The following is a 58,225-nucleotide window of genomic DNA, read 5'->3' on the forward strand; positions in this document are numbered from 1 at the left end:
CATCTGAAATGCTTCCCCCTCCCTTGCGTTTAACAACCCACAAGCTTTTGCTGTGGTTTCCCCTCCCCTCCAGTGATACAACATATGTTCTGGATCCGTGTCTCCTTGCTGTGCCTGACTTCTTTCAGATGTGCGTCACTGTGCTACTATTTATTGGGAGAGTTGGTTAATATAACAGAGTTTTGCCCAGTCAAGGAAGTGTGGTACCGAACGCAGTAAATAACTCTCCCGAGATGTATATTGCAGAAAAGATAAAATTATATTTATTCAAGTCAATTCAGTTCGCATTTAGGCTGCAGTCAAACAAAGAGAGACAAGCCGAATGAGAAGAATATGTTTTCTTGTCACAAATGGCCAAGTTGTCTCTACAGGGGCCATGTGCCTCCATGGAAGGCCATGTAGAGGGTGAGAGAAGACAAAGGGAGAGAGAAGGGGGTCAAAGGACAGCTTATTCAAGAAGGTAACACACATACATCCTTAGACTGATGTAGTTTCCCAATGTCCAGGCAAGTTGAGTTGCTCACTCCATGTGGTGTGGTGGTTAAGAGCAGTGGCTTCTAATCTGGCAAGCTGGGTTTGATTCCCCACTCCTCCACATGCAGCCAGCTGGGTGATTTTGGCCTCGTCACAGACCTGATAGTGCTGTTCTCACAGAGCAGTAATGTTAGGGCTCTCTCAGCCTCCCCTCCCTCACAGGGTGAGGAAAGGGAAGGCGAATGTAAGCCGCTTTCAGACTCCTTCGGGTAGAGAAAAGAAGGGTATAAAAACCAAATCTTCTCCTCTTCTATTGTCGATGTGACTCTTTTAAAAAGTTTTTAGAAGAGAATCCACTGCTAGCTTAACAGATCTGTGGAATCCGGGCCAGAGAACTAAAAGAAGCAAGACTACAGAATCAACAGGATATAAAAAAGAATGGAGGAATTCAGCACAATCTCATCCCCATTCGCCCAGAACAAAGACTGACCGAAGTCAAAACAAAACACATACAAACCCAAAGAGGAAACTTTCAGAGGGGTGATGTGTTGATCTGCAGTTTGAATCCAAAACAGAAATTTTTTTTTTAACCTGACTTTGGAAGTTAAAACAAATAAATAAGGAAGAATTTGAGGGGTCCAAGGTGGGACTGCAGAGGATCCAGGAAGCACAAGGGAGCAATACTCCAAGGGAGAAATTACTTTTGCTGAGAACTTGGCGAATTTTGTGGTGTTTGAAAAAGAACTGCCATGACGGAACACACAGGCTGGCATAATTAGTTGTAGTAGTGCAGAGGTAGTCAACCTGTGGTCCTCCAGATGTTCATGGACTACAATTCCCATGAGCCCCTGCCAGCACTGGCAGGGGCTCATGGGAATTGTAGTCCATGAACATCTGGAGGACCACAGGTTGACTACCCCTGTAGTAGTGGACTCTCAACTGTAAGACTACCTTTGATTTGTAAGACTACCTTTGATTTGTAAGACTACCGCATGAAGCCTGCTGGGTGACCTTGAGCTAGTCACAGTTCTCTCTGAACTCGCTCAGTCCACCTACCTCAGAAAAGTCCCATGATGGAGAGAGGAAGGGAAAGGCAATTTTACGCCCCTTGGAGACTCCCTAGAAAAGCGAGTTTTTAAAAAATGACTCTTCTCCTCTTCTCCAGACCGTGTCTGACTCCAGGGGCTTTGTTTTCTTAGGGATTTTAGTTCGAAGAGGATTTAGTTTTAGTACTCTTCTGGGGGGTGGGGAACAGGAAGGCCTGATCGCACCTCGAAACTAAGACCAGCCCCCCAAAGCAGAAGAGTCACATTAATAAAAGGCTGAGGCCTCCTCACTTCCTTTTGATTTTATTAATTTAACACCGTTCCGTACCCCGCGAATTAATCATAGGCTGCTACGTGAGATTTATAGATCATCGTAGAAAGGGGTAATCTACGCAAAAAGCCTCGTAAAAACTTAACAGCAGAGCCGGAATCATCTGTGGGCTCACCAAGGCCCTGTCAGGGCTAATTGAAATGTTTAAGAGCAACCCAGCCCGGTTTTCTGACTCCCTGGAATACATACTAAAAACACATCTCAAGACCATCCTTTTGTCTCGGCCGGACATATATTATCACTCTATATCATAGCTCTGCCACCGCAGACTTCTAATTGCAAGAACCTTTCGACACAGGGCAAGTAATAATTGCAACGCCATGGCCCGGCTAATAATAAAGATAATTTACGGTTCAAAAGTGAGGGGTCATTTGTAACCCGAATGGCTGGGATGTGTGCGTGTTTAAATCCCTGTGCGCAATTCAGACCCAAGAATTCATGCAACATGGTCTATATGCTGCCTTTTCTCCCTCCCCCCTCCCGGATCAAACACCGGTGTTGAAGTGTAGAGTTGCCAAATTCCTGGAGATTTGGAGGTAGTGTTTGGGGAGGGTGGGATTTCAAGATGTAAATTAATTAAGATGTAAAGGTTTTCAAGATGGACAAAACACACACAACGCATTGTGAGAACAGCCCTATCAGGTCTGTGGTGAGCCCAAAATCACTCAGGCTGGAGAATCAAACATGGAGAAGATTGTCCTCTCATTGGGGGGACCCTTCACCAAGCCGCTAACCTCCCTTGGAGATTGGATCACACCTGTGGTTTCCTCCCTTAGAGGTTTACCATTGCCTGCTTCTGCATAGAAACCCTGGTCTTCCTTGGAGGCCTTCCATCTAAGTGAGGTCTCCCACCCAGGTACTAACCAGGGTTGATTCTGCTTAGCTTTCGAGATGTGGTGAGATCCCCCTAGAAGAAAAAAAAAGGAATCACAAGGCAAGATAATGTAATAGTCCTCTCTGTATTATTAGTAAAAGTCCAACGAATGAAAAAGAGTCAACCCTAGCCTGGGCCATCCATAGCTAGAATTATGTTCTGCTCAAGATGGTTCTCCTAAAGCAGACTTTCTCAACCAGGGTTTCATGAAACCCTGGGTTTTTCATGACGGCTCTGAAAGGGCTTTGTCGATTGGGTAGGAGTTAATTAATTTTTAATCTGTATTTTAAATTTTATAAAAAATATTGGGTGATAAGTTCAGAATTTCCCAAACTGGAATCTCAACCCTATTTGCATCCCGAAAGCAGGGTCCAGCCTTCCAGGCAATGTCTGGAATAACACCATGTTGCTTGTGTTACCCCGTTGACCCCTCACATCATTTGTTGACCGGCAGCCGGGGGAACAGGTCAGGGATGACATCATAGCACCTGCTAGTTATACTAGGTGTTGCAGCCCGTGCTGTGAGGCAGACATGCAAGAGAACGCAGAGCAATGGCGTCAACCCATGGGTTATGTTATTGCAATACTGCCTTGAGCATCAAGCATGGGGAAGATTGTCCTCTCATTGAGGGGACCCTTCCCCAAGCCGCTAACCTCCCTTGGAGATTGGATTACACCTGTGGTTTCCCCCCTTTGCCACACTGTCCCGAAATCACTTTGTGGACTGGACTGTCCAGGAGTTGTGCCAAGAAATCCCGTTCCATGACCAGGCCTCTGTTACCCAATTGCAGATCTCGCCCATTTTTCTTTTCTTTTCTTTTTACGACACAGCCTCGGTGTTCAGATTTCAAGCCCATCCTGCCACTTCTGCTTTCGACTCGCCACCCACACGGAATGAAACCAAACCTCAGGACTGTAACATCTCTAGGATCTTTTCCCGCCTCGGGGGAAAGGCACCGCAGTTTCTTCCCCGTATGTGGTGCAGAGAAAGTAGACGGCTGATGGCTAAGAGAGAGGGGGAAAAACCCTACAAATTGGAAAATTTATAACTTGTTTCTTGGCTCTCCAGAACAACCGGTTGTCTCCTTTGTGAAACAAACCTCTGGACTAGATGAACCCTTGGTCTCATCCAGCAGGACTCATATCATGAGCTTTCTGGGAGAAACAGCCACCTTGCTGCGGTGTAACAGGTGCAATTCTGGCTCAGTTTAGGGATGCCAGCTCCAAAGTGGGACCTGGGGATCCCCCAGAATTACAGATCAGCTCCAGACTGCAGAGATCAGCTCCCCTGACGAACATTGAGGACTCTGAGACTGGGGTAAACTGTGTGTCATTCCAGTTACACATCTAAAGCAAAAAGGAGGGGAGGGAAGAGCGACCGCAAAGAACAGCTCGGTAAAGTTCCACGAAAGCAGCTGCTGTTTGGACTGCAGGCCCTGACTGTTTTTCAAGCTCAACCAAACCAGCAAAGCAAATGTTTCCTGCTGTTTGCCAAGAGCCTTCCCACAGACGGCTATATTTAGCCCTCCATCCCTGGCCTTTCAGTTCGTCTTGGAGCGGAAACCCAGGTAGCGCACGCTGTCAGTCGCGATCCGATTGTCCCGGAGATTTGTTTCATCACATTTCAGTTTTCCTTTCTTTTTAAAAGAATTTTTTGTTCCCCTGGAGCATTCCGCACAACTGGGCAATTTAGGGTTGTGTGCGACGGCCGTTCCAGGCCAATTCGGACGTCGCCACGCACAACCCTAAGAATTTTTAATGTCTTTTACAAAGATTCTCTTTCTAATAAATTGGGCAGCACTTAGAGGGGAAAGATGAAGGAGGGATGTTTTCCTTCCTGCTTTTGACACCGTCCCTGAGGCCCTCATTTTAGGGATGCCAGCCTCCAGGTGGGACCTGGAGATCCATTGGCATTACAGCTTATCTCCACAGTGCAGAGTTCAGTTCCTCTGGAGAACATGGGTGCTTTGGAGAGCAGACTCTCTGGCATTGGACCTCACTGAGTCCTTGGCTCCATTCCCAAATCTCCAGAAGATTCTCAACCTGGATCTGGCTAATGTACCCTCCCCCCCTCAATTCCCTGCCACTGGCTCAGGAATCTGGCAAACCTGCTTCATTTTTACTTTGGTTCTCTCTTTTGCAAATAGAGTTACCAGCTGTTTATTGGGAAATTCCTGGAGATTTAGGGTTGGAGCCGAGGAAGGTCAGGGCTCAGGGAGGGGCGGGGCCTTGGAGGAGCATAGAAGAGTTGATCTGTGTAGTCTGACGATTAGTTTCCACTCCAGGCGCTCTCCAGTTCCCACCTGGAGGCTGGCGACCTTATTTGCAAAGCTGAAAGAAAAATCCCACGTAAGGTCTAAAGAAAAAGCTATCTGAAAAATACCTGTCTTGGTTATCATAATATGTCCATTTATTGTGAATTGTTTCCAGCGAGGGAGGGGGGAGGAGAAACTGGTGGTTCCCCCTTAATTTTGGCATTAGCCCTTTGAGAACAGAGCTTCAAGTGAAAGATGCTGCTAAAATTCCTCTTCTGAAATCGTCAGCTGCTGGGCCAGCGATCACTTTGACGTCCTTAATTTGTTCCTCCATTTCATGCTCTGTGGCAATGTCCGTACCACGGATTCCAAGCTCCCCGCTCAGATTTCGGAACCAGAGCGGCTCAACAAAATCTCACAAGCAATTGCATATAATTTTCCTTCAACCCCCCTCCCCCCTCCCCATTAAATGAAAAGCAGCTGTATGAAGAGGCATTCTTGAGTGGAATAAAGGGCCTGGGGAGGAGCTGTTTGTTTAACCCTTTCCTTCCAGACTGTCACGGTTGCCAAACTCCAGGTGGGGGAAAAAGAGAAGCCCAAACACCTGTTGAATGTGAATGAGGAAACAAGAAGGTGACAAACAGGCTACAACACATCAAATGAGGTAGGTAGGTGGATGGACAGATGGGTAGATGATGGATAGACGGACAGACAGACAGATAGCCAGCTTGGTGTAGTTGTTAGGTGTGCGGACTTCTAATCTGGTGCACCGGGTTCGATTCTGTAATCCCCCACATGCAGCCAGCTGGGTGACCTATATCCCTCTAGACCTCTTATCCTGCATCCTCTTATACGGAGGATATACAGAGCTTCTCTAAAGACCATACACAAGCATCAGAAGAGCCCTGCTGGATCTGACCAGTGATCCACCTTCTAGTTCAGCATCCTGCCTTGCAAAGCAGCCAACCCGTTCCTGTGGAGGGTCAATAATGGGGCATAGAGCCTGTGGCTTATAAGAACCCAAGAAGAGTCCTGCTGGATCAGGCCAGGGGTCCACCTAATCCAGCAGCCTGTTTCACACAACAGCCAACCAGATCCGGGTCATAGAGGCTGAGGCCTTCATAAGAACACCAGAAGAGCCCTGCATAAGATTCTTCCTCCAACAGAAGCTAATGGGCTTTAAGAACATCAGAAGAGCCCTGCTGGATCAGACCATGGGTCCATCTCACACAATGGCCACAGGGCATAGAAACCAAGGCCTTGCCCTGGTTGCCTCTGAATGTAAAGGTTCCCTTCAGCCACCATGGCTAGCAGCCACTGATAAGCCTACCCTCCACAGATCTCTTTGAATATATCTCTGGGGTGACCGACCTTGTGTACCCAACCACCCCCCCTTCCAGCACAGCATCTCAGGCAGCCCCCAAATTTCAAAGTTCTGCAGTGAACAAGAACAGCAACAGCAAACGTACCCATACATTAGGCTACACAGCAAGTTGCAACTGAAACTCTTTAGCTCCGTGCCACGGAGTTGCATTCCCCACGGGACTCTGGGCAATTTCTGCGCTGCGCCATCGCACTGCAGCCCAGCTCTTGCCTGCCAGGCTCAGGGGCATGTTTCAATCTCGGCGACTTTGAAGCATGTCTTTTCCGAAGGCTTAACAATGTCAGGCTCCATAACCCAAGAGCGCCTTCGCTAACTTCCTCGGCTAAATGGATCATAATTTGAAACATGCAAACATTTCCACTTTTCTCGAGCGAGGCCCCTAAACGCATTATTGCCACAACCTGCGTGGTTTACGGCCTCTGCAGCGTCGGAGAGCTGAGCTTTATCAAAATTGACTGTAAAGAGGCCTCACTCATTATGGAATCTCTCAGCCTGTAAAACAAAAGATCTCAATTTACTCGCGAGGGCTTGAGAACCTTTGGGGAAGAAGGATAAAATGGAACTATCATTCAAGACGCGGAATGTTTACACATTTTTTATGGCGTGGCTAACAAAATGTCCATCATGAGGAGCCAAGAAGAGCGTGGCGACAGCAAAGAGGGCCAGTGCACTGGAGATAGGGATGCCCAGCCTCTGAGCAATTCCCTCTGATGCCTCCTGGGTCATTGCTGGGAGAAAGACCAGAAGTGACAGGGAACACTCTAGCATTATGCTTTTTTTTTTTTGCTTTACCATAGAGTCTTTGAAAAATGCTAGAGCGTCTGGTGATACGCTAGCATCACTTCCAGGTGAAAGGAAAGTGACATCATAATTGTATTTATTGGTTTGTTTGTTTATATTTCAATTTATTTCCTGTGGCTCTTGTCCACGCCAGCTCAATGGACCCCTGGTCTGGTCCAGCAGGGCTCTTCCGATGTTCTTAAAGTTTATCATCTGTTCGAGGAAGAATCTTATGAGTTTCTAAGGCTTGCTGCCTTTTCCAACTTCAATGGACCAATTCGTTGTTTGATGACAACCAAGGATGATAAGATGCAACTGGATTATTGGATATATACTTTTAACTTTTTAAAGGGGGAAGCACTGGTCACGAAGGGGTCAGAAAGGTGACCGGCAGTGATCAAACGGCTTTCCTGATGGCTGCTTAGGCGTAAGTGATGTTCCGAATCTGCCCGGAGCCCAAAACCTGCCAATTCCGAGCGGATGGTAATAAATTAGGGTCTTCTATACGAAATAATGTGATCAATTTCTCATTTCGCTGAATAAATAAGCTGGAAGATCGGGAGCCGTCTCTGACCCCCGTTTCACCCCTTGGCTCATTATTCGTATCAAATCTATGACATGCGTGTAAGAAAACTCGGGTTCAATTTTGGCTAATTATTTGTTAGGACTGAAGGCTCTGTGAAGTGTTACTGATTGTACAACTACCCAGGGACTCAGTGTCATCGGATGAAAGCCGTCCCAAGGAAGCTGCCCGGCCTGCGAAGCTTTTGACACACCGGGCTAGAAAGGACAATTATCTCAAACAAATGCTCAGCAAGGAACAGCTGGGCGCTTTCCCACTTATGTATTCAAAGAAACCCTCCCTGGCTACGACAGGCATCTTTTCTCCTTCCCCCTCCCCCCAGAACGGGAGGAGGAGAAGGAGGAAGAGGAGAAGGAGGAGGAGGAAAAGGAGGAGGAGGAGAAGGAAGAGGAGGAGAAGGAGGAGAAGGAGGAGGAGAAGGAGGAGAAGGAGGAGGAAGAGGAGGAAGACAAGGAGGAGAAGGAGGAGGAGGAGGAGGAAGAAAAGGAAGAGAAGGAGAAGGAGGAGGAGGAGGAGAGGAGGAGGAGGAAGAGAAGGAGGAGGAGAAGGAGGAGAGGAGGAGGAGGAAGAGAAGGAAGAGGAGGAGGATACAGCTCAGTTCAGCATCCCTAAGAAAGTCAAGGCCCCAAACCACAGTTTGAGGCCATTTGTGCGGCTGGTCCAGCTGCCATTGTCGAGCAGAAGTCTCGAACCAGCAGCCACTGATTTCACTGATTGGCAGCCATCTCCACGGTTTGCTCCTTATCACTCATTGTGAATTGGAGATGTGCTCCCGAGACCCCTTTATTGATTGGCTCTTCCACTTCCCACGATCTCTGCATGTCTTTCTCATGTCAGCCGTTTCCTCAGTCCTGAGAAAGAGAACAGACATCCAGCACAGCGCCCTTCTCCTGTTTCTCCTCCCTCGAAGACTCACTCAGGGGAAAGGTGACCTTGGGCTTCCCTGCCTTTTTGGCTGTAGCATTTGTCTCTGCAAGGCGAATAAGACACAGGATTGGGGAATGCCTGGAGTTTCTGTGGCGGAGCCTGGAGAAGGTGGGATTTGGGGAGGGGAGGGACCTCAGTGGGATGAAGCAGCTGTTTTCTCCAAGAGAGCTGCCGCCTGGAACTCAGTTGTAATTCTCCGGGCTCCAGCTGAAGGCTGAGAAGCAGTCAGAAAGGCTATGGGTGGGTCCCAAAAGGGAAGGATTACATTTGATAATACTACTATTTTGAACTAGAAGAAGAAGAAGAGTTGGTTCTTATATGCTGCTTTTCTCTACCCAAAGGAGTCTCAAAGCGGCTTACAATCACCTTCCCTTTCCTCTCCCCACAACAGACACCCTGTGAGGGAGGGGAGGCTGAGAGAGCCCTGATATGACTGCTCTGTGAGAACAGCTTTATCAGTGCTGTGACAAGCCCAAGGTCACCCAGCTGGTTACATGTGGAGGAGTGGGAAATCAAACCCAGCTCACCGGATTAGAAGTCTGCCCTCCTAACCACTACACCAAGCTGGCTCACCATAGTCATGTATGAGGATTGATTACTTACAGCCCTATGTACTTGCTATGATGATTTATGAATCCATTACTATAAATAATTTTATGATGTTTTATAGAACGAAAAAAAGAATACTATTTTCTTATCAGGACAAGTTTGGGACAAATTAGACCACATGTAAGTTAGGCATGAAAACCTTTATTTTCATCTTGTAAATTATGTGTGTCTAAATAGTCATGACTTTTCTTACTTCCTACATATTTCTAATAGCCGCTTATGGCTTTGAAAGTTGGACCAAGAGGAAAACGGACAGGAGGAAAATCTATTTGTTTGAACTCTGGTGCTGGAGAAGGCTTCTGCCGATTCCGTGGACAGCCAAAATCACAAACAAGGAAATACTACACCGCATAAAGCCTGATCTATCCCTGGAAGGCAGAATCCATCGGGCTTAAACGGCCCCATGGCCAACAGCAGGCCCTGAACAGGAAGCTACCGAAAAGGCATTTCCTGTCTTTTTGGCCGAGATAGTCCCACAGGCCGTTCCTGGGCCTTCCGCCAGTGATTGCCAGTCATCAACCGGACTTCAATTGTCTTCCGAAAACTATTGTTTCTGAACTTGCCAATAAACATTAGTTCCGTAGAACTGGTTTGTAGAAAACTCCATCTGGCGGGAATGCACACTTTCAGATGGGGGACTTCCCCACCACACTGCTTTTCCCTTGTGTGAAATGCCTAGATCTGGCTCAGTCGCTTATCAAGGCCTGATAATGGCCAAGTGGGGTGGGAGGATTAACTCATAGATTGATATACATGAGGAAACGTAACCTTTGCCATTTCGCCCTTCAGCAGAAAACCTTGTCTTTTCCTACATCATTACCTCATTGTGGAATGGCTGGATTCTCTTATATTTTTGTCTAGAGCTGAGCGCCAATGTGAAACAGGAAGCTCCCAAGGAGATAGGAATACAGGAGAACGGTTCTCTTTGCTTCTGTCCGGAAGAACTTTGTCAAAAAGCAGGTTGCACATACGGTTGTCACCGCTAGGTTTTGAAATTCCTGGAGTTTTTTGGGGAGGGGTTCTGGGAAAGGGACTAAAGTGGGGGACAATATCATACAGTTAGACTCTTAGGACTATCTCTCTCCTGTCTCTTTACCCAGTTGTTTCTTTTCTGAATAAAACTATTCTTTAAGCAACCAGTGCTCCGCCCCTTTGCATATTTAAACCATGCATGTAAGAACATCTCATGTTTAGAAAGACACTGAAGGGGCGCTCTGTGGAGCACAGTGGTTAAAACAATGGCTTGTGGCATGGTGGATCGTTTTCACATTCATCAAGTGTGCAGGACTCAACAGCATATATGAGGAATATCCTCCAGGGGGCATCGGAGGAGATGTGTCGTTTGCATATTTAGATCAGGAACTTCCTGGGATGAAGAATATCCTCCAGGGGGCATCGGAGGAGATGTGTAGTTTGCATATTTAGATCAGGAACTTCCTGGGATGAAGAATATCCTCCAGGGGGCATCGGAGGAGATGTGTCGTTTGCATATTTAGATCAGGAACTTCCTGGGATGAAGAATATCCTCCAGGGGGCATCGGAAGAGATGTGTAGTTTGCATATTTAGATCAGGAACTTCCTGGTATGGAGCATATCCTACAGGGGGCATCAGAGGAGATGTGTAGCTTGCCTATTTAAACTATGAACATCCTGGTATTTTTCAATTGATCTCTCTTATGCCCTGATTGGCTCATTTGTAGACCGATCTTCTGCTACCTAACTTTAAAAAAAAAGGGGGGGGGGCAGCAATCTCCAAATATTTAGGTCTAACTTTATCTTGCTCTGGTTGGCATGCGGGCAATTAGGAGCTTGATTTTTTTTTCTTCAGCATCCTTTGAAACTGGTTTCTCAATGGCAAATGTCCATGGGAACCATCGTCTGAGGCAGCAACGCACCCTCCGAAAGGCATGGCAGTTTTTTCTCAATGGGGTCTTGATATATCCAGGAAATCTAACCTAAATAATGTTTAATTGACAGAACAGATTGTTTATTCTCAAATAATGGCACTAAATTGTAGTGCTTAAAATGTAGTTAGTTGCTATCAACCCATTATAGCAGCTGGGGTCTCTCTCTTTCTCTCTCTTCTCTCTTGTTCCTTGTTTCGGCAGATGTAAAAAAAAATAAAATAGCTGTAGTCTAGTAGCCTGAAACTACTTGCATTTTAAACACAGTAAAATCCTTGGCTCCCTGCCTCCAGATGTTTTTGCACTGATCTCCCTTACAGCTGTGAGCCTCCACTGGCATCGGCATTGAAAGTGTACTCCTTCCTGAACCCCTGTTGGAGCGCTACTTGAAGTCTGCTAGCATGTATTTAGATTGCAAAAAAGTGTTTGGTTTGTCGTGCAGGTCACTTGATGGATTAATTTACTCCGATATTTATACCCCCTCTCCTTTTCTCCCCGATGGGAAGACAAAGCGGCTTACAGCACCCCTCTCCTCTGTTTCATTCTCCCAACAACAACCTTGCAAGGTAAGTAAGGCTAAGATAGAGCAACCGGCCCAAAGTCACCTTAGAGGACTCCAGGTAGAGTAAGGATTTCAGTGCAGAGAAAAATCGACTAGCTTGAAACTGACTAGCTTTAGGCTGATCCTGCATTGAGCGGGGTTGGACTAGATGGCCTTCGGGGGACCCTTCCCACACTAGGATTCTCTGAGCCACACAAGCCTTTTGCCTCGCCTGCTGACTGCCGATCGGCCCAAAATTAATCAAATCGGACCTGCTACGTTCCATGGCGTGTCAGTCATGCGTATCCAGAAGAGGTGGACTGCTTTGTCGGGGAAATGCTTTCAGTCCATGGCTCGGGTGGGGCGGGGGCCCCGAACGCCGCTGCCTCCCGTCCCCCACAATGGTTCCATGTGCATGTTCCCTGAAACGCCCGCCTCTCCCCTTTCCATTATGAAAGATCAGAACTGTGGTGCTTATGATGTATTTAGGTCGTCTGCTGCTGAATATTTCCACTGTCAGTTCAACAAAAAGTGTGATGATCACAGTTAAACCTTAACAAAGAAAATGCTGTCAGGCAATTAGAAAGCTGAAGTCAGCAGTACAAAAGTGAAATATATCATGTTTTGGGTAGCACATTAGTTTGCTTGCGATAAGATGTGGAAACCAGGCCCCCGTACACAAACAATATCTCTCAGGTTTTGTTTTTCTCCCCCCCCCCTGCTTTGTCCAAGATGGAGAATTTTTGCATTGGCCTGAAAAGGGGACAGGACAGCACAATTAGCCGCTGAATTCCTGCCCGTTCTTTCCAAAGAGGCTGCGGCCCTCCCCGGCCCCCCACCCCCAAACCTCCGAGTGGGGTTTTGCATGAATTAATTACAACACAATTGGCTTTTGTGAGGAAAAGGTAACATCATCCTGCCACGGACAAACCTCACATGACAAAGATATACCTCTTTGGCTCAGGGGAGGCCGGAGGAGAGGAGATTATGAATGGGAAAAGAGAGAGAAAACCTGAATGGATTTGATTCCCGAGGTCTCGCTCTGCAGCAACCTGAAATCTTAGTTGACCCACATAACTTTCTCCCCGCTCCACCCTTTGGCATTCTTGATAGATTCCCCCGAAATCGTTTGTCAGGAAACGGTTCGTTGTTTCTCTACTCTTGGCAAATGCAAATGGTGCCATAAGTAAACCTTGCTTGCTAAACAAGTTGTGCTCTCTCTTACCCAGGGATGCCAGTCTCCAGGGGGGACCTGGAGATCCCCTGGAATTACAGGTCACCTCCAGACGGAAGAGATCAGGTCCCCTGGAGAAAAGGGCTGCTTTGGAGGGCTCACCACATACTATTACACAACACTGAAGTCCCTCCCCGCCCCAAATCCTGCTTACTCCTGGCTCCACCAGGAATTTCCCAGCCCATATCTGGCAATATTTACATGTTTTATTGCATGTTTTTATGGGGGTTTTATATGTCTGTAACTCGCCTTGAGCCTCCAGGGAGAGGCGAGAAATTGATGATAGATAGATAGATAGATAGATAGATAGATAGATAGATAGATAGATAGATAGATAGATAGATAGATAGATAGATAGATAGATAGATAGATAGATCCTGCTATTTCCCCTGCCTGCTGGGATGGGTGGCAACTAGAAACAGAAATGTTTTCAAGAGGTCAAATCCCTGGTGTGAACAGCAGGAATTTCATTCCTAACATGGCAGAGGGGTCCCTGCAGCGAACCTGGGAACATCATAGCACCTCATTGGGCTCTGTGTACATTAAAGTTGATGCACTTAAAATATACAGTTGTCAGGTACCCCCAGCCAACAGTGTGCAATAGGGGCATGAGGTTCTCAGATCCAGGTTGAGAAACTCTGGGAGATATTTTTTTTTGGGGGGGGTGGGGGGGGACAATGACCTCAGTAGGGCTTCAAGGCCACAGGGTGCACCCTCCAAAGCATCCCCAAGAAGGCAGTGTGGCGTAATGGTTAAGAGCGGCAACCTCTAATCTGGAGAACTGGGTTAGATTCCCCACTTTGCTTCTACATGCAGCCACCTGTGTGACCTTGGGCCAGTCTCAGTTCTCTCAGAGCTCTCTCAGCCTCACCTACTTCACAAGGTGTCTGTTGTGGGGAGAGGAAGGAGAGGCAATTATAAGCCCCTTAGGGACACATGCAGCCAGCAGGCCAGTCCCAGTTCTCTCAGAGCTCTCTCAGCCTCACCTACTTCACAGGGTATCTGTTGCGAGGAGAGGAAGAGAAGGTGATTGGAAGCTGTTTCGAAACTCCTTTGGGTATTGAAAACCAGGGGATAAAAAAGCAACTCTTCTTCTTTTCTCCAGGGATCTCTATAGTCTGGAAATGAGCTGTAATTCTGGGGCGTGCCCAGGTCCCGTCTGGAGGTTGACATCGCAGTTAGAAGAATACATCTCTTCGCAGAAGGGCACTGCAAATCTGGCAGCACTTCACCTCTGACCCGCGTGCTGTACGTGGCTGCATCAGTTTTCTGAAAGCGGCACTTTCCCAGTGAGCCAGCCCACCGCCAGATGTCTAGCAAAGGCTTCCCTTCTCCACCCAGATGTTCTTCTCGTCGAAAGAGTTGTCATCTGGGCCTTGGTCCATTTGCAAACCGCTGCTCACTGTCTTACTCCCCCCGCCTCTCATTATCGAATTTCTGGTGCTCTGAGGGAGTTCTCTTGTTGTTTTTAGCAAGTGGTTGGAAGCCGGGTTTGGGCTCTGCGACTTGTCGGCTTGTCCCCCTGCCAAAACTCCTCTGGCCGTTGCTCAGCTTCACAATGCACCTCTCGGTAAAAGAAGAGATGTTCTTGTGCTGGTTGCTCCCATCGGGAAGAGTTTAATCCCAGAACATTGGTAAGAGTTTGGTCAGCGGGACGGCTGAGTCAAGCTTTCAGACGAGGGTTTTCAGCTGCTCCTGTTTGTGGTTGTTTAGGGCAGAGATCCCCTACCTTTTTGAGCGTACGGGCAGTCTTTGGAATGCTGACACTACACGGTGGACATAGCCATCATGGCGGTCACTAAAATGGTGGCCCCAGGAGGTGGAGCCGGACACAAAATGAGCACTGCGGCTTGATTTCAGTGAAGGTCCTTGGGTTGTGGTGGCTGCTGCCAAAGCAACATTAAGAAAAGAAATCTGCCCAGCCAATCAACCTTGAATGGCCAATCAGAAGCCTTTGCTGGACCAAAGCCCCACCTGGCCCCGCCCACTTTCAAAATGCACTGGACACGCCCCGGGAAAGGTGCACATGTCTCTGAGTTCCTCAGAGGAAAGTAGGTTATACATGTAAGTAATCAATAATGCCTGCAAGCAACCCAGTCAATGGTAAGTCTGTTTCTTCATACTATTTATTTTTTATTTTGGTCTATATCCTGCCACTCTCCATGGACTCGTGGCGGGTCACATAAAACAATGATCGTGGTGCGATCGTGCAGAATATAGAGACACATAGCTGTGGACATGGGGCCCCTCCCCTTCCCACCCCCTCCAGGCCCATCATTGGCCATTTTGGGATGGGGGGCAGTCAACATGACTATACATGGTCATATCACCCGATAAATGTTTAACACATTTTTAAATATATATAGAACAAAATAATTGACTCCCACCCATTTGGGAAACCCTTCCAGGGTCATTAAGAAATTCCAGGGGTTCATGAAACCATTGTTGAGTAGTCTGTACTTTCTCTGAAGGACCTCTGTTTGAGATCTTGGAGAGCTGCTACCAATAGGCACAGGCAGTACTAGCTTTAATAGACGAATAACTCAGGATATGGTAGCTTCATTGTTCACTTTAATACTTGGCATCCACTGTCATCTCTATATTAGATTCAACTGACTGTTTATATCATCATACATAGAGAAAGAAAATGCATTATTCTATATACCAGGTATTCTGTTCTCAGATAAGGTGGATGGAAATTCCAGTAGTGAACCAATGCATTTCATTCCATCTTTCCCTCCTTAAATATATGAATATTCTGCTTTGCAATTTATATAGACCGTGAGGCTGGATCCACATGATTTCTGGCAGTAGTTCCCTTCCTGGATCTGAGAATATCCATCAACGTGTTGGTCTCAAGTCTTTAGACACATGAAGCTGCCTTCTACTGAATCAGACCCTGGGCCCATCAAGGTCAGTATTGTCTACGCAGACTGGCAGCTTCTCTCCAGGATCTCAGGGAAAGATCTTTCACATCTCTTGTTCCTTGATGCTTAACTGGAAACTCCGGGGATTGAACTTGGGACTTTCTGTGTGCAGATGCATTACTTATGGAAATGAAAATGCAATTAGAGAGCCGCCTAACATCTTTCAGCATTTGGGTATGTTTTCCAACCACACACTTGGGTATTAAAAAAAAATAGGCAGAGACGAGTTTCGCACTAAGGTCAGAGGTTACGGTTATCGACACGTTGCTGTAATCCTTCAGTCACTGCAAAGGGAGACCCCTGCTGAGCTGGAATGCCCGAGGGATTAGAATTTGTCCAAAAATGTTGATTTTATTGACAGCGCTAGAAGTACAGAAGGGTGAGGATTGTTACCGAATAAAGTCTGACTCCGTCTGTGCGGAAATGCGTGGGTTATGCCCCTTTAAGAGCTGAATTAATAGACGCTAAGTTGAATTTCCTATTGTGCATGTAAACATGTGGTTGACGCTGTGTCTTCATAGGGGCAACCTCACAGGCTGTGGGTCCCCTCCCTCTCTCACCCCACCCAAAGTTTTCCATCTTGAAGAGTCTTTGTTTCTTGCGGGATTCAAGATAAACAACATAATTATACGTCTTTTTCTTCTTTGATTGAGCACATGTCTTACAAACGATGATTTACCACTTGCATATCACAAAATAGTCTGAATAGATATAATTATTACGTTGCCGAGCTTAACTTTTAAAATGCAGGAAGGGGGGGGGGGGGTGCGCGACGTCAAGCGGATCAAAAAGTATTAGCAGTCAGGTGGCGTTCTGGCCTCCAGTCTTGCAAGGGGCCTCCTGGAAATTCATCTCGCAATCCCACGCAGAGCTCAGAGGGTTTAGACTGGAGTAAGTCTGCATAGGATTGCAGGCTCTCTTCCCCAGAATCAGTGTTTATTTACACAGCTGGCTGCAGGTGGAGGAGCGGGGAATCACACCTGGCTCTTCAGATTAGAAGCCTCTTAACCACTACACTAAACTGGATATCTCTGGGAAGCTTTGGAGGGTGGAGTCTGTGGCATGGAACTCCTAGTGAGGTCATTGTCTACACCCCCAAATCTCCAGGAGTATGCCTTATGGGTCTCAAAGGGGATTACAATTGTCTACCTCTCCTCACAAGAGACACCCTGTGAGATAGGTGGGCTACTGCTCTTAACCACTATACCATGCTGGTTCTCAAGCTATGGATGGCAGGCCAAAGATGAGAGTGAATAGCCCTATTATGCTTGATATTTTGAGTTATTCTCCAGTGGCATTCAACATATGGACAGCTGAATGTGTGACAGAAACCTCACAATTATCCAGATAAGTGTTTCTGATTTAATCTGTTCAGCCCAGTGGGAGGCATTTTTTTTAAAGCCTGCAACACAGGCTGTGATGTTACATGTCCTTTGGTTTAAAAAAAGGGAAGTGGCATGAGGTAGCTCTAGGAATTGCTGAAAACATTATAATTTTACCATAGAGTTTCTGGCAATTCCTAGAGCTATCTCTGTCATTTCCCATTTCTTATAGAAGTGACCTCATGCTTCAGCGGGCACGATGGCTCCCCTATTTCCCCACCTAAAAACCCTTCTGTAGCGCTGCCTGCAGCATCAGATCCCTTCTGTAAAAAAAAGCAGGAAATGACATAGGTAACTCTAGGATTTGCTTGAAATTCTATGATAAAACTGCCTGGCCCCTCTACAAGCTCAGTTTCTTAGCTTTGAAAATATTAGGTTTAGGAATGTGAACACCCTCAGAATGTTGGGATAACTCTCAGCCTTTGCCTGTTTTCTTAGAAATAAGGTTTTCTGATCTGCCCAGAACCTGTTTGCAAGTCAGCATCTTTTAAGACTTCAGCCTGACAAACACATGTGGAAAAGGAAAATGCTTCCCATCCCTGCTTTGCAGAATCAATAATATAAAACATATCTCCATTAAGCCCCAGTTTAATTGGAGCTACATTTTCTTTAATCCCTGCCAGGGAAAAAAAAAAGCACGCTCCATGAAAGGGAGGCTATGGCTGCTGCAACCACGGGCCTACTTTTTATCTGCTTGACCTACTTAAAAAGCTAAGCCAAGTTTCATTAAAAATTATTGGTCTCATAACTTTTGGGGGGCTTTTTTGTGTGTCTTAAAATAGTCCCATATGGAGGCAACAGCATGATGATGAAATTGTACCAGTCTGGGGATTCCTTCCCCCTTCCACCAAATTTCTACTCTACTCTACGATATGCTACTCTACTCTATGCTACTCTACGGTATGCTACTCTACTCTACTATATGCTACTCTACGGTATGCTACTCTACTCTATGCTACTCTACAGTATGCAACTCTATGGTATGTTACTCTACTCTCTACGCTACTCTACGGTATGCTACTCTACTCTATGCTACTCTACGGTATGCTACTCTACGGTATGATACTCTACTCTACTCTATGCTACTCTACAGTATGCTACAATATGGTATGCTACTCTACTCTACGCTACTCTATGGTATGCTACTCTACTCTACTCACGCTACTCTACTCTACTCTACATTACCCTACTCTATGCTACTCTACTCTGTGTTACTCTACTGTATGCTACTCTATGTAATCTGGGATTTTTTTGGCCTCTCTTTAATATCAAAACCCAAGAAAAGTAGGAGTCCCTGCCCCGCAGCCAGAGAACACTTTATTATAGAGATGGGAGAAACAAATGGCAAGGTATCACCTCAATGTTCCCAGATGCCGAATGATTTTGTACGCTTCTCAGTAAGTGAAGTGTTGATCCAAGGGGGTTGGGATGGGGTGGGGGTAGGAATCACGCCAAAGCCCTACCGTTGCCTTTCCTGTTCCTTCCTTTCGGTGCTCACGTGGACAAGTGGCATTCTTCCCTCTTGCCGTGGCATCTGCTGAAAATGTCAGACGTGATCACAAGTCTTCACAAAACAAGTCTTTTAACAACCCCAAACCTTATGATAGGGTTATATTTCAAGGACTCGAAAAGAAACGCTGCATTATCGGATCCCAAACAGCACAGATGTTCCTTAATAAACTGTTTGGTTTATGCATTGCATTAACCGTCATGAAACATTTATGCAGATCTCACATTAACAGAAGGTTTTAAAAGAGAGAGAGAGAGAAAGAAAGAAAGAATCAGGAGAGGTTATGAAGACAACTGTGGTAACCTTTGTTTTGAGGTGTTTTTCTTTTTTCTTTTCTGGGATTTTATGGGGGTGTATTTTAACACTTTGAGTTTCTGTTTCAAAAGGCACAAGGGGCATGGCAGATTTTCCCCCCTTCTCCCCTCTGTTTTCAGTTTTGCTATCATTGCTTCCAGCTGATTTCACATTTTATAATGCAAATAGTGGGTGTATGGTTTTGAGATTCTCTACTGTCAGCTGGTCAGTAGGTCTGGGGGATATATTTAATGGAATCTGACAGCTGATGGGACCGTTCCCATTGAAGGGGGGATTTGATATGTGGGATGCATATCTTGACCCTCAATTCGCCATATTAATGACTATTATTATTCAGACTCCCACAGACGATATAACTCTCCCTCGCGCTCCCTTTTTCTTGGACACACCAGTACGTGGGTATAAAAGAAATGACTTATGGATGAGTTGGTCCGTATACTCGTTGAAGTGCCTTTGTAGATAGCATGTCAAAACAGATTAGCTGTTTTGCTCGGCCATAAAATTAAAAGCTGGGGCTTTGTGAGGCATACACTTGTAAACAAAGCGGCCATAAAAGTGTAGGGGCTCTGCTGCGGTGGTGTCCAACACCCGGCAAATGCAGTTTCTTTTTTTTCACAGTAAAGAGAAAGAAAGAGAGTGAAAGGGGCAGAGATCCCATCAGCCTGGGCCTAACCGGCGTTAGCATGCAAGAGTCAACCGGTTGGACTGAACGGCAACTTTGTCAGCATATGTCTCTCGCCGTCTCCCTCCTTTTCTCTCTCCCAGTCTCTTGATTTGTTGAGGGCCAAAGAAAAGGAAGGAAGGAAGGAAGGAAGGAAGGAAGGAAGGAAGGAAAGAAAGAAAGAAAGAAAGAAAGAAAGAAAGAAAGAAGGAAGGAAAAGAAAGAAAGAAAGAAAGAAAGAAAGAAAGAAAGAAAGAAAGAAAGAAAGAAAGAAAGAAAGAAAGAAAGAAAGAAAGAAAGAAAGAAAGAAAGAAAGGGAAGGAAGGAAGGGAAAGGAAGGAAGGAAGGAAGGAAGGAAGGAAGGAAGGAAGGAAGGAAGGAAGGAAGGAAGGAAGGAAGGAAGGAAGGAAGGAAGAGGAAAGTGCATCTCTCCTGTTCTCAATTATTTTAGAACTCAACTCAATAGGGGCACATAAGGGGGGGGGGGGGAAGTAGGGAAGATTTCGAATTGGTCACTTCTGCGGTGGACTCCCCCCCTGTAAACATTAAAAATTTCTCCAGTCTCAGGTGCACCTCAGACCAGCGATTCTTTCATTTGCATCCTTTGCTGTTTCTTCGCACCAAATTGTACCCATTTTTCAATACCCTTCCTACGTCGATAAACCAGAGGTGGATATCCCCTTCCTTGCATGAATCAATGACCAACCCTATAAATTGCACATCAAGGCCCTCCAGTCTGCGCACAAGACAAGCTGCCAGGATCTACTTATTCCTGAATTGCAGTTGATTACAGATAGGTGGAACCAGTTAGGCTGGGTTACGATTGCAGAAATGAAATGGTGTACATTTCAAAGTTATGCTGGAATGAATGTTTCCAGTTTCGACGACTGTCCTCTTCTGGCAGGTAGGAAGTCAGTCGGCGAGGTTTTAAGAGTACGCAAGGAAAACCTCAAAGAGATTAGACTTACAAAGACCCATTTGGTTTTAAATTATATGGCAGGTTTTCTCTCTCTCTCTTTCAAGGATGGGAGCATAAAATCTATTATTGATCCTTAGCAATGTGCATTGCTTTGAATGCCTTTTAAAATCCAAGTCACTAGAAAAGCCACAATCAATAATCCTTTTCGCATTTTTTTTTTTTGGTGGGACCGCAAATATGCCGTTTTGTTTTCACTTTTTAAAAGCATGTAATGTCTGTTGCCTTTGATTTCTTTAACAAGGCAGGTAACAATTCTTTAACAATGGCAGGTAATGTTGCCATCCAGTCAGTCCTTCTGCCAGCCATGAGTAGGACTGACCCATTAAAAACCCTGCTCAGAGGCATTAAGGATAGCCCTGTGTGAATAAAGGAACCGTAATGCATTTCGCTTGCTACCTTAATATTCCTTCTAATTTTTTAAAAAAGAAACACCATAAAGACTGAATCCTTTTTTCAAGCTGCCCTCTGCCTAATGTGCTGAGACGCAAATCCAATGTACATGCGCAAGTTTGGTGCTGTATAAAAAAACATCAATAACTTTTAAGGTAACCATTGGACCAGCGAGATACAATTAGGGCTGGGTGACGGGAGGCATACTCGGTTTCCATATTTGGGCGGATTAAGTCAACTTGATGGCATTTCAGTTATTGTAAAACGAAAAGGCTTGTGATGGGCGGGCAGTTTTGCTGGTACTGTGGAATAAAAGTGAGTAAGATTGGACTCAGATCTTTCTTCAGGGATAAAAGTTACTGAAGAAGGGTTGGTTCTTATATGTTGCTTTTCCCTACCAGGAGTCTCAAAGTGGCTTACAATCACCTTCCCTGCTCAGCCAGAACAGCTTTCTCAGTGCCATGGCAAGCCCAAAGTCACCCAGCTGGCTGCATGTGGAGGAGGAGCGGGGAATCAAACCCGGCTTGCCAGATTAGAAGTCTGCACTCCTAACCACTACACCAAGCTGGATGGCCTTAGGGCAATTGCACTAATCTAGCTCACAGGGTCATTGCGATGACCAAACGGAGAATCTAAGCTAAGCTCCTTGTGGAAGGGTGAGACAAAAAGAACTGAAATCTTTGGCCTCTTTGCATATTATAAATCCAGCTGACAGGAGAGGGGCCTAATTTTGTGCAGGAACAATGGTCAATTCCCCCTTTTCGTCCAGAGTGGTATTCTAGACCCTCTTTTCCAAACTCCTGTGCCTTCTTCTCATTCCCCTCCCCTGCAGTGCAATAAAAATGTCAGTTTAGATCTCCCAGGTGAGAAAAGATCAGTGGTCAGGAAGGGTGAAGGAACTCCACTCACAACTTTTCTTCCACACACTACCCCCTACCTGGACCACATCGCAGGGGAGTACCAGTTCCCTAAGGGTTCTCATTATTGTCATTTTGCCATCATCACAGCTGATTTATGATGCTCCCTTAGGCAGGGGTGGGCAAATTGTGGCTCTCCAGATGTCCACGGACTACGATTCCCATGAGCCTCTGCCAACGCATGCCACCAGGGGCTTATGGGATCTGTAGTCCATGGACCTCTGGAGAGCCACAATTTGCCCACCCTTGCCATGGAGTTTCAAGTAAAGGGATGTTCAGAGGCGGTTGGCTGTGGCCTTCTTCTGCATACTGCCCTTGCTATTCCTTGGAAGCCTCCCATCCATGTATCGTCCGGGGTTGACCCTGCTTAGCTTCTGAGATATGAAGAAATTAGGCTAGCCTGAGGCCAAAGCTTCTGCACATCAGAGCCAACCCAGTAATTGAATCCTGGCATGAACTCCGCAGGACTTGCAGAAGAGCAGTGCCCGTACAGTGTCTGTCCCCCCCCCTTCAGCCAAATTTCTTCTGCCTCACACACTTTCAGTTTAACGGAATAGATTGTTTTTATTTCTAGATCTAGCAGCTGGCGGGTATTTTATTTTCTGAGAGCTTTGGAGGCACTCATTGATTTCCAGCCGAGCTCTTTGCTGTTTTTCTTCTGTCAATATTGTCACATCATGGGGAAAAAAAAACAACAACGTGATTCGGCTGGTCAGATCCAGCAATACCCTTGGATACCGAACAGCCATGCTTTGAACAAAACATTCCCACTTCCTTCTTGGGTGTGCCAACCTTGTTCTGGAGGAACAGTTCTTGACTCTAGGAGAATTATATTTCACGGAAAGGGATTGCCACCTCTCGGGACTTTTGAACTATCCCTTACACCACAACCTGTAGTTTGATTGAATGCTCCACTTCAGTGAGTTTCAGGTTCAGGATCTTCTGGGAACATGAAGCTGTCTGGTGAGTACAGGCTTGCCAATCTCCAGGTGGGGACTGGAGATCTCCTGGAGTTATGACTGATCTCCAGGGGACCAAAACTGTTTATTTATTCGTTTTAAACAAGAAGATGGGTGCTCTGGATGGTGGACTGCATGGCATTAGACCGTACCAAGCACCCTCCTCCCCCTAACCTGTGCTTTCCCAGACTTTGGGTCCCCAGGTATTCCAAAACTCAGCATTCACAACTCAAGGGGAGCACTGGGCATAGAATCCCTGTAGATTTCTAGGGATTCTGGGGGAGGGGGTGATCTTGAGGCTCTCTCTGTAGGGTGGGGCTAGCTAGCGTTGCCTGACAAAAACCAGGGAATGCAACACAGCCAGGCCATTGGGATCCACTCAGTTTCTTCTTCCAGACAATTGGCAGACTTAGACAATGCAAAGTCCCAACAAAAACATGTTGGAGAGCATTTTACAGAGAGTCATAGAATCATAGAGTTGGAAGGGAACTTCTGGGTCATCTAGTCCAACCCCCAAGTCTAGAAATTAGGGCTGCTGACTTTGGAGCTTGGAGGGGACAGGATTTTGAGGAGGAGAAGACCTCAGTAGGTGTCATGAGACAGCAATGGTTGGATACACACTTTTCTTGGATGCTTTAGGATGCTTTGGGCTGATCCTGCGTTGAACAGGGAGTTTCAGATTCAGAATCTGAAACAGGACTAGATGGCCTGTATGGCCCCTTCCAACTCTATGATTCTATGATCCTGCGTTGAGCAGGGGGTTGGACTAGATGGCCTGTGTGGCCCCTTCCAACTCCATGATTCTATGATTCCAACTCAGAAATCCAGGTATTTCCCAACCCAACACAGTCTAGAGGCGATCTGCCTGTGCAATTGATCATGCTAGCAGCTGCTCCAGTGGCCGGTCACAGAGTGTGGATCTGTCATTACTAGTATTTATAGCCTAAGCGACATTTCAGGGCACTAAAATACCGAGCTCCGTTTGCTTTAAGCCAGTGAGAATTTCTCCAAAACCAATTATTATGTCTCCCTGCGTAGTGATTTGGAACGGCCAGGACTTTGTACCTCTCTGTCCATCGGCGTAAGAGATAAAGGCTCCCCCCCCCCAAATTAATGCTTATCAAATAATTTCACAGCACATTATCTTCAATGAAACTCAAGTGAGCATGTCTCTCCGCGGCAGAGCAGCGAGACGTCGGCCAAGTTGTAAAAATGCATTTCGCCCAATCAAAAATAACTGGTATTATATAATCATAACCTCTTCCTTGAAGAAATCGGCTTCTGAAAGGCCATAAAACATACATAATTATAGGCTGAAGTACACTAAAAATATCTCCCAAACCACACATAACATGAAGCATAACTGTTTGACTACATCATAAGCTGTGCGTTCATTTCCCTGCTCTTGACAATACTAATTTTGAGAAGACGGACCCACAGAGAGAGAGAGGGGGGGGGGAAAGAAGAAGAAGAAGAAGAAGAAGAAGAAGAAGAAGAAGAAGAAGAAGAAGAGGAAGAAGAAGAAGAAGAAGAAGAAGAAGAAGAAGAAGAGTTGGTTCTTATATGCCGCTTTTCCCTACCAGAAGGAGGCTCAAAGCAGCTTACAGTCACCTTGAAAGGTGACTTGAAAGACACCCTGTGGGGTGGGTGAGGCTGAGAGAGCCCTGATATTCCTGCTCGGTCAGAACAGTTTTATCAGTGCTGTGACTAGCCCAAGGTCACCCAGCTGGTTGCATGTGGGGGAGTGCAGAATCGAACCCGGCATGCCAGATTAGAAGTCTGCACTCCTAACCACTACACCAAACTGGCTCTTTAGCTAGTCGATCCTGCAGCCTGTGGGGGATACATTTGATTGCAGGCCATTTAAGCAAGATTCAGAATTCGGAATCTGACCGAATTTTCCAAGCTTGCTGGCTTGACACCTGAATTTCCTCCTTTCGATTTTGTTTCACCTCTGTACGCCAAGAACCCTGGCAATTCTTCATGTTCACATGGATTTCTATTTGCTCGCGCCAATTTTTTTTTCCAGACAAACGTACTCAACCCCCCCACCACCACCACCCCCAAACACCCCCCGCTTTGATCCTTTTCCTATATCCGAATGACATAAAGCAACCAAGGAAGAATTTGCCAGCACTGAAATGGTGATGGCCCAAATGCTGGCAGCAAACCAAAAATGGTCATGGAAGCAAACCGTGTTTTGCAATGTTCCGTGAGCACTTGGGGCAATTCCTTTCGCCTTTTCGACAACTAGCATCGCACCGTGGCGGACGAGGAGCCTGGTTCGCTTCAGTCTTCAAATCACTAAGTGGCCCTTGGCAAAGAAATCGTTCTCAGCCTTTCTGCCCTTCCCTGCCTCCCCTGCCCCCCCCCCCCCCGACACTCCTGGTTCCCAGCTACAATATGGGGGAAATAAGGCTGACCTCATTTACAGGGTGATTTGTAAGGATTACCGAAATAATGCACGTTAAGCACTTGGAACAGTCGGAGGAAGTTCTTCAGCTACAAGGGATGCCAGGAGGTCCCTGATGGGATCATCTCTGTTTTTAAAAGGGAAACGGCAACCTTCCAGGAATTTAATCCTTCCACCCCTGTGCGGTTTCACCAGTCGAAACCAGCACACACACACCCCGTCTGCTGTAAGTCCTGGACGGGAACGGACACTTACTGTCTCTTAGCCTGTTTTGTTCCTTTCCAGGGCTAATATCAATGCAGGGAAGGGTCTATTTGTGCTGGTTTTGACGGGGAAAAGATTCTTCCTTCTGTGCCCCAGCTATGCCCTGAAACAGGTTCCTACGCAGCTGTTGTTGGACCTCTCCGATTGACTTCTTTGGCGGGATTGTAGCCAACCTTTTGTTGGAAGTGACAATAATTAGAATGGTGTCTAAATTCTTCCCCGTGTTTCAGCGGGGTTTAGATGGCGCTTGTGTGCACCTGAGAATAAGCCCTCTTCAACACCCCTCAGTGGGGTTTATCTCTTTGGATTACCATGAATGGCTGGGCCATGTGTTCATGTCAGAGGAGAAGAAGAAGAAGAGTTGGTTCTTATATGCCGCTTTTCTCTACCCGAAGGAGGCTCAGTCGCCTTCCCTTTCCTCTCCCTACAACAGACACCCTGTGGGGTGGGTGAGGCTGAGAGAGCCCTGATATCACTGCCCGGTCAGAACAGCTTTATCAGTGCTGTGACTAGCCCAAGGTCACCCAGCTGGCTGCATGTGGGGGAGGCACGAGGAATCAAACCCGGCTCGCCAGATTAGAAGTCCACACCCCTAACCACTACACCAAGCTGGCTCTCAGAAGTTGTTGCTTGCTAGGACTTAACTACTATGGAGCCTGCAGCCAATTGTGTTCGTTCCAGATCTGACTTGGCACCGATCGCGATTTCCAACCTGTTGTCTGCCATGATGCTCATCAGAACGGCTCCCGGAAAAGATGAAAGTAAAGATGAAGCCCTGTGATAAGTATTGGTCAGTTCTGAGGCTTTCTGTTCCAACAGCTTCCTCTTCAGTTCTAACAGCTGCCATTTTGGTTCTGCCTGCTATGCTGGCTCTCGTCTCAGACCCATGTTCCTTGGAGAAAGGGTAAGATGACAATATAAATCTACTAGAAGCCATCAAAAGTCCACATACAAAAATCCCTCATGGAAAGGATCATCTTGTGCGATCTATTCTCACCATGCATTCATTCATTCATTCATTCATTCATTCATTCATTCATTCATTCATTCATTCATTCAAGGATTTATCGTCCGTCCTGTCTTCGGGAGCCCTGTCAGCCTGCCTCACAAAGATGTTGTGAGAATTAATCTGGAAGGCAGAAACATACACCTGAACTCCTTGGAGAACAGGCAGGATTTTTAAAAAACCAAGCTTACCTTGATGCTTGGGCTTTTATTTTGCCCGAGGAGAAAAAGGTTAAGCCATAACCATAATCCTACTGGACATGGAGATCTCACAACCATCAAAAAATGATCCCTGAAGCTATTACCCCAAACCAGACTTTCACTGAGTCATGAGGCCTCTGTCTCTCTGTCTCTCTGTCTCTGTCTCTGTCTCTCTGTCTCTCTGTCTCTGTCTCTCTGTCTCTGTCTCTCTGTCTCTCTGTCTCTGTCTCTCTGTCTCTCTGTCTCTGTCTCTGTCTCTGTCTCTGTCTCTCTTTCTCTCTGTCTCTGTCTCTGTCTCTGTCTCTGTCTCTCTCTTTCTCTCTCTCTGTCTCTGTCTCTTTCTCCCATGCTTCCCCATCATCAGCTGGTTTGAAAACCAGGCCTTATTTACGAAAGCTACTGAAGGTTCGCCTATCAGATAAGGGCAGTGACGGGGCTGGCAGACTGGATGCCAGAACACGCTCCCACTCAGCTGCCAATAACTCTCTCACACTTTGCTAAGAAAACACCCTCCTAAGCATGTCTATCTGTTTGCGCTCTCCAGAGATCTCCGGCCTCTGCTTGCCCGCGGGCCGAACGCGGAACGGCGCTCACTCGTGCAGTCCAGTTACCCGTGAGCTCTGTATAAACTGACTTTGGTGCAAACATGTAATTATATCCCCGGCGAAACACTTTTAAGGCATCCCGCGACAAGGAAACCGTGGCGGAAAAGACACGGGGGCTGCCTTTGTTTGCAAATGTTCAAGCCTCAAGGGCAAGCGTTCCAAATTGTGAACCGATGCCTGTCAAAAAAAGTATTTTACAAACCCTCCAGGAATGGCACTTGTTTGCTGACTTGGGGGGGGGGCGCACACTTCAGAGGGAGAGGAAGCCCTCGCATTGCTTGAAAGCATCGAGAGGAAACTTCGATGGCCTTCCGCGCTGCTTCCGTCTGCCATTGGTGCATTGCATTTTTGTTAAAAGCTTACCTTCTCCCCTGCTAGGGCTTCCCATTTAAAACACGGCTGCAGAACCCGGGACTGTTGTTTCTCCAGCTGGCTGTTTCGACAGAAGCGGTTCAAAGGCCCTCGCCAGTTTTCATCACACTGGGATCGCTCGACCCCGAAATGTCTGTGCAAACAATGCAGGTCCGGCAGGGAGCGGAACCGGATCGAAGGCTGGTCGGGAAAGGCGCCTTTTGTAGCCAGTTGCCTGCAGGTTTCTAAAAATCCAGCAGCCTCGGGGAAACACAATCGGCGGCTGAAAGGGGGCTATATGTATAAAGCTCTCTGTGTCAAGCAGGTGAAGGGGAGGGCCGCAGGAGCGCCTTTCAGAATTGAAGGGTACAGCAGAACAAGTGGGCACTTTTTGTAAATCTGGTCTCTGACCGGTTGCATTCAGGGCTTGTTCCAAGTTTAGGGCTGACCTGGGTGGACAGTGTCCCAGGAGCCCCCCTGTTTACCCTTCTCCAGGGCCCCCTCAGGCCTTTCTTCCCATCCCTACACAGGCATCCTACTGTGTTTCATGCAACGGTCACCTCTAGGCTAGATTACTATAACTCTACACAAGGCTGACCTTGACGCTGGTACGTAAATTCAATGGGACCAAAATGCAGGGGCACAGGGACCCTGTGGAGAGCCCATATACAAGAAGGAGAGTTGGTTTTTATGCCTGGCTTTTCAGTGCCCCAAAGTGTCTCAAATCAGCTTACAATTACCTTCCCTTTCCTCTCCCCACAACAGACACCCTGGGAGGTAGGTGAGGCATTGTGCAGGGGGTTGGACTAGATGACCCTGGAGGCCCCTTCCAACTATATGATTCTATGAGAAAGCTTTGACAGGGATGCTTGGTCAGAACAATGCTATCAGAGCTGTGACAAGCCCAAGCTCCCCCAGCTGGCTGCATGTGGAGGAGGAGTGTGGAATCAAACCTGGTACTCTGGATTATAGTCTACTTCTCTTAACCTTTATGCCACACTGGCTCTCTCAGCTGCATTGGCTCCAGATTGAAGACCCGATCAGGATCAAGGATTTGGTTATTACCTTTAAGCCCTAAATTGGGACCATCATAGCTGCAATACTCCCTTTCCCATTGTGCCACCCTCCCCAAAAGCGCTTGCAACTCCATCCCGTATCCCCTCCACAAGAAGCTAACTCCTATGGAATTGGACATTGATCTATCATGGTCCATCTGGTTTAGAGCTGACCTAGGTGGCCTGTGTAACTGGAGAATTAAGCCTGGTTCTCCAGATCAGAATCTTCCACCCTTAACTACTCTACCGTGCTTGATCTAGAGCAGACACCCCCCTCTCTGCAGTGCTGCTTCTTGAGTCTAGCATCCAAACCTGCATTTCCACTGCAAACACATTGCAAGGGACCCAACCCCCAGTTCTCTCAGAAGACTCTTGGCCCCACCTACCTCACACAAGGTACCTGTTGAGGGGAGAGCAAGGAAAGGTGATTGTAAACCAGTTTAAGACACATGAGACCTTCTGGGTGATCTTGGGTCAATTCAGGTTGTCTCAGAACACGCTCAGTCCCACCTACCTCACAAGGTGACTGTTATGGGGAGACAAAAGGAATGTGATTGTAAACTGCTTTGAATCTCCTTAAGGTAAAAACAAAAACAAAAACAGGGTATAAAAACCTACTTCTACAGAACTGAACCACGATTTCCTCTTCTATAGAACCTGTAACTATAACTCTACCCAGCCTAACTGGATTTTGACAAGTGGCCGCCATTTTGAATTTTTTTCTCTCCAATGCTCTTAAGAATGAGCACCATTCAGGAATAATTTGTGGTCTTATGAGGCTCCCAATGGGAAAAAACCCCCTAAATAACACATATTTAGGATTGCTGTCTGGGATTGTTTCACCGCTATAACAAAATTCCAAATTCTTATTCTACTTGTTTGACCTCTGTTAACTTCATGGTTATAATAGTGGGAGTGACCTAGAGAGAGGCCTTATTTCGATTCTAGGTACAAAAGAGCCCTTTTGCTTTTAAAATGGATGATGAATGTATATGAAGCTATGCTGCCAGTTATAGATTAACAATTCTGCGTGCCATTGGGAGGAACAAAAGGAACTTAATTATCGTGTTTCATTCATCAAACCTTTTAATAAGAATGTCATTACTTAATCCTCTTTGTGTGTGTGTTAATGAGAAACAATGGGGCTAACCTCCTTGGCTTTTTTCGGTATGACCTGAGACTGGGGTTCATACATATTTTCGAGAACGGAAGGCGGCATCTGGGGAAATTACCCCTTTATTCATAATTGTCTAATGGAGCATGAACGGCCACTTTTGGCCACTGAGATATGAGCGAAATCCTTCAGGGCCAGAATTCCAAATTCCTAAACTGTTTTGCTTTTCCTTGCCTGTATATATATATAAATAAAAAGGATAACGTTGGAATGCGTCTCCAATTCATGCAATTACTCCAAAAACAACACCCTTATATAGATGAACCAAAGGGTTGGGAAAATATTATCATAAGGGCGTAATGTCTTCCAGAGGATTTATACAGCTGACAATGGAGAGCATTTAAGGGGGTTTCGTAACACTGACATGCTGCAATATACGGCATGGCGTGTCATTTTATACTTCCTACCCATCCATGAAGACATGGCTTTATTGCAGTTTTGTTTTGGACAAACTGTACCCTCATTCAGAGAGTCTGCCGTGGTGATGTTTTCTAACATTCCGTAGCTTAAAAAAAAATGAAAGTTAACCAGAACCTAAAGATTCATTTCTGGGGACTGTTTTGGCTCATAATTGCTGAGAAGAGAAAGTGCGACAAAATTCTGATAATCTTTATCTTCCAGCAGAACTATGGAACTTCTCTGACTTGTTTAAGGTGGTCTGGGTTTAGGGCTTTCAGGCCCCCTCCTCTGGTTACTGGTGTATGTGAGTGGGTGGGGGGTACACATTGGGAAACTCCTGGAGGTTTCGGGATGGAGCCTAGCATCATGGCGGCAGGGGCTCATGGGAACTGTAGTCCATAGACATTTAGAGAGCTACCGTTTGGCCACCCCTGCTTTAGGGTCTTTCTACTGAGAACCAGAAAGGATTCTTGGAGCATGATTAGTGGGTCACTGCAGGGGAAACAAAACATATCTCTCCCCCCTCCGAACCCCATTAGGAGAGACTCACTTTTGACTTCCAATGCATCAATAATTCACACTTCACTTCCCGGAGCAAACTAAAATTAAATTAAGTGTCAAGGCGTGAAAAAAGTTTTTCTCAAATTAACAATGTGCGCACACTTCGGTCGCAGCTTTCGCATGCAGCACTCTCTTAATTTGCTTGGAAATGTTTTGCTCGTATTCCTCGCTCGGTTTTGGGGGTACAAATCATATTCAGAGCTTCACAACCCCCCCCCCCCCCCCCACATACACATACCCCATTCAGATGTGGACGCAGTTTCCTTACGAAGAAAAGAAAACTCTTGCCTTTCATCTTAATTGGCATTTTGAGGCCTGCTGGTGTGAGAACAGCACGATAGAAAACTTCATTTGCATTAAATAGGTTCCCCTGAATTTGGGAAGGAGCTGGGAAAAGATGCATCCAATCCACCTGTCCGGATCAGAGCCAGGCTTCCTTACTCCTGGCTTAGGTTTCTCGCTCTGGGTTGGGAAAAATCTGGAGACTTTGGGTGTAAAACCTGCAGAGGGGCTGGGGGAGGGGAGGAACTTCTGTTTGGTGTAATGCCATACAGTTGACCTTCTGAGTGGCCATTCCCCCGGGGGAACTGATCTTTGTTGCCTGGAGGTGAGTTGTCAATCCAGGGGAGCCCCAGGTCCTTCCTGGAAGCTGTCATCCCTATTACTCCACAAGAGGAAAAAAGAATCTGCCCAATGGCTTAATCAAATAATATTCAAAATATAAGAGTCTCTGTTATCTCTTTGTTATAATTTCCATGGGTGAATGTTTTTAATGTAAGATCTCAAAGACCCCTATGCTACCATTTCCCCTGGGGGGAAAATGGCCACTTGGGTTGGCAGTTTCTGACCTCGCATCCCCTCCCCAAACCCTGCCCTTCCCAGATCCTATAGCATAATCCAGAGCTGGTTTCTAGGGATGCCAGCCTCCAGGTCATACCTGGGGATCCTATGGAATTGAAGCTCATCTCCGGACTTCAGCAATCAGTTCACCTGATTCACCCCCCAATCTAGCACACGTTGTATTGCTGAATGCAACGGGCTTGGCCCCTAGTAAACAAATAAATCCCAACCTGGTTTTGGTAACCGCCCCAATTCCCTGCCTGTGTCCGGGGTGGGGGGTAGGGGGGACCCTGCCAACTCTACCGGTTTCCCAGAAGGCAAAAGTCTCCCGTATTGACCTTGTAGAGAAGCAATCCATCTGCTCTGAATACGTAGACAAATGAATGAATTAACAGAAACTAATAGATCTCTAGGTGTTCGTGCACACACACACACACACGCACACACACAAATCAAACGTAAAGTACAATTTCCAGGCAGCCTCGTTTTTGGCACTGAAACCGATTACCCGCGAGTCACCCACCACTCACAACCACTTACTTAAACTTCTTTTTTCCCTCTGCATTGTTTCAGAACGTTTCATAGCCATATAAAATTATTCAGCCGATTTCCGCATGACTACACTTGTGTCCTTTACATTTTTAAATAATCAAAAGGGATAGAATGGCCTCCCCCCCCTTCCCTCCCCGTAAACACAATGCTCTCACTCTCTCCCCACTCTTTGTAAAGGGATCTCATTTTCCCCTCCTGCTTTTCTTTTCATTTTTCCATGTTTGTTGCAAGCTCCTTTCCTGAGACAAAAGGGTCAGGCCATGAGAAAGAAAAGACATCAAGGCAACTTCACAGAAATACCTGCGCCTAGGGTGGAAGGAGGGGGAACTTCCCCAAAATGGAAGGTTCCTTTCGTCCAGAGAAAGGCTACGCCAACGCAAGGGACCCCGACCTGTTGGAACCCCTGGGCACCTTTCTGACGCAAGGTGGTGAGCACAGCCACCAAATGGCTGCTCCAGAAGGTGGGGCCAATGCAAAATGGCTGCCACAGCAGGCGGAGCCAACCACAAAATGTCAGGGAATGAGGTGATACAGGATGCAGAGCTCCTGTTTGAATGAGCAGATTATTGAAAAGTCTTTTGTTGCTTACACATCACTTAACTTCAATCATGTAGTGAAGATCCTTGGGGAAGGGTGGCAGCTGCTACCGAAGACATTGTTATGTTTTGCTGAGAAGGCACAGCCAAGTGGATCTCCAGTGTCCAATCAGAAGGCTTGCTGGGCAAACGCTGCTGTTGGTGGGCATCAGGAATGGTGTCAGTGGATATCGTGGCACCTCAAGGACCAACACTGAGGGATTGGTTGGTTTTTCTAGTGCTCCAGATCTTATTTCCCAAGGTCCACCATAGGGCATAATGAAATCAGCCAGTGCCTGCCATGTCTGTGTTATACAGAAGTTTCTTTTTCTAGATATGAGGAGCCATGAGGCTAATTTTAACACAAAAAATTGGTATTCATAAGAATATAAGAAGAGCCTTGCTGGATTAGACCAATGGGTTATCTAGTCCAGCCTCCTGCCTCACACAGTGGCCAAACAGTTCCTCAGGTCGTGGTGATGGTGGTGGTGGTGGTTATACATTTAAAGGAACAACTATTTTAAAAAAATGCATACTACAGTTCTTGCATTTTCATGTGTTTCACACGTCCAGAATTCTCTGGGAATGTGTACAGTCGCAGTCCTGTAGCTTCAAAGAACCCGTCTAATTAACACCTTTAAAAAAATAATAAAGGAAATTAACCCTCTGCTCCATGGAAAACATTTTCAAGCTGTTGGTGAACTTCCACGTTTGCCACCACCGCTGCCACCACGTAGCATCCAGCAATGCTCTCAGTTGCATCCAAGCCCTGCAGAATCTCTCGTGTCCCCTCTTGTCACCCATATGAGCCTGAATTGTGAACTTTCAGCCCCGAGGTTGCTGAAGCTGGGAAAAATGCCACATCTCATTACCAGACAATGGGGCCGTTCAGATCTCCATGCCGTACAGTTCAGCTCAGATTTTAATTATTGCTATCCATACAAAATAGAAGATAACACGCCGCTTAATTAGGTTGTTCGGAGTCTCGGCTGTAGAAGAAATGAAGACATTTTGCTTTGAGAAAATGTAATTATTTCATTCTTAGCCCTCATCTGCACAGGGGATGAACAGCGTAGGGAGGGGAAGGGAGTTCATTATGGTTTCTCTTCTCTGGGATCTCGCCGCATATATGATAGAAAACACTTTTTAAAAATGCTCTTGTCTGCCCCCAGATATATGAAGACCGGGAGGGAATTGGCATTTGAAAATCTGGTCCAGATCCTCTGGAGGCCTGTTGACCTTGTCTACTCAGAATTCAGCCCCGCCCTGTCCAGTGGGATTAATTCCCAGGTAAGCACGCTTAAGATTGTCCATGGTTATGACATCTTCCTTGCAAGCGGCAACCTACCCGGTGATTTCTGTGCTTGTCAGCCCTCCATGTCAACAGCTCCTGAAGCCCCAGTGGTAAAACCCAGCCAATGGGTCCTGGTAGGGCGTGAAATGCAAGATATCATCCCAACCCTTGTGCCTTGAGTTTCTTCCCGATTGCTCAGAGCCAGACTTTTAACAGCCGTCTCGCTGAGGGCATCCTTGTTTTCGTAGTCGGATAAATGAAAGAGGAAGCGTTACAGCCTGCCAAGCAAATGGTTTCATGACTGTACAACTAAAATCAGGCATGAATTTCACAAGTGAAGAAGGCAAAGAAAACTGTTCGGGGGAGAGCCAGAGGAGGAAGGAATTGAGTGTTGTGGATGAAAAATCTGGATCATTGTGAATCCCTTTTTACTTGTTTTGGCAAAATCAAGGACTTTAGATCACCATTGGCTATTAGGCCAGATGGCTGAGTAGAACTTCCATGTCCACTGGCAGTGTACCTTGGAATATCTTGCCTGGGGTGCAATGGAAGATGACTTGGCCCTCTGTGCCCTTCTTGTGTGCCTTCTAAGCTCCCTGTTTGGTCACTGTAGGAAACAGAGTGCTGGGCAAAATAGACACACGCAAACTAGGTTCAAGATAAATGACACAATCAATCCCTCAAGGTCACTGTAGTCTTCTCCAGGGGTGGCCAAATTGTGGCTCTCCAGATGTCCATGGACTACAATGACCATGTGGCTCTGCCATCACATGCCTGCAAAAACCACCGTGCCATTGAAAGCAAGGAAAACAGATTATCGTTGTAGAAACTGCAGAAGAGATTTTATTTTTGACAATCTCCCCCCCTGCAAAAGAAAGAGTGAAAGAGAGAAAGAGAGAAAGGAAGGAAGGAAGGAAGGAAGGAAGGAAGGAAGGAAGGAAGGAAGGAAGGAAGGAAGGAAGGAAGGAAGGAAGGAAGAAAGAAAGAAAGAAAGAAAGAAAGAAAGAAAGAAAGAAAGAAAGAAAGAAAGAAAGAAAGAAAGAAAGAAAGAAAGAAAGAAAGAAAGAAAGAAAGAAAGAAAGAAAGAAAGAAAGAAAGAAAGAAAGAAAGAAAGAAAGAAAGACGATGTTTTGAGGATTACATTTACAATTTCGTATCATTCAGGGCTACTTCATTTGGGGTAAAAATCATAACCCACTTTGCTGACCCAAATCCCATTTGCAAGCATCGTTTTCAGTAATATAACGTAGCGTTTGCGGGCGACTGCCATAAAAGGCGGGCGGGAGAGGGGGGGGAGGCACTCCTTTAGGGGACTTGCCATCAATTTTAAAAGTGGCGTTTTAAACTTCTCGAAACCTTTTTGTAATCTGCAATATAAAAGCACATTTTATGTTAGAGGATAATTTAGCATCCATAACCTAATTAAATGAAGCCGGTGACAACTGTATGCTCGGCATAACAGACCTATCTGCAGGCAGGGAATGTACAGCCTTCGGAGTGGGAAGCCTCATCGATAGGGCTGAGATGGAGGCTCACGTGGCGTCATAAATCCAGCTAACGTTATGAGCTCCATCCTGTTCATAATCTACATGTGGGCCGCCCACACCGCAGCCATTTCTCCGCCGGTTTCTGTAGAACAGGGGTAGTCAACCTGTGGTCCTCCAGATGCTGTAGGAATTGTAGCCCACGAACATCTGGAGGACCACAGGTTGACTACCCCTGCCGTAGAAAAACCACCAGCTCCCATCGAACAATACTTGCAGCTAGGAAAGCCGACGAGTGTTGAATGAAAATCTGAAAGACCCAGGTTCGAATCTCATGGAAACTTGCTGAGGGAACCTTGGGCCAGTCACACATTAAGGAGAGACCTCTGGAGAGTATATTATAATGCCCTACAGTCTACCCTCCGAAGTAGCCATTCTCTCCAGAGGCACTGATCCCTTGTAATACCAGGAGAGCTCCAGGCCCCAACTGGAGGTTGGCAGCCCTAGTTTATGGCCCAATATTTAGCCACCCACAGTCACTGGGCTTATGATCGCCAATTTCTGTCGCTTGCAGCAGGTTTCCTACGAAGCAATTTACAGCATCTGTGTTGGTCCTGCTTTCTTCTTTCAGACCCATCCTCCTAACAGCCTCATTGGCCCTTGGCTTATGGCCAAACTGCCACCATGGCTTTTGGGCATCCCCGGGGTTTGTGTCCATGTCCCAGCTTGCGTCTGTCATGCTGGGCTCAACTTTCGGATGCCAGAGGACCGCAAACTTTCCAAATGCTTTAGCGCCCTTGCTTTTGCACCTTGCCACTGAGGCCAAAACAGCTGCGGGAAAATCGATGTCTTGAAATTATAACCTTTGTGTCTTGATGACACAAATACTGCCCCAACCAGAAGACTTTTCCTCCTCTCCTTCCCCCTCCCCACTCCACGGTTTAAAGAAACAACCCTTATTGCAGATGCTACTGTTCCTTAAGCTATTTGTTTCTTAATGTAAAGCTTCCCCCCTCCCCCTTTTCGTCTCCCGTACCCCCTCACCTCCCCCCCCCTACATCTGCTGGCTTTTGTGTAAGACTTTCTTCATGTTTCCTGTTCAAGAGACTAGTTTTATCTAAAAGGTCAATTCATTCAGTGGGGCACCAAGCAGAATTGAATATAATTATCCCAATCTTTACTGTGTAGAATTCATGCTTGGATTCATTCAAAAAATAGAAAGCAGTATAATTAACTCCGAGCCTGACCAAATCTATTGAGAAAGCCTCAGGTATCATACAGTCCCCCTTACAATAGAACTTTTTCATTTAAGGACGTTGTACGTATTAACCCTCGTCCGCATCCAATTACTTAGAATAAGTGAATTCTCTGTTTCAGGAATGTAATTTGAAAATGTTGTCATGCAATCTGAGGTAAAAGGTCTTTTTTCATTAATCTAACTCTCATTAAAGCGGGAGCCTGTAGGTTATTTCAAATCCATTAGTTTTAAATACAGATGATAGCGATTCGGACCGGCATAAGACAACAGAAATGTCCGTCAGGGAAATAGTGTGTACTTTAAGGTGTGCGTGTGTGTGTGTGTGTGTGGGGGGGGATTTGATGAGTTTGCAGGTTGCCAGCTTGTTATAAAAAAATTAAACCGTCTACCTCAGCAATTCCGGGACTTGTATACTGCTAATCGGGATACCTGCACAAACACTGTTAAAGGAGGAGAAAAAAATTAGCGGGGACACTGATTTAGACGCCGTAGCAATTGTGCAATTGTGCGAGTGCGGTGTAGTTCAGACATTCGGGTTGAAAGACCCAACGCTTAAACGATTTGTCAGGGAACACCCACATGGCTTACATCTAAGCTAGTTTAGTGGTGGCTTAACTTCTGGTGCTCTTTGTTCCTAGAGAAAATTGCAACCGTTTTAAAAACAAACAGTTTATAGTGGTCCGGATTGAAACATCAAGTTAGCATGGAGGGATATGGACATTTCTGTCTAGAGAGCCAGTTTGGTGTAGTGGTTAGGAGTGAGGACTTCTAATCTGGCAAACTGGGTTCGATTCTGCACTCCCCCACATGCATCCAGCTGGGTGACCTTGGGCTTGCCATGGCAATGATAAAACTGTTCTGACTGAGCAGTGATATCAGGGCTTTCTCAGCCTCACCCACCCCACAGGGTGTCTGTTGTAGGGAGAGGAATGGGAAGGCGACTGTAAGCCGCTTTGAGCCTCCTTTGGGTAGGGAAAAGCGGCATATAAGAACCAACTCTTTTTCTTCTTCTATCTTTGTTGATTTGTTGATTCTTCTTACAAATCTGCTAGACCTTCCTAGATGCTGAGTGTATCTTTGCATCTCTCTTCCTGGTTGCTTCTCATCGGTGCATTGGTTGCCGGTTGGATTCCGGAAGAGCTGAGGGCCCTCACGGAGCTGTCTAAGTTCCGCAGGGCCTGTAAAATGGAGCTCTTCCGCCAGGTCTTTGGTTAAGGCCAGGGTCAGGAAGAACTGGGACCCCTCCTCTGGACAATGCTTAACATCATGTGAACCCACCCTGCGGTGCTGGCTAAGGATGAGGATGGGGGACAGTAGTCGAGGGATTATGCTGCCTTCTTGGTTCTGTTTTTAAGGGGAGCATTGATTGGTTTTATTGGGGGATTTATCTGTTTTTTTATGTAGCCCGCCATGAGTCTACAGAAAGTGGCAGGATAGAAATTCAAATAAACAATAAATAATAAATAATAAGGTGTTGATTTTAACCTCTAAGGCTTTGTGCAGTATAGACCCTGTGTATCTAAAGGGACAGCCTCTCCTAATATAACCCCAAACTACAAATCCAAATATGACGGTGGTCACTGGCCCTAAAAAAGCATGCTGGTCTAGACATGGGGACTGACATCCCTAACAGCCACCTTGTGTGTAAGGTGGGGCGGAGAGAGTTCAGAGAGAACTGTGACTGGCCCAAGGTTACTCAGCAGCCCTCATGTATCTCAAAGCGGCTCACAATCGCCTTCCCTTCCTCTCCCCGCGACAGGCACCTTATGAGGCAGGTGGGGCAGAGAGAGCTCTGAGAGAACTGTGACTAGCCCAAGGTCACCCAGTAGGCCTCATGTGGAGGAGGAGTGGGGAATCAAACCCGGTTCTCTAGATTACAGCCTGCCGCTATTAGTGACTGTACCATGCTGCTTCAAGTCTGTTTCCCTGCTAGGCACCACATAAAAATGGTTATTTCCCCAGACGTTTGATGGAGTGCTTCTTCCAGCCCTGCCTGTTTTTCCCCCCCCTTCTCATTTGTTCTGACATACAAATTGTACAGGCTTTTATGGCTTTAGCTTTATTGCCAGTTTTGCCATTCTGCTGGCTGCGTGATTAGATTTATTTGTCTTTTTACCTGCCGTGTTACTATTCCAGCGCTAACACAAAGAGGGACCTGGCATCATCTCCAGAACCTGGTTGCCAGCTCCATGTCAGGAAATTCTTGGAGGCTTGTGGGGCTGACCCTGGGAAGGGTGGGACTTGAGGTGACAGGACCTTAATAGTGTCCGTCATTGAGTTGCCTTCAGATCGGCCACTTTCTGCAGGGGAACTGATCTCTGTAGTCTGTCATTCCGGGAGAACACCAACCCGCAAGTGGGGCCTGGAATTCCCTCTGGTCTCCAAATTACAGAGATCAACTTCCCTAGGGGAAGAAGAAGTTGAGCTGTTTTTTATTCCCCACTTTTCACTGCTTGTAGGAGTCTCAAAATGGCTTCCAATCGTTTTCCCTTCCTCTTCGCACAACAGAGACCCTGTGAGGTAGGTGAAGCTGAGAGAGCCTTGACAGGACCGCTCAGTCGAAATATCTCTGTCAGGGCTGTGACTAGACAAGGTCACCCAGCTGGCTGCAAGTGGAGGAGCGGGGAATCAAACCCGGCACGCTGGATTAAGAAGCTGCCAATCTTAACTACTTCACCATGCTGTCATCTTCAGTTGGTAGACTTGACTCCTACCACAGTGCAGGAGGAATTGAGTCCTAGAGGGTCATCACATCCCCTCTTCTCCCCAGACGCTGCCCTCCCCTGTGAGAGTGAGCTTGGTATAAAACCAGGTTGGATCCTCTCCTCCTCCACATGCAGCTAGCTGGGTAACTTTGGGCCAGCCACAGTTTTCTCAGACCTCTCTCAGCCTCACCTACCTCGCAGGGTGTCTGTTGTGGGGAGAGGAAGGGAAGGTGATTGTGAACCACTTGGAGACACACAAGGCATTCTGGGTGACCTTTGGCCAGCCACAGTTTTCTCAGGGCTCTCTCAGCCTCACCTGCCTCACAGGGTGTCTGTTGTGAGGAGAGGAAGGGGAAGGCGATTGTAAGCAACTTTGAGACTCCTTCGAGTAGTCAAAAGCAGGCCACACACATACACACACAAAATAGCTCTTCTCTTCTTCTCCTCTGACCACCCTGAAATCTCCAGGATTTTTCAAAGCTGGAGTTGGCAACTTCAGCTGAGTTCTAACCTGCTGTTGTGACATACACATAAGGCTAAACTCCCCCATTCCCTGCATGAAGATTTTATAGGATTCTTTACCCTCCTCATCCCTTAAGCGGACCTCACCCTAGCTTCTCTATCATATCTGAAATCACGGGGCATTTTCCAGCCCCCTCCCCAGTCATCTGTTCTTGTAATCTATTGCCTGGGACCACAATAGGCAATGAATCGTTCCGTCTATGACCCTCCGATGAAGCATTCTAACTCGCCTGTCATCCAGGAGACCGCCGGAGAGGTGACCGTCTGAAACCTGGAGCCAGGCTAAATTATGCCGACAACAGGGGAGCCATATTTTTCCGGGAGGGGGAAAAGTTTATGACTGGCGGGGCATGTAAAGAAGACAGGCATGTTCCAGCCCCTTGAATTCATTGCGTCTCTAAACTTTGCAGTTATGTTTTTGTTCATGCTGCTTAGAGAATTTATGGATTTGGGGACACTGGTGGACCCATAAATCTTGTCCACCTATCTAGACACGATCAGACCTTCTGGAAAGAAGCCAGGGTTCGTTAGACATCAAACCCGCAAATCGTCATTTGCATAATTTAGACCTGCAAAGCCCCATTGCAGGCCCCATGGGCGCAAATCTGGCACACAACTCGGTTGTGCGTGGTGTGCGTCTTCTAACTTCTTTTGGGTCTTGATGTGGCTTAAAATTGTATCGATAATCATCTAGGGCAGGGGTAGTCAAACTGCGGCCCTCCAGATGTCCATGGACTACAATTCCCAGGAGCCCCCTGCCAGCATTCGCTGGCAGGGGCTCATGGGGATTGTAGTCCATGGACATCTGGAGGGCCGCAGTTTGACTACCCCTGATCTAGGGTGTTGGCTGAAATGACTCAGCTTAGGCTAGTGGACTTTGGTCACTTGAGGGGCGTACAATCTAGAGCAAGGGAAGTTATGAGTAGTGGGTTCAAATTACGGGAAAGAAGATTCCACTTGAATATTAGAAATCATTTTCGGACAGTGAGGGCTGTTCGTCGATGGAATCTGCTGCCTTGGAGGGTGGAGGAGTCCCCTTCTTTGGAAGTTTTTAGGAGGAGATTGGAGGAGCATCTGGGTTTGGGATATACCTGGAGACTGGAGGTGGAGCTGGAGCTGGAGTGAGAAGGTGGAAGGACCTCGATGGAGTAGACTGCTATGGAGCCCAGCCTCCGAAGCAGCCATTTTCTCCAGAGGAATTGATCTCATTAGTCTGGAGATGAGCTATCGTTCCAGGGGGACTGGCATCTCTAGGTTCTCAATCATCCCCCCCCCTTCCGTCTTCTAAACCAAAATAGTCCAGAAGCTTATTAATTGAAGTGAATATGACACGTTCCTCAAAGGCCTTTCTTCAGAGAGCACCCTCTGAAGAGAGCACCCTCCTGTGTTCTATTTATTTATTATATTTATTTATTTATTATATTTATATACCGCCCTCCCCGGGGGCTCAGGGCGGTTTCTGAGAGGCCAGAAACAAATCTTGTTCATTATACAGAGAACTCCACCAAGTCAACGTTGCTTGGTGACCATATTTGGACCCTCAAGCCCTGGGGGTGCACTTGGGCCAATCGGTATCTGTCAGCCCAGCCTACCTCGCAGGGTTCATGTGAAGATAAAAGCAATGACCCCCTGAGTGCTGCAGAGAAAGGGCAGGACAACAACAAAACGCATCTCGATGGCTCGGCCACGTCCACTTGGCCTCACGAGAGTTTTAACGGCAGACTTTTCCTCAGGTGCTGTTCATAATTTATAAGACTGCCCGGCCAACATTAGCATGTATTCCCCCCATCCCCCCATCCGCCACCCCCCCCCCCCCGTTTGTGCCGCATCCCTTTGCCAAGACTCGATTGATTAAACCTAATAAGGACGGATAGAAGAAATTACCCAGTCCGGAGAGACTCAGAGAGTAATAATCCCCGGAAGGGACAGGTAAGCAAAATGTGAGTGCTTTATATTTAAAAAAGGAAAAGAAAAGGGAGGGGAGAAGAAAAAAAAGAGTTTGAAGATTCATTTGCCTCCACAAACTTTCTGGAGTTTTATTTTTTATTTATTTATCGAAAAACCCAGCGCCTTTCCCCAAATTGCTCGTGTCGTTAAAAGATTAAGGATCCTCGGTAATTATGCTCCTCGGTTTTCAGCATCTCACAGGTATCCGATCGATAAGTCATTTAGGCTGCAATCTGTAACAACCCGCGGACGCTGAAGCGGTCCCCTTTACGCGAACAGGGTTGCTCGAGAGTAAGCGATGGCAGGCTTAATAGCAGGTGGCCAGGAAGGCAGGAGATACATCAGACAAAATAAATGGAACATTAAGGCAAATGTTGTTCATAAGATGGGGACGTCATAGAAGGACTGAGCTGAAACCTTGGCTGGGCTTCTAGAGATGCGAAAACGCAGAAAGCAGATGGGTTCTGGTGGGTAGCCATCTTGGTCGGAGGTAATTGAGCAAAGGGCTTAGTGGCACCTTGGAAAAAGTTTAAGTCTGGGTATGAACTTTCCTGTGCAGGCACATTTCTTCAGAGATCTGCAGAAATACACATGCCCACAAAAGTATCTGAAGAAGACGAAGAGTTCGTTCTTAGATGCCGCTTTTCTCTTCCAGAAAGAGTCTCAAAGCAGCTTATAATTGCCTTCCCTTTCCTTTCCCCACAACAGACACCCTGTGAGGTGGGTGGGACTGGGAGAGCCCTGATATTCCTGCTCGGTCTGAACAGCTTTATCAGTGCTGTGACTAGCCCAAGGTCACCTTGCTGGCTGCATGTGGAGGAGGAGCATGGAATCAAACCCAGCTCACCTAACCACTACACCAAGCATGCATGCCTGGGAAAGCCAGTACCTGGAATTTAACTTTGTTGGGTTAAAGGTGCCTCTGGATTCCAACTGTATTCTGCAGAAAGATTATACTTTATTTTAGTTAAAAACAATCCAGGAATCACATCGGGGGTGGAGATGGGCTTACCAGCTCTGAACTCGGAGGCTGGCAACGCTGCATCCCAAGCAGGAAGAGCCAGCCCTGAGCCTTCCCCAGGCATTGCCTCAAAATGTCCAGGGATTTTCCATGTGGGAGCAAGCAACCCAGCTACCTCTCCCAACCTTTGCACATCTGGACAGAACAGATGTACAGATGCGTGCTGTTTTCTCGAGATGCCGCTAATACTGAAAAATATGTCCTTTTAATGAGGGAACCTGGTGTGGGAAAGCAGATGTCACGGAAACCACGGATTATGGTTCCACTTTGCACAGGGAGGTGAGGTATTAAAATGGGGGGGGGGTTCGAGGGGAGAGCAGGGGTGAGGAATCTAGAGTCATTTCGGGTTGCCAGGTCCGCACTGGCCTTCGGTAAGGGATGGGAGAGTTGGGAAATTCTTGGAGATTTGGAAGTGGTACCTGGGGAGACACGGACCTCAGTGGCATACAGTGCCCCAAAGCAGCCTTTACTGCAGGGGAACGAATGCCAATGGTCTGGAGATGAGCCATCATTCCAGGGCAGGAGTAGTCAAACTGCTGCCCTCCAGTGACGTGGTCTACTCATCCCTACAATCTGGTCATCTCTGGCCCTTGAGGAGTCTACCTAGCATCAACCAGTTCCAGAGCTCTTTCCTCCGTGGCCCCAACCTGGTGGAACAAGCTCCCTAATGAAATGAAGGCCGCACTGGAACTTGGACAATTCCGTAGGGCCTGCAAAACAGAGCTCTTCCGCCGGGCTTTGATGCGAAGGCCAGGAACAAGGACCTGCCTACACCCTTGCCCCTTACCAGGCAACTTCGGACGTCCAATAATGTCCCTAACAGAAATTGCTGGTTCCCTAAGTGTCGTACCTACTCAGCGTTACCACTAGTGGAAGGACTGTTACATCGGTCACCGTTCCAAATGCTGCAGTGTACCTTTCCACTCCCCATTGGTTCTACGTACCCTGCCCTGAGATGTCCCAATAAGGGGCTCTCTCTCTCTCTCTCTCTCTCTCTCTCTCTCTCTCTCTCTCTCTCTCTCTCTCTCTCTCTCTCTCTCTCTCTCTCTCTCTCTCTCTCTCTCTCTCTCTCTCTCTCTCTCTATATATATATATATATATATATATATATATATATATATATATATATATATATATATCTCGAATGATTGAATCAATGACTCAATCAATAATAACTTCCTTTTCGCATTCTGCAGTGGATGGGCGAGCACACGGCTTCTGCTGGGTACCTCCTCTCTCAACATTGTATCTGGGCCCGGTAATGTGTCCTCACATTAATGGCTTTCACTCCGTCCCCGTTTCCTACCAGCAAAGTCTCCCTTAAAAACACACACACACACACACAAACCCAAAGTTTGAATTCTAAAAAAAAAAAGGAAACTCTGAAAGGGAACTATTGACAGGTCCAGAATTTGAAACCCGGCTGCCTTATTCCAGCACATTTTTAAGCTAATGGGAAAAGACAGAACGGGGCAGAAGATTTCTTTCGAGCGATGGGTGGCCTTTCCCAACTGAAGGAGCTTTTCATTAACGAAGTAGTGGAAGGGATCATCTTTCGCCGGGTCGGAATTGTGCACCATTTGCACAATGTGTTATTATTGTGTGTGTGTGTGTGTAATTGAAATGTAAATGTGTGGAACACCCTGACCCAATTTACCACCAGGAAAAAAGGGCAACGTTTTAATTTTCAAACGACAGAGCGCAAATACTTTGGGATTATCAATCATTTGCGTTTGAACAGGGAGCAAAGCTGGCGTCGGGTGTCATGGTAGAACATTTAATAATATGTAGCACTTCTCTAGGTTCTTCGGACAGCAATCTTCTACACCTTCCTGCCCAGTGGGCTGCAGGAGATGCTGGGGGTCGTTCTGGTGAATTTCCCTGGTAGTGAAGAAGAGCTGGTTTGTTACACCATGCTTTTTATTGAAGGAGTCCCATCGTGGTTTACAAACACCTTAAAATGCAGAGCAGAGATACTTCAATACCAGGGCAAATACTTAAAAATAGGGAGCGTTATGCATGTGGGCTAGGTGCGCTATTCAAAGGAGAAATCTTGGGGTTGCAGACGGGAAAGGTTTTGCACGTGCAGGGCAGGGGCGGGAGAAAAGATTTTGAAAAGCCGACCCAAATCAATGAAATGAAATAGTCCCGGTAGCCTGGGAGGCCATTTCAAAAGGTGACAATAGCGGTAGAAGAAGAGCGCTTTGGCAAGCCAGGAAACCTCAGGGCAGGGATGAAATGCTCTCGTCCGAGGGCTTGTGTGGCCATTTACCCTGCACAAGCAGCGACAGGCCATCTTGGAGAGTAACAAAGTGCGCCAATAACAAACACGGGATTAAAGCAATATTGATGGCCCGTGACAAGCAGCTTCTTGAGAAATGTTGCTCAGTCAAATAGCAGCAATCATTAAATATATGAGGGTCAGTCAATTTAATCTGCTCTTTTTATACGGATTGATTAGTCCTCCCACCCACCCACCCCCCGCAAAAAAAAAAAAAGGCATAACAGAGTTGGGAGACAATTAATGGCTTGTCTCCCATAGCTTTTGCACGCCACGAAAGGAACCCGTGATTTTTTTCTCGTTTCAGTTTCCAAAAGGGGAAGGCTTTTGGGAAGGGTGACATCGCTCAGCTGCCCTGGAAGGCAGAGCTCCTGTACACGAATGTACAATGCGGAGAAGAGAAGCCAGAGGTATATGCCATTGGCACGCATCCATGATACCCCAGCCCTTTTAATTGCCTGCAACAATATGCACTCGGCACAGAGAATCGGCAAGCTGGCCAAAGAGCAAGCACCCATGTGTCGTTGCCCTCCAGGGGTAGTCAAACTGCGTCCCTCCAGATATCCATGGACTACAATTCCCATGAGCCCCTGCCAGCATTCGCTGGCAGTGGCTCATGGGAATTGTAGTCCATGGACATCTGGAGGGCCGCAGTTTGACTACCCCTGCCCTAATACCTGCCTTTAGTAAGGGGTCTTGGGCTGCACCACAGGCATGGTCACAGTGTTGAGTTGAGTCCTCTGCCCTCATTTAACCCGCCCACCCCATGATCTACCCCTCCTCTACGTATCGAAGCAATGCCGAGTGACAGAGGAGGAAGTATGATCTATTAATTTTCACCCAGTGAGGCGCTGTCAAACGCAAACTGAGCGCGAATTAATAAGCCGTAATTCTCACGCTGGAGAGGGAGAGAGAGGGAAAGAGAGAGAGAGAGAGAGTGTGTGTGTGTTTCCTCGAGATCATCACAGTTAATTATGAAATATTATTCTTAGGGAAATATTTATCCCCATTAATGAGGAGCTGATGTTCATAATTTTCAGCGCGGAGCGGGCCGCAGTTATTTATTTATTTAGCTTGACAACTTTCAGCCCGGTTTAGGCACTGAAATCCGAGTTTATGCCTCTCCCTTCTCCTTCCTGGCCTGTGCTGCGGAAGGCCAAATTCTACACCAGGGAAAAGGCAACAGAATCAGCCCCTGTTCAATGAGTGTCAACCAAACCCTCAGGACTTATTTCTATCCCCCATAGTCCTAAATCAAACTCCCTCTCATCACATTTATGGGTGTGTCTTAAGGATGGCAGAGCACCCAGCATGGGGAGGGGTCCCTTGGTTTGGGGCACTCAAGGGTGACTAACCCAACTCCCCCAAAACAAGCAGGAAAGCAGAAACATACAGAATGTGCCTATGGCACCCAGAAATGATGTAGGCATTTTGTGACATGGGAGGGGGGGAACACTCTGGATTTTGGCCAAAACTCTATGGTAAGAAGCTAATTCTACCATAGAGGTTTTGCTCACAAGCCAGAACATTGTCCCCTTATGTCTCTGAGGGTGACATAGTCACAGCAATATCATTATCATCACTAAACATTATAAAGTTAAAGTTGTGTGCAGCCATTGCACTCCCTACCTTTGACCCCCCCTCCAGGGTGTGCCACCAATACGGAAAGAGCACTCTGCCAATGAGAAACAATCAGTTCAAATTGCACTCTGCAAATGAGGGTCAATCAGTTCAAGTTGCACTCTTTCAGTGAGGGCCAGTCAGTTTAAATTGGATACAGCCTACTCAGTCCCTACCTGATTGGTCTTCCTGGGGGGGGGGTGCTGCCAATAGGGAGAGAGCACTCTGCCAATGAGGGCAAATCAGTTCAAATTGCACCCTGCCAATAAGGGCCAATTAATTCAAATTGCATGCAGACAACTCACTCCCTGCCTGATTGGTTCTCCCTGGGGGTGTGCTGCAAATAGGGAGAGAGCACTCTTCCTATGAGGGCCAATCATGGGGCTTATCTGTCCTCTTCTTCCTCTTCCTGCTATTTGCCAGGTAGAAGAGCTGGTGGCCTCTCTGAAAGACCCTGCTGATGGTAAGTTGCTCTATCCTCAGCCTCTTTTGACCCTCCATCTTCCCCAGGCAAGGGAAGGGAAGTCAACTGCTTCCTTTGCCTCCTATGTAGGCCTGTGTAGGTTTCAGCTCTCTGCTGGAAGGAAGCACAGATGAGCTGTCAGAGGCAAAGGGAATCAATATTTCAAAAACAGACTGCCAAGGGACAGACAGAATGCAATGAATGTCTTAACACAGTCCAGTGAGTCCTGCAGACACAAGGGTCTCTCTTCTGTCGGTTGTGGAGGCAAGCAGGGAGGAAGTGAGCTCAAAGCAGCAGGAAGTCTCCAAATGAGCCAAACAGGACCATGGAGGAGATTATTTGGAAAACAGCAGGAAGTTCCTATGTAAATAAACAAACAGAAGACATGATGCCCCACCAGCTAGATTACTGCCCTCCGAGTTTCATTACTGCCCTCTGAGTTTTTATGGGCACTAACTCAGCCTTTCTCAACCAGAGTTTTGTGACAGCCCTGGAAGGGTTTCTATTTGGGTGGGAGTTAATTCATACCTGGATAATTTGGAGGTGGAGTGTGCGGAGGGCAGGGTTTCTGGAGGGGAGGAACTCCAACGGGGCATAATGCTATTATGCTATAGAGCCCAGCTTCTAAGTGGCCTTGCTTTCCAGGTGAACTGATCTCTAGGTGAATTGGAGTAGCAGGAGCTCTCTAGCTCCCCCTGGGGGCTGGCGACTGTGTCTCAAGGTCACAGAGGTCAGTTCCCTTGGAGAAAATGGCTGCTCTGGAAGCATTATCCTCCACTCAGGACGCACCCCTCCTCAAATCCCACCCTCCCTAAGCTCCACCCCAAATTCTCCAAGAATTACCCAACCCAGAGCTGGCAACCCTACAAATGAGCCAGTTTTTATGCTCCGGAAGTTCCCTGCCAGAAGTGGCAGCTGGGGAGACCCAACTAGACCCACGTGCAAAAAAAGATATCATCCCAGCCGCACCTCACACCCACAAAAACATTTTCCTTCCTTTAATATCGACTTCCCAAAAAAATTAATAAATCAGAACATAAAATCAACGAGCACCCCCCCCCCGCCCCAACAAAAGCCCACAGGGGTGGGGGGAGAACCAGAGAGAGTCAGCGGAGGAGACACAAACACTTAACCCCTCTCTCGGGCTTCCTGTTTGCTTCGCCACCAAATAAAATACAAATTTCCAACGTTGAAAAGCCCTTCCTTAAGCTAATAAAAGCTGTCAGCTTCCATAACGGGTGACGTGACGAGAGTCCACAGGTGCACCCTTCTGGTCTTCGCAGCCCGGGAAGCCGAGGCGTGTAATAAAAAAACAGCCCTCTGCCGTCTGGCCCCTCCTTCCCCCATCAATTCACATCAAACGTTATTAGACTCATCTGCCACCTCCCCCCAGCGCCTTCGGACTGTGGCTTAAAATACGGAAGCGACAAGGAAGTTTTACTGCCCCACAGGTGCTGCTGTGGGTGGCCAGGAGCTCCAAAAGCCTGGCCCCTCTTTTGTTCTTCAACTCACCCCCCCCCCCAACCTTTGATCCGATTCACCAAAACAAAGAGAAAACCCACTAGCAGGATGTCCCATTCATTTTCGGCTGGTGTAAAAGCAGAGAGAGAGAGAGCCAGAGGCGGGAGGGGGTTACGGGAGAAGGGGGGGTGCTGTTTGCGCGAGAGGGGCAATCCATAATATTTATGTCAGCGACTGCTCCAAATCTCTTTAAACATCATAAGAACATGGCTCATTAAACTACAACAGCCCTGAAATTGCGTTATAAAACTGCAGAACGAAAAAATCAATGCATCTCTGCTGGGAAGGAGGTAATGAAATCTATCGGATCGGCCGGAAAGCAGTTTCTATGAATCATAATAATATTTATGTGTACCGACGCATCTTCTTTCCAATAGTTAAAAGTTAACCAGCTTGGGGGTGGGGGGTTGGGACTTCAGCAGGTGCTGAGAGGTAGGTGAAAGGCAAAGGCCCTACCCCTCCCACCCCATCCGGCCTTCTTCCGTAAATAATCCTCTGGGCAGGGGGAGGGAGAGGGGAACGGGCCCCTGTACGAGGAGATCAATTCGACACATATTTGCTATCTGCGATGGAGGCTTCTTGTATTACTTCAAAGCTGAATCGATATGCCGCTCCGTAAGAGGCCTGGGCTGCAGCATCGTGGTGCTGGCTCGCGGCGGGTTTATTAGCGAGTTAAAAGCAAGTCGTCATTTCTGATTTTGAAATAAAGATTAATACCAACCGCTACAGAGACTTGTCAGCCATCAGGTCCTTTTCCTCTTCTTGAGACTCTCAGACAAAGTGCTCCGGGCGAAGAGTTGCAGGTCGTTTGCCGGTCTCGACCAGGCTGGCGTTTCTGGAGAGCGGGGCCGCAGACTGTATATGTTTTGCTCCGTTCAGTTCTCCTTCTGCGATAAAATCTCAAGACAAATGCAAGGATAGCCGTGCTTCTCACAAGGCTCGTAGACCTGTGGCCCACGGCAAGCTGTTACGTTACATGCGCATGAAAAGTTCTCTGCGTTTTCATTAAGAAAAGCTCAACTTGAGCCCCACCTCGCAAACTCCCAGGTATTCCCCTATCCAGAGTGGCCAGACCTAAACTTAAAGATAGCTAAGAGAGGGTTAGGTTGAGCCACATCCTAATTATACAATTTTTCAGGTCATAATACGACGATTGACATTAGGGTGGAGCTTCGGGGGCATACCCGGAAAACAATTTTCGTATCTCCTAGACTCCACGGTATACTTTAGCATCTGTGCTCTGAAGCTGCCCTTTTCTCCAGTGATTTGGAGGGCAGCAACACCAATCTGATCCTGTGGTTTGCACATAATTTGGGGTTTCCAGATGTGCCATATGTCCCTTGGATGTCTCAGAATACTAGGCATGCCATAGAAAACGAGAACACACAAACACCCATTCAGAGGTTCATGCAAAAAGCTGTATCTGGACCAGCTTGGTCATTGTGCTACTCAGCGCTGGGAAATTTTTGGGTGGGGTGGGGTGCAGCCTGAGGAGGGAAGGGCTTGGGGAGGGAAGGGAAGGGACCTCAGTGGGGTATAGGGATGCTGAATCTCCCCCCCCCCCCACAGCCACAAGTGGAGGATGGGTGGATAGGGATTCCAGATCCAGGTTGGAAAAGTCCTGGAGATTTGGGGATGTAGCCTGAAGAGGACAGGGATCTCAGGGGGATACTCTGCCATCAAGTCCGGTTGCTTCATTCAAGGTAACTGATCTTTATAGTCTGGAGATGAGCTGTAATTCCAGGGGATTCCCCAGGGCCCACCTGGATTCTGGCATCCCTAGTGGGGCATAATGCCTTTATGTCTAGCCTTCCAAAGCAGTCATGTTTCTCCAGGGGAACTGATCTGTTGCCTGGAGATCCGCTGAAATCCCAGGAGATCTACAACTACCACTGTGAAGTGGCAACCCTAGGCTACCGTCAGCAGCCACAACTGGAATTTCCCTGTGCGCTCCAGTTGCAAGCTATGGTGGTGATAAAACATGAGAGCCCCATGTCCAACAAACAGAATAGTCCACCCCCACCTCGGGCCATGCCAAATGGCGGGCCGGACGTAGTTTAATAAATAAACAAATGCATTTATAACAGTGGACCGTCTATTTTAAAAAGAAACACCCTGCCGTGATGCACATCAAGGGAGTTTGCAATCCACAACTTGGGAGGAAAAAAATAAATAAATCGCCACCATCTATTTTTGCCACTCGGTTACCTTTCAGCCGCAATGCTTTTAGAGCCTTCGCGTTTCAGAACCCCCCCCTCCAAAAAAAAAAAAAGCCCCTTTCTGCCTTTATTTTATCCATTTGACAAATGTTGATTGATTTCCCCCTCTGCTTAAATGCCTTCGAAGCCTCTGCCACCGTCGTGTTTGCTTTTTTGTGTTCATTCGGGCTTTTATCGACGGGGCCGGCGCGCATACGAACAGCTCCGGGGAGGAAAACTTGGTTAATTACTGCTTTGACAAAGCCAAACAGCCAGAGCACAGGCCATTGTTGTGCATAGGTCATCCAGGAATAGCGAACGCCTCGTCTCTGTGGGTGAAAGTCTGGCACCAGGCTCTGAAAGGGCAAGACTCCAGCCTCACTTTTCAGGAGGGAGAGAAAGAATTCCAACCTTAAGTAAAGATGCTTTTAAAAACGAAAACCGTCCGATGCCCAGAAGCCACTTGAGACAATGGAACACAGTCCTGGGATCTCTGGGGCAGAGGCTCGCACATGCCCAGTTGGCCCTGGATCTCCCATCCCATAATATTGGCCTGCGTCCTGCAACTCCACCCAGCTTTTCTCCAACTTCAGTGGCTCTTCCTTCAACAAGAGCTGTGACCTCACACGACTAAGTTAGCAGCATGCGTCACCCATCGCCGTAGGCCTCACCCACCACGCTGTCACTTTTGTGTGTCTGCTGAGTGGGAGGCGCAGAGGGATGGAACTCCCAAATCTATCCACAACCAAGAGTGGGCCAGACTTTTTATCACTGTGCTCAGTCCTACACTGTGTGTCCGGAGCACTCCCCAAACCTCCAACACATCCTTCCTTGGCAAGAGAGAAGCTGATGATGTCTCCTCTAGGCCTGGGTTAAAGATTCACAAGGCCTGTAACAACACAGACAGTTTAAGGATTTGCAGGGGGCCCAATATCTTAGAGCATCTTCACACTTATGTGGCTTGTGGTCCACAGGCATGCTCAACGAGTGATGCACATGCTCAGTTAACACAGCATGCATACTGCCTTTCCTTTTTGCTCTTGCAGTCTGCAAGCCGCGTAGGAATGAAGGATGGAGGATGCAGCCCAATCCCCGACAATCCCCAACACCTATGGATGTAAGCAACATTAAACAGAGAGACAGCAGCCAAAAGTTGCCTCCAAACAACAAGTATCGTGAAGCCCTGGGCCTGGCTAACATCAAACCTCAGCAAATTCCCCTCCGGATATTGATCCAGCCCATTCCTGCACTCCTGTGGTGATGCTACCAGACCAGGCGGGTCCCACGCCATCCTCCGGGGCAAAGAATTAGTGTCAAGAAACTAACCAGATCTGCATCACTGCCTGTTGATCCTTGCCGGTGTGAACGGCACAAACCGATTCCCAGCAGAGCTGCATGTCGCCTCCAGACCCCCCTCCCCTTTCTCATTTTTGACCGCCCCCCCCTGGCCTTTTGCAACTTTCCCAACATGCAGCACCTGATCTCAGACTCCCAAAGCAGCTGCAGGGCCAGTCACAGCTGGCGTCTCCGCTCTGCATGGCTGAGAATGAGAACACAGCCAAATCAAAGGGGATGCTTCAAGCAGCAGCACCATCTTTGTATGTCCGTTGCATAGATCCCATCAGACCAGGGGCCACCTCTGATTTTAGTTACCTGGCCATGATAAATCACCATTCCTATTTTCTCCTATTTTGGAGGGGGGGGGGGGTTGGAGGCACGGATACGTTATTGTTGGTGCAAGTTGCTAGCATGCTCGGTTTCCGTCCCACCCCCCCCCCCCCCCAAGTCTTTAGATCAGGCTTTCTCAACCAGGGTTTCGTGAAACCTTGGAGTTTCCTGACGGCCCTGGAAGGATGCTTATGAGAGGGTTGACCCAGAGAGAGGATGTCCACTTGTAACAATCTCTCCCCACAACATGCATCATGGAAAATTTTAAACAGAGGCTGGAGAGCCATCTGACGGAGAGGCTGATTCTGTGAAGGTTCAAGGGGGTGGCAGGTGACAGTGGGTGAGCGATTGGGATGTGAGTGTCCTGCATAGTGCAGGGGGTTGGACTAGATGGCCCAGGAGGTCCCTTCCAACTCTATGATTCTAAGATGGTGTCGAGAGGTTCTGGAGTGCTCAATGAGCATGCAAGCTTATAGGTGAGGTACCAGCTGCCTGATGGACTCGTTGCAAAAAAAAAAAACAGTGATCACTCCAGAGGATAGCACATGAACATGCATGAAACTGTGGTTAATGGGGATGTGCCAAAAACCCTTGGGCACACCAGATGATGGTCTTTGGATCCTGGTCCACATTGCCAAGTTCAAACCAACGTATGAGAGATTAGAATAAAGTTCCTCTTGGTCTCACTTGAGAAGGCGGTTCGCCTCCATCCATCTTAACGCATCAACAGTTCCTTAAAGGGACAACAGCCAACTCATGGCCAACCTCTTAAAAAAAGGCACAAGTTCTCGGCTGCTGCTTCTGCAGCCGCAGGACAGCCCATCCACGCATGGCTTCAGGATCAAACTGTATATATTTTTTTAAACAAATCAACCAGTGGTAATTATGGAAAAGACAATTCAATCCAGACTCACTGGCACAGGGGAAAAACATAATTTTCATAGCCTTTCCCCTTAGCATTTAGTAATTGTTTCCATACCAAAGGCTTTAAAAAGCAAAACACACACACACACACCGGAGCACTGAAGACAATCCTTCACACGCGCATCGATGCCAAGTCCTGAGACAAAGCTGGAGGCTCCCCCACCACATTTCATCACATCTGCAACAAGTGTTGCTCCGGCTTGGCTCATCCAAATCCCTTCGGCAGCCAGCTTTGCAAGGAGTTGGCCAAGCACCTCTTTCGCTCCGTCAACACAAGGACGGCACTGCCTCGGCTTCCAAGGTCTGACCTATGCAAATGCAGAACCTTTAATCTCTAGCAATACATGCATCCGATCCCCTTTGCAAAGCAGCTCTACGGTTTTTTAATACAACGAAATACACACACACACACAAGAAGTCATGAGCGCTTTGAGTCACCGCAAGAAAATTGAAAAAAAATATCCAATTTCTCTTGGAAGGAGGGGAAGGGGGAATGATGCATGGCTACCACAAACAGCTCCTGAAAAGGCCCAGTTTTGCATTTTTCCTCTCTGCAATGCATCATAATTCCTGCCCAGTAATTAAGATCACAGGGACCATTTCCACACTAGAATTTGGCCTGGCTCGCCGCTCATCCGGTAGTGGGGCTAATTGCCGCCTCTGCATGATGTTGGTGCCGGTCCAGGGCTGTCCCAGGCCTGGCCTGACTTGAGCCTTCGTTTGCCCCATGGTATGGGAACGCAGATCCTACGATAGGCCTGTGTGGCTGTGGAAAAGTTGGGCCATCCTGGCCTGGCTCTCCCCTACCCGCACCAAGTACGGCATCCTGGAAGGGACAAAAAAAATGCCTCATGTGCTGCTGTGCACCATGGCAGACCCACCTGGGGCATTTTCTTATTTGTAAGAATGAGGCATTGTGTTGTTACGCAATACCACATTCTTAAAAATAAAAAAGATGCACACTGCCCTGGCTGCCATGCAGGAGCACAAATCTGGGGAGGACGGGGTGCAGCGGGCCAAATGTTCCTTCGTGAGGGAGTGGGAAGAGACAGGGCAACCTTCCCTGGGGCAAGCACTAGGTGGCAGTGCGGCTTGGAGCCTCCCATGCGGTAAGGGTCAAGGAGAGGCCCTCCTGGTTGTCCCATCAATCAAAACAACTAATCTGGTGGATACCAGAGAAAGGGCCTTTTTGGTGCCAGCCCCACAATTACAGAACAATCTTCTTTAGTTTATATCAGGGGTAGTCAACCTGTGGTCCTCCAGATGTCCATGGACTACAATTCCCATGAGCCCCTGCCAGCAGTTGCTGGCAGGGGCTCATGGGAATTGTAGTCCATGGACATCTGGAGGACCACAGGTTGACTACCCCAGGTTTATATCATAAGCCTTGAGCCCCAGAACAAAGAAATGTTTAAAATAGCATCCCAGAAACCTCAGCAGAAGGCACGTTAACTTTGTGGATAAGCATGAGCTTTGAGTGCAGGTAATCCCAGTTCAGTTCCTGGCATCTTTAATAAGAAGATCTCCTTTAACAAATGTTTAGGAAAGATGTTAATGATACCATAGAGATTTTGCCCACAAACCAGAGAGTCACCCCTGATATCCATGACACGTTACGTCACTCCTGGGTGATGCAGGGCTATCACATTTGCTTCCTGGATCTTTCCACCATGCTCCTTGTAAGTTCTCCGCCCTCCCCCACCTTCTGGTCCTACAGACCTGGTAATCCTAATACGTTCTGAGATCTCCTCAGTACATGAGTATCTCATTAATTCCAGTGGAGAGCACATCAAGATCAGATCTCCCATTGAAATAGATGGGAAAGCCCATTCAGGTAGGTCAATATCCTTGAAACCCACCATGTTAGGAGAGGAGGGTAAGAAATCAAACCAACAAATAAAAAAGAATAAATAAACATAGCTACTACAATTGAACTTCTTTGCCTGAATGTCCCATACTACAAATATTCATGTCAACCGGATTCTAATACTCCTCTTGCTTTAAAAAAGGCCTACAATGCAGGGGCGACCAAACTGGCTTCTTAGCTGTCCAGGGACGACAATTATCATGAGCTCCTGCCAGCATGGCCAATTGACAGGGCCTCATGGGAACTGTAGTCCATGAACATCTGGAGAGTCACAGTTTGGCCATCCCTGATCCACAGAATCATTCTACTTCTACCATACGACCAAATGAAGTTGTCTTCTATGAGCCAGAATTCACCATCCAAGGTCAGTGTGGCCTCCTATGGTCATAGGTTGCCAGCACTATATGTTTGGGGGTGGTGCTAGAAGTGGGTGGGATTTGGGGCGATGAGAGACCTCAGTGGAGTTTAATCCATCCTCCTAAGACCAACTACCTGCTCATTTGATTTGAAGATGCTCAGATGAAACCTGTGAGCTTCTTTACGCCAAGTCGATGCTCTACCATCAGGGGTAGTCAAACTGCGGCCCTCCAGATGTCCATGGACTACAATTCCCAGGAGCCCCTGCCAGTGAATGCTGGCAGAGGCTCCTGGGAATTGTAGTCCATGGACATCTGGAGGGCCGCAGTTTGACTACCCCTGCTCTACTATGGAGTCAAAAGCTCCAACATAACAAAAGCTAGATATATCTAGACCTGGTGTCTAATCTTAACCACTGGGAGGGCCATGCAAAAGCAAGGTAGGAACCAATTTTTAAAAGTCATCATCACCATCATAAAACATAGCATGAAAGACATCAGTAAGAGAGAATTGTTTTTTTTTCAATAGCAGATTCTGAGGAGAGAATACCTTGTTACCAAAACTCATGGCAATTTGCAAAGGCAAGAATGGCTTCAAAAATATTACAATGTATGCAATCTCGAAAGTACAGCACAAATATCAAGTATATACTTTCAAAGTCTTAGAATATTGTGATTCACATGGATGATGCTCCTGTCTGCTTAACAGGGGCCTCACAAATAAATTACCCAACAAAACTTTTTAAAATAAAAAACCCAAAAGAGCCTCCTGGCTCACACATTCATGCATGCTAGCTTCGTGCGTTGACAGCCAAGGCGATCCATACTACCATACCTAGAATGTGGTGAGCAACTGTTCACAAGCTTGCTCTGTGTCCCAAGAGCCCATCTCTGCAGCCTGCGCTCAATAACATGACAATTTTCAGGCTCGCACGCTCCCCCCACCTCTCTTCTCACATTCCCCTTGATCATTAAAAGACTTCTTGCAAAAGGAGAAACTCCATTTGGATGTGATATCTGACCTGCAAAGGGTGGCTGGGTCTTCTTCTTTGCAAACCAGAATTCCAAACCGGGGTTTAATTATTGATTTGAAATCTTGATTTGGGAGGGAGGGAGGGGGACCACCAACTAGAGTTTACAGTGCAGGCGTGTCAACGAACTACGCCTTCCGTGAACTTTTGGTGGGCACAAGAACAGGTGGGAATGGTATAAAGCCCAAGAACCGCCCCCCAAGCCCTTCTCTGAAATGATAAACTCCAGTTTATTGCTTTGTGCAAACAGTGGCCTTCACTTGCTCAAAGAAAGCATCCCCCCCTCTTCTTAACCAAACGGGCATTAAAAGAGTACAAAGATATTCTAGAACAGCCTTTCTCAACCTCTTTCCCATCAAGAAACCCCTGATGCATTCTTCAGGCTTTGAGAAATCCCAGAAGTGGCTCAATCTTGTTGCATATGATTGGGAAGTATTATGGCAGACACACCCACCCGGGGGTCCTCCCATTCCCGTCCCCTCCAAGCCCATCACTGGCCATTTTGGGAGGGGGAGCAGACCATGGTCATATAGAATCATAGAGTTGGAAGGGGCAGACAGGCCATAGAATCATAGAATCATAGAGTTGGAAGGGGCCATCCAGGCCATCTAGTCCAACCCCCTGCTCTACGCAGGATCAGCCCTAAGCATATCATTCAATAAATGTTTAAGAAATGTAAAATATATTTATATTTTAAAAACTAATTTCCACCCATTTAGCAAGCCCTTCCATGGCTGTCAGGAAACCCCAGGGCTTCATAGAACCCTGGTTGAGAAAGCCTGTTCTAGAATGACACCCACTTAAAACACACACAAATTCAGCTTTCTGTTGAAAAAAAAATGTATTTGATTACTCGCGTAAAATTACAGTATCTCTGCTGTTAGTAAGTATTAAATGTTAAAAGAAACTGGACTTATTTTTCTTTCAACTTTCCAAGAAAGTGCATATAACAGTCCAAAGGATTCTTTTTCCCATACCTAATACAAAATAAACAAACACTATACTTGTTCTCTTGGTCAAGAACGAAGGTTTGAGCTCATGGGTGGGTGGAGAGGATATGTACATTTCAACGATATTTACAAGAGCAT

General features: G+C 47.0%; 1 long non-coding RNA gene across 4 annotated transcripts; it reads right to left on the reverse strand.

Moving 5' to 3' along the window:
• Window positions 1-253: 253 nt before the first annotated feature.
• LOC143823826 (uncharacterized) lies at window positions 254-28,104 on the reverse strand. 4 transcript variants are annotated; one of them, XR_013226591.1, is made up of 4 exons: window positions 27,834-28,104; window positions 26,372-26,551; window positions 1,415-2,758; window positions 254-1,278 (listed from the first exon to the last, which is right to left on the reverse strand). It is a non-coding gene; the product is annotated as an uncharacterized LOC143823826 (long non-coding RNA). The 4 variants fall into 4 exon arrangements; XR_013226589.1 differs by lacking the exon at window positions 254-1,278 and having other exon boundaries at window positions 1,376-2,758; XR_013226592.1 differs by lacking the exons at window positions 254-1,278; window positions 1,415-2,758 and adding an exon at window positions 15,227-18,785.
• Between the last annotated feature and the right edge of the window lie 30,121 nt (window positions 28,105-58,225).

The sequence above is a fragment of the Paroedura picta genome, chromosome 14 (genome assembly GCF_049243985.1).
Source record: "Paroedura picta isolate Pp20150507F chromosome 14, Ppicta_v3.0, whole genome shotgun sequence".
Taxonomy (NCBI): Eukaryota; Metazoa; Chordata; class Lepidosauria; order Squamata; family Gekkonidae; genus Paroedura; species Paroedura picta.